The sequence below is a fragment of the Coptis chinensis genome, chromosome 7 (genome assembly GCF_015680905.1).
Source record: "Coptis chinensis isolate HL-2020 chromosome 7, ASM1568090v1, whole genome shotgun sequence".
NCBI classification, from domain to species: domain Eukaryota; kingdom Viridiplantae; phylum Streptophyta; class Magnoliopsida; order Ranunculales; family Ranunculaceae; genus Coptis; species Coptis chinensis.
Window position 1 is genome coordinate 14866071 of NC_141462.1, and position 72089 is coordinate 14938159.

Sequence of the window (72089 nt, forward strand, 5' to 3'; positions counted from 1 at the left end):
CCACAACAAGTCAATATCTAACTCCACTTTGAAGAAAATAGGTTTTGTACAACACAACACACATATCTTCTTTGAAGAGTTTGAGTGTATTATGGTATTTTTGGTATTTCTACTTTCCATAAAATAGGTTATGTACAAGTCCAATTTCTCTTTGGAAGACATAGCCGAGGGGTTCAAGTGTATTTTGGTATTTCCAATTTTGCTTCTATACAAGTCCAATCTCTTTTCTGGATTCATTGACAAACAAAATAATACAATTGGAATTTTTATATATACTTTCAGTCTTGGTTCTCATAATTCCCCACACGATGAAGTTCTTTACTTCGATCTTCCCATCTATACTCTCAAGAAACGACAATTTGCTCTTGCATAGGTGAGATAATAAGCTATATAAGATCCTTGAATGTGTGAACTATAGATTGTATATATATAGTAAGAAATTGTAACTTGCTCCTGCAAAGGTAAGATAATAAGCTATAGAAGATCTTTGAATTTGCAAGCTATATATTGTCTATAGATAGTCGATAAGTATTCAAGAACATCAACACTTTGAATTCGGTTTTTGTTAAGAGATAGTTTTGTAACAGTAGAATTTTAACTTGAATCCTTGGACTCCTTAAGAAATCTTTCATAATCTACTATCAACAGAACGAACAATTATTAAAAATTTCTCATATGCTATAGTTTAGACGTAGATGATGGCTTAGAGTTGGGACATAATTAGCTTTTCCGATCCCCTGAACCTGCTGAGAGATCTCAATATTATCCCCCTTTGTTGCCGCAAGAATCATCTAACTTAACTATCCAAATAAGCACAAGGACTCCAAGTAAATCACTGGAACTGCCTTAGCTTCAAACAATAACTTAACTCCAGTCAACTTGGAGGTCAACCATGGGAATAGGCAAACAATTGGTCCTCTCGGCCCTGAAGTAAGTCTGAATAGTCCATCAAACACAGAAGTCATTGATTACATTTTTTTAGAGGCAATGTGCTATGGGCTGAGAACTTTTTGATATAAACCTTTACATGGGAGAGTATGCATAAACATCTATTGGGATCCTCAGAAATTGTTGACCTTAACTCTTCAGAATTTTTTTATTTATCTTCACCACTGGTAATGCATAACCGACGGCAAAGAAGAATTCATGATTATTGAAGATTTGCATTGTTTCAATTATTAATTTGTTTGTTTACTTAAATTTACACAAAACAAGAGTCAATTAAAGAAATTATATTGCACATTCAAAAATAGTCTAGACACTATGTTCTCTGCATTAATTTTTGTTTAACATATTATTGTTACACTCAGTCCGACATTACATGAATCACACATTATAAAAGTGATACTTGTAAAAAGAGATTGTGTAGATGAAACAAATTGTTAGTAATGTTAGTAGTGGGTCATTGAGTTTAGTAACTTATACTCATAGGAGACTTTCGTGAAATAGCCATATAACTTAAATATTTTCCATCAAAAAGTGCTAGCTAGACCAAAACCACAACTGGAAATGGATGTCTTACTTGGACTGCATAGGACATATGTGATAAATTGATAGAGTATGTATTGGAGAATAAAATATATTTGATCTTAATAGTGTTTCAGTACATAAACTATGTTTGAATATTGAGATTTATATACATAAAATACCTAAAAGATCTCGGGCGTATGCCCGGATTCAAAATCTAGTAAAATACCTGAAAGGGGACCTTCTCATCCTACATCACTATCCCACCACAAACACAAACACAAACACGTGTTGCTAGTGAGGTGCCACTAATACAAGTGACAAATGTGTTATGCTAGCATTTCTCATGGAGATATGCTACTTGATAAATATTTCAAAATTACACATGTTTTTTGACATAATGAAGATCACCAAAAAATCAAGCCACGTTAACACCATAACCAAGATACATGCTTTTCGTGAGAGATTGCCCTTGCCAAGCAGCCAAGCAGAATCTGTACTCCACTGATGCCAAATATGGAGCACAAATGATGATGTTCTAATTTTGTAATTAATGACGATGACGCTTAAATTGCTGAAGTTGAAGTTCAAGTTATAACAAGCTAGCAAATGAAGTATTTCTTCAAGAAGCATGCAGATAAAGTGATGTGAGCGCAAAACCGCCTTGGTAAACAATTTGCCAGTTATGAAAGTAAAAAACAGTTATAACACTCACATATATTTCTCTGCAAGATCATGGGCATAAATAGCTGATTCACATAGTTGAGATCCTAAAGTTTAGGGCCGAATCTATCTATGCCAGAAGAGCCTATCTCTAATCTAGGAAAAACATCTTTACAATAAGGGAACATATAGAGGTACACCAACTTTTAGAATTACTTCTAGAATCGTCAACAATGAACACTTCAAGAGCATGACTAGTAAGCTTAAAACCATTGAAATAGGAAAATTAAGCACAGACATGTATATAGTTAAGTTTGTTACTGATCTACAACTTAAAAGGAATTAAGGCAACGAACTTGTATGATGGACAAAGCAACTCAAGATATGGACTACCAATGGGGTCGAAATCAAGTACGATTCCCTCCAATATGCTTCTCACTTCTCAGTGTGAAAAGAGTCAATGCGAAGTCTAGTATCAATTCCAACTTTACAAGTATTACAACTCTCTGTATTAACGACAGAGGTATTAATATGGGAAACTGTGTATGTAGGATTTGTAGAAAGTAGAAACTACATGCTTCACTTGTTGACTCCAGGTTGACCCACGTCCTAAAACGTACATTTTTCAACAACAAATGGGCGAGTTTGCCTCCCTTTTTCTTTTTCTTTCTTCTTCATTAAGCAAACATTTCTTTATGAAAAGTTGAGATTCTTTATCAAAAGTTTAGGTACCAAAGAGATATAAAGGAGAGAGAGCGAGAGCGAGAGAGAGAGATGGGTTGGCTTACCAACATGTATGCATTTTCATTTCGGCCTTCATCATTCGGGTTTGTTTATTTATTTTACTTGATTCTGATTAATGGAAAAAAAATTATATATGTATTTATCAGAATAAACAGAGAAAGCTTGACGCCAGGAGATCATATATATGTAAAAGTATTATTTCTTGTATATTTACTGTAACCATTACATGAGTTTATATAGACTAATTGTTACCAGTAAATCCCATAATTCTAGGAGAAGAATAAGGGATTGATACCATTCTATGGGAAGTTTCCTATCACGTAATTATATGATAGGAAACTTGATATATATCCTAACACCCCTCCTCAAGGTGGTGCATGGATGTCATTCATGCCCATCTTGATAAGAGAATCGGTAAGCACATTTGTTGCCACAACTTTAGTCAGAATGTCTGCAAGTTGTTGAGCTGACCGGACAAAGGGAAATCTGATTATGCCAGCATCAAGATTCTCTTTTATAAAATGCCTGTCTATCTCTACATGCTTGGTTCTGTCATGTTGAACAGGGTTATACGCAATTTCTATGGCAGATGTGTTATCACAATAGAGATTCATTGCTTGTAGAGGAGGAAATCCCAATTCAGTTAGTAATATTTTCAGCCATAGTAACTCACACACTCCTAATGCCATACCGCGGTATTCAGCTTCTGCGCTGGATCTCGAGACTACCGATTGTTTCTTACTCCTCTAAGTCACAAGGTTCCCCCCAACAAAAGTTAGATAGCCAGAGGTAGATCTTCGATTATCAACAGAACCTGCCCAATCGGCATCTGTAAATCCATCCACATTCAAATGTCCATGTTTAGAGAATAATAGACCTTTGCCCGGAGTCGACTTTAAGTATCTCAGAATGCGCTCTACAACATCCATATGTGGCTGGCGTGGATCATGCATAAATTGATTTTACTTGTACTTACCGCATAGGCAATATCAGGTCGAGTATGAGACAAATAAATCAATCTCCCAACAAGTCTTTGGTAGCGTCCTTTGTCTGTACTTGGATCACTCAAGCAATGGGAAAGTGGGTGGTGTTGTTCAATGGGTGTATTAGCTGGTTTGCACCCGAGAAACCCTGTTTCGGTCAACAGGTCTAAGATGTACTTTCTTTGAGATAGAAATATACCATGCTGAGAGCGGGCAACCTCAATTTTGAGAAAATACTTGAGATTGCCAAGTTGTTTCATCTCAAATTCAGAAGTCAAATGACATTGTAGACAGGAAATTTCATCAGCATCATTACCTGTGACTATCATGTCATCCGTATATGATCAACACAGTGAGTTTACCATTTTTATGCTTCAAGAACAAAGTGTGATAAGCATTGCTTTGTTTGTACCCAAACTTGACCATAGATTGTGTGAATCGACTAAACCATGCCCGTGGAGATTGCTTGAGTCCATACAAGGCCTTCTTGAGCTTGCATACTAATGAAGTATTCTTGAAATCCGAAATTCCCAGAGGGGGATCCATGTACACATCTTCAGTAAGATTGCCATGTAAGAAAGCATTTTTAACGTCAAACTATAGAAGAGGCCAGTCTTTATTAACAGCCAAGGATAAGAGAACTCACACTGTATTGAGCTTAGCCACAGGTGCAAATGTATCTTGATAATCCACACCTTAGGATTGAGTATATCCTTTTGCCACCAAGCGAGCTTTAAATCTTTCAATAGTACCATCTGCTTTGTGTTTGATGGTAAATATCCATCGGCAACCAACAATCTTTTTTCCATATGGTAAAGCAACAAGATCCCAAGTGCCATTTCTTTTAAGAGCATCCATTTCCTCATCCATAGCCTTTGTCCATTGAGTATCTGTCAAAGCTTCCTGCAATGTACTAGGTGTAGCGACAGATGATAATTGACACACATAAGATGCATATGAGTTCGAGAGTTTGCATGAGGAAACATGATTACCTATTGGGTATTTGATCTTGGCTTTGGGGTCAAGTTCATATTGAATAGGTGGTATACCTCGATTAGTGCGTGGTGGAAGGGTGTAGTGAGAATTTAAAATTAGGTTGAAGGAGAAAGAGATACCTCGGGTAATGCGAAGAGGGCGGTGGTGATGAAGTTGCATGATGGATTGGACTATCCGGTGGTAGATCAAGAAAGCATGGTCAACAACGGCAATCTTGCCTTCTCGGAGTATTCTCCCCACTAGGGCCACTCTCAATACCGGCAATCATGACTTACGGAACACCTTCTAGAGTATTCTCAACACCGTTTGGGATCAAAGTTCAAATTCGTGCGGTGCGCAGGTTTCTTTGGTGGAGTAATACAATTCGGATTCATGGAATACAACATCCATAGAGATATAAAATTTGTGAGTAATGGGATGTTACCATCTATATCCTTTTCGAGTTGTTCCATATCCAACAAAGGTACATCGTGATAGCTCGTGAATCAAGTTTAGTCGCGATGTTTGGAGGATAAGTGCACATAAACTCCACGATCCAAAATCCGTGGAGGCAAAACGAACATGAGGTGGAAGAGTCTGAAGTGTTCTGCCAGCACATCTAAAGGTCGTCTAAAAGACAGAACACTAGATGGTGTTCTATTCATCAAATACACAGCAGTACTAAGGGCTTCCCCCCATAAGTATTTTGGAGTATTACCTCCAATCAATAAGGAGCGAGAAATTTCCAGAAGGTGGCGATTCTTCCGTTCTGCAGTACCGTTTTGTTGAGGAGATTCTGGACATGAAGTATGATGAATGATTCCATTAGAATGCATAAAATCAGTCAATTCTTGCTTAAAGAATTCACCTCCATTATCGGTGCGAACAACTTTGACAGATATACCAAATTGTGTGAGTATCATTTGATAAAAACGTTGAAATATCATCTGGACATCACTTTCATGTTTCATCAAATATACCCAAGTCATTCTAGTGTAATCATCCACAAATGAAACAAACCATTTTAATCCGATTGGGGTAGATCTTTGGAGATGGCCCCACACATCTGAATGTATCAATAAAAAGGAGTTATACTTCTAGTTGTTGATGAAGGAAAATGATACGATGGCTTTTAGGACAAAGCACAAGTTTCACAAACCATATCCGAAATATTTGACCAATAAATAATGAAGGAAAAAGCCGTCGAAGATAACCAAGTGACGGATGACCTAATCTCTTATGCCACGACCATATTTGCTCTATATTGTCTTCCAATTTCTGTGAACTTACTGCATGTGCCAAGCTTTTATTAACTGGTGGAGCATCACCTTCCGGATAGTACAATCCATCACGCAGACTTACCGCGCCAATCCTCTCCTTGGTATGGAAGTTCGAAAAAAGGCGATTGAGTAGGAAAGAACAAGCCAACACAATTATAAGCTTGGATAAATTTATTTACTGAGAGCAAATTGCATGCAAGAGAAGGAACATATAGAACAGCAGAGATAGGTAATGAAGTAGGTAAAATAACTGTACCGATACCAACAATTGGTACTGAAGCGCCATTGGCAGTAGTAATGGCATGTTTAGAATGAGAAGCAAATAATTGGCTAAAGTTAGATGAGTTGCATGTCATATGATCAGTAGCACCTGTGTCAATTATCCAATCGCTAGACGTAGTACAAGTAGAAAAACTAAGAACAGATTTGGACATACCAGTTGATGCCACCAAACCTGCAAAAGGTTCACTCGGTTGAAGGGTTGGAGGAACAGCATGTTTGAAAGTAGAACTTGTACGGATACCTTCTTACCCTTAGGATGCGGTCCGGGTAGCCATGGAGTTTGAAACATGTTTCAATAGCGTGATTATCTCCATTACAATGGCTACATTTGCCCTCCTTTCTTCAAGTCGGTGAGATAAATTTCTGCGGCACCATAGCGACGCTTATCCAGTGAGTGCTGCTTGCCCATCATAGCATCATTCCGGTTGGCTTCAGCACATATCATGGCATAAGTCGTTTGAAGATTTGGGAGAGGGACTGTGGAAAGAACGCGACTGCGAATCCCATCCAAGTAAGAGTCTAAACCAGCAAGAAAGGCATACACTCGTTGGGAATTGACTTTGGATGTATATCGCCCAATATCAGTGGGACACTCCATAATACAGTCATCAATGACATCATATTCCTGCCATAATTTGCATAACTTCCCAAAATATTGAATAATAGTGCCACTATTTTGACGAATAGATAATACCTCACAATGCAATTGGTATGCTTTGGAAGCATCTTGACTGACAGTAGGTGAGCTTAGCAAGTATCCCGATTTTCCTTTGCAGTGGATAATCTGAGAAACAAGGATCTGATATCCTTAGTCATGGCATCAAGCAACCATGATTTAATCATACAGTTGTCGTCCTCCCAAACCTCATATTCAGGGGAGGAAGTGTCATTTGGAGCAGCCTTAGTTCGGAGATGAATCCCCCCGCCTTCCCGCCTCGAAGTTTATTCGAGCATTTAAGGACCACTCAATGTAGTTCATGCCATCTAGGCATTCAGGGGTTAACAAGGATAATATTTCGATAACCATTACTCGTTCTCTCACGGGTAATGCGTTTTCAAGTGTAGACATGGTGTGTAGGCGTGGGAAAAGAGCGAAGAAGATGGCTGCTAGGGTTTGTAGAGTGGATCGATACCTATTATCGATACCATGTAAAAGTATTATTTCTTGTATATTTCTTGTAACCATTACATGAGTTTATATAGACTAATTGTTACCAGTAAATCCCATAATTCTAGGAGAAGAATAAGGGATTGATACCATTCTATGGGAAGTTTCCTATCACGTAATTATATGATAGGAAACTTGATATATATCCTAACAATATATTCATGGAGAACTGCTTATGTTTACGCCCATCACGGTACTTCCCTCTCCCTTTTTCAGTGTTTTTTTTTTTAATTACAGAGACCTATTGAGATCACCTTGTTTTCCTGTGATAACAATATTGTTTTTTATTCATTACTTATTAAGGTTGAAATGAACATATATTCAGAATCATTTGAAGGACCTTGTGATCTATTTCTAGTTCCATACTAATTTTACCTATTGCTGTTTTTGGGATTGTCAAAAAGTTGCTTATCAACTCGAATATAATTCAATTACCACAGAATGGATCCTATGCATGTTTTATTGAAAAGAAGGATTCCGTTGGGTGGGTTAGTTGACATGTTGGAAGAACATTAGTTAGTTTGAATCAAGGACGAATATTTCCATGTCTGGCAATATAATGTGTACCCCAAATTCCAGTATATATCGATATATTGAAAATATTTATCTTTTTGGTGAACCAGTCAAAATATTGTTATGTATCATATATCTCGGAAATACTGGTCAAACAGTAAAAAAAAATAGTCAAACCGTCAAAAAGTCAAACTGAGTCAAATTATATATATCAAATATATTGGATATATAGCTAATATAAAGATATATATTTCATTTCAGAAAAAAACTACAATATTCGGTGGAGATATATAGAATATTTCTATACCGGGTACCCAAAAACCGATATATATAGCGGATATTTTCGGCCTCGGTTTGAATTGAAGGGGGTGTTGGGTGGAATGTGGTTGTAGTCCTGTACTCCTGTATGGCTGTATACATAATTGGTATAAGAAGCAAATTTTGGAGAGTTTGGCTTGTACATTAGTTACTATGCTAATTAAGGGATATAGTATGTTTTTATAGTGAACTCAGATTTAACCCAATGCACACATTAAAGAAATGTGTAGTTCTCTCGTGGATACTATTTTCGATAACAAGCATGTTTATAGAGATTTGTGCGACGCTGGTATGGCAGGTCAAAAACTTGTAATAACTAGTATCAAAAAACAGTAATAAGAAAGCAAGTAAAACTTATCACTGAGGATTGTGCTCGGCACAATTTCCTTAAGACGAAAAAAACGCCCGGTATGGTTCTTTGCCGACCCTCAAAGCGCCTCTCGGGATACAACAATGGATGAGCGTGTCACCAGCCAATGACCTGCTCAGTAGAAACTCTCAGCATACTCCAGACGAGGTTTTTGATTTGAAGAACAATAAGCTGTGTTGTGATCAGTAAGGGGAAAGATTTTGAAACGGTTACAGTTTTAGTTTTGGAAAGAAGACCAAAAGATTCCGCAAAAACAAGTCCAGTACTCGCACCCACGCGAAGCCCAATTGGGTGGATTTGCACCCCCCCTGCGGCGACGTGTGTGGGCACACGCGCACTAAGGTTTTCTAGAGCTCCCACCTCCCGAGAGCCCCCAAACCAAGGAGGCCTTGTGTGCTGAAGCCTCCTTTATATCTCTACACTATCCCTCCATAAGGATACAACCAATATAAACTTAAGAGTCTTAAGTTTAGTAACCAATGTGGGACTAAAGCCCCCCACATTAGAGTGTAGTAGATACAAAAGGTCATGGGTTCAAACCCATGAGGACACAAATTCCTTCACATTTCCAACAATCCCCCACATGAATGGAATTATTAAGAACAGAAGAAAACAAAAAACAAAAACAAGAATGTCTGGAGTATGAAGAAGTTATGAATGGGCTGAAGGTGTCATATGACTTGAACCTTCGCTTGGTGTTTGTCTGTCGGGATTACTAGTTGACCAGTGACCTTAGTCTTGAACTGTTCAACATATATGTAAGCCAAGTCAACAGGTAACACACATAACTTCAAAAAATCATCATAGAGTTCCCTCAGTTGTGCTCGTATAGCCATGAGCTTCCCAGGTTTCATGAGTGCTCTAGAGAACAAGCCTATAAGTTCTCATAGGAAGCGGCTTTACTTCCTCACTCATATAGGTGCCTCTATCGGGGAGTGTCTTTGTATCTTTACACCCCCAATGGAAAAACCAACTATAGAAAGCATTAAGACTATTCACTCACCCTTTAAATGATCTGAGAAGGTACTACTACATCATAGGGATGGGTACGAGTTTTCACTCTAGGTGTAGTACCCCCACAAATCACGCATGAGATAACTTGTTTCCCCATTGAACCTTGATCACGGGATCTCCATTCACGAAGGTTGGGTGTGGGTTATCGGTGATTTAATTAAATAGGCAATTAGTCTTTAATAGACTTTAGCCCCATCCCCTCGATGTACTAAAACCGCTCTCTAGCGGGGCCTTTAGTTAAAGGATCGACTAGATTTTCTTTTGACCTTACAAAGTCAATAGCTATGATGATCCCATCTCTTAACAACTGCCGGCCGCGGTGTTATGTCTTCGACGAATATGTCGAGATTTCCCATTATAGGAAGTATTTTTGGCCCTCAAGATAGCAGCTTGGCTATCACGGTGAATAGAGCAGTGGAGCGAGGTTTAGGCCAAAGCCGGATATCCATCAAAAAATTCGATCCACTCTGCTTCCTCACTAGCTTTGTCTAAAGCTATAAACTTCAGATTCCTTAGTGGAGCGGGCAATGCAAGTTTGCTTAGATGATTTCCAAGACACTGCACCCCTGCCATAGTGAACACATAACCACTAGTGGATTTAGATTCACGAGAATCAGCAATCCAATTGGCATCACTTGTACCCCTCAAGCACACAATTTGGATATCGCCATAATGAACACCATAATTTGAAGTATATTTCAAATATCTCAATACCCTGATAAGAGCATCCCAATGCTCATTGCTGGAATTTATGGTGTATCTACTAAGTTTGCTTACGGCGTAAGCTATGTTGGGTCTAGTGCAGTTCATAAAATACATGAGACTGCCTATAACCCTAGAAAACTCTAAAGGAGATACACCTAATCCAATATTTTTTGTCAAATGTATACTAGGATCATATGGTGTTCTGGCAGGTACACAGTCAAATTGATTAAATCTTTTAAGCATTTTCTCTACATAATGAGATTGAGACAAAGTAATTCCATCAGAATTATACACTATCTTAATGCCAAGAATGACATCAGCGATACCCAAATCTTTTATGTCAAAATGCTTACTCAAAAAAGATTTAGTCTTATTGACGGTCTCTAAACTGGTTCTAATGATCAACATGTCATCCACATATAAACAGATAATTACACCAGATTGTTTCTCAAATTTACAATAAATGCATTTATCTGCCTCATTAATATTAAAACCATTAGAAATTAGCACACTATCAAATTTCTCATGCCACTGTTTAGGAGCTTGTTTGAGACCGTAAAGAGATTTCTTTAGCCTACAAACTTTTCTCTCAAGGCCTTCTAAAACAAACCCTTCTGGCTGATCCATATCTATCTCCTCTTGTAATTCCCCATTTAGAAATGCCGTTTTAACGTCCATTTGGTGAATTACGAGATTACGAGTAGAAGCAAAGGCTATTAACATTCTGATAGATGTAATCCTTGTCACAGGAGAGTAAGTACCAAAGAAATCAAACCCTTCTCTCTGTTTATAGCCTTTTGCTACTAATCTCGCTTTATATTTATCAATGGATCCATCTGCCTTAAGTTTCTTTCTAAATAACCATTTATTCCCAATAGTTTTACAACCAGGGGGCAACTCAACCAGCTCCCAAGTGTTATTGGTTATAATGGACTCATTCACTTAGAATGGCCTCCCTCCAAAAAATGGCATCAGAAGATGACATTGCCTCTAAATAGGTCTGAGGATCATCCTCTACCAAGAAAGTAAGGAAATCAGGTCCAAAAGAGGTGTTAGTCCTAGGTCTCTTGCTCCTCCTGAGTTCAATTTCATCTTCAGCAGAAGAATCTTCTCGAACTCTAGGAGCAAGTGTAGAAGAACTCGGAGTCCCTCCCGATCTCTCAATAAATGGGAATTTATCCTCAAAAAAGACAGCATCCCTAGACTCAATAATGGTATTATCATCAACAAATTTATTTTTAGATTTGAAAACTAAAAACACAGAGGCCTTTGCTATTACGTGTATACCCAATAAAGACACAATCTACAGTTTTAGGGCCAAGTTTAGTCCTCTTGGGTGTTGGTATAGATACCTTAGCCAAACACCCCCACACTTTAAAGAATCTATAAGTCGGTGTCCTATTTTTCCACATCTCATATGGAGTTTTATATCGTGTCTTTAAAAGGTATCTTATTCAGAATATAACGGGCCGTTAGCAAAGCCTCCCCATAGGTTCATAGAAGCCCCGAGCTATTGATCATTGAATTGATCATATCTTTGAGAGTCCTATTTTTCCTCTCTGCTATCCCATTGGATTGGGGAGCATAAAAGGCGATGGTCTCATGTACAATACCATTATTTTCACAAAATTTATTGAAAGGACGAGAATATTCACCTCCTCTATCGGACCTAACTATTTTTATTTTCTTGTCTAACGGTTCTCAACTTCGGTTTTAAAGGAAATAAATTTAGCTAAGCTATCATCCTTACTCTTAAGAAGATAAACATGATGAAACGTGAAGCATCATCAATGAATGTAACAAAATATTTATTACCTCCTCTAGTCATGTAACCTTTAAGATCACATAAGTCGGTGTGAATCAATGCCAACAACTTCGGTGTTTCTTTCTACCTTTTTGAAAGGTTTCCTAGCATATTTAGATTCTACACATACTTCACATCTCTTATTTTCAAAAAATAGTATTCTTGGATATGTTACCTAGATGCATCGGTTTTTAATTGAAACATTATTAAGCGTGTCCAAGTCTACTATGCCACAGATCAAATGACTTCAACCATATAAGAAGAAGTAGATGCTTTATTAAATTCAAAATCGGTTACATTGAGCTTAAACAAGCCTTCATCTAAATAACCTTTACCCACAAAAGGTTCCCCCCTTAGTCGAGAACAAATTTGTCTCGATTTCAAAGACAAGTTTGAACCCCTTCTTACTTAAAGGGAACCCGAAACCAGATTTTTCCTAATATCGGGGAACATAAAGAACATCCTTCAAATTAAGAACATTTCGAAGTGAACTTCAAATTAACAGTCCCTTTTCCTTCAACTCTAGAAGCGGATGAGTTACCCATGAGCGGACTTTCTCCTTCTCCCGAGGAGTGAAGGGATATAAATGCACTTTTAGTGCCATAGATGTGTTTGGTAGCCCGGTGTCTACCCACCGGTCGATCATGTTACTCACCAAGTTAACCTCGGTAACCCGAACGAGAAAAGTTACCATCCCGAACTACATTTGCTTGTGCCTTATCTTTCTTCCCATCATTCGGACCTTTTTTGAATTCTGATCCGGGGCTATATGACCTCGTGATCCGCACACATAGCAATGAATTTCGGGATTGTAAGGTTTCTTTTCAAAGTGAGGTTGGACTTTGTTTATTCTTGTTAGATATGGATTCTTTTACTGGGGAATTTAGTTGATTTAGACTTAGAAGAACTAGCGGCGTTACCTTCAACCGGGTTAGCCTTAGCCTTCATTTTAAAGTCTCCACATTGATTTCAGCCTTCTGTTATCCTCCTCGATCGAAGGTTGACGATCGGATCTTCTAGGGTCATCTCTTTCTTCTTATGTTTGAGAATTTGTTTTGTACTCCTTCCACGAGGAAGGGAGTTTCTCAATTATGGAAGCAACACGGAAACCTTTGCAGATTTTATAACCTTCTGCAAAATCTCATGAATGATTATTTGCGGCTCCTCCACTTGAGAAACAAATGATTTCCCATCTTTCATCTTGAATTCGAAACTTTCCTACAAGAAACTTCTTAGAACCACGCATCTTGATAGCATACTTCTTATCAAGCAAATTCCACATTCGTAGCGATCGTTACACACGGCATAAACATCATACAAATCAAGGGAAAGACAATCAAGTATATAATTTTCGACATAAATAATCTTTCTTTTCCCATCCGTCCACACCACCGAGCGACCGGGTTCATCTTCATTTTCATTGTAAATGGGTTTCTCAATCGAAATCCATTCAACCCGGTTCGAGTAGTCGGATAAAATCGCGATTTTCATCGCGGTAACTAAAATTTCTGCCATAAAAATTTCGGGTTTGATAGACTTACCACTAGGTTTCTCCATCTTAGCGGTATTAAGAACAAAGCGAGCACAATACTAGATAATAACGGATCGTTATTAGACAATCGCTTTTTCGTCTTAAGATTGTAATAACTAGTATCAAAACAAAGTAATAAGAAAGCAAGTAAAACTTATCATCGAGGATTGGTTTCGGCACAATTTCCTTAAATCTAACGCCCGCCCGGTATGGTTCTTTGCCCGACCCTCAGCGCCGCGTCTCGAGGATACAACAATGGATGGCGTGTCACCGACCAATGACACGCTTTCGATAGAAACTACAAAGATACTCGGACGAGGTTTTGATTTGAAGAACAATAAGCTGTGTTCAGCCTGTTTGATAAACAAGAGAGAGTTTGGTTTTATAGATCTGCCACTCACCACTCAAGGCGAGAGTCACGACTCCAGTTTTTAATGTGCGCAAAAAGCATGATCAGTATTTTGAAACGGAGAAGACCAAAAAGATTCCGCAAAAAAAAGTCCAGTACTCGCTCGCACCCACGCGAAGCCCAATTGGGTGGGATTTGCAACCCCGCCCCCACCCTTATCGCAGTTTTCTGGAGCTCCCACCTACCAAGAGCCCCCAAACCAAAGAGGCCTTGTGTGCGCGCAAGCACCTCCTTATATCTCTCTACACTATCCTTCCATAAGGACATAACCAATATAAACTTAAGAGTCTTAAGTTTAGTAACCAATGTGGGACTAAAGCCCCCCACATTAGAGTGTAGTAGATACAAAAGGTCATGGGTTCAAACCCATGAGGACACAAATTCCTTCACATTTCCAACAAAACTGTATATCTTTTTTGTGTATATTGTTGTAGATTATAGTAGAGGAACGAGATCATGAGGTCATTTAGTGTATAACTAGTTTCTATCTGAGATTTTTAATGATCCGTGAGCAATGTGTGTGTCTGTTCTATTTTATTTTATTTTTTTCTGGAAAGGGGGGTGGGGTGGGGTGGATGGATAGTTATCTGCCTTTTAATTAGTTGAAGGGATTCTACCGGTGTCAATGTACTTTAAATTTGCAATGAAGTAACTGTGGTTGCTTTAATGGCTGGAAGATGAAAATCCATGTATAGTCTAATGTCCATCCTGTCGAATTTGGTTTCACTGTCATGGCGATGAACCTGAGTTGTGGTTACATTTGAATGCTTTTCACACACTATGGGACTACATGTTTGATGATTCCTTCCATATTGAGAAAGAAAATAGCTTACATCTTTGGTGATTTGTTCTCCAGATTTATGTAATATATATGATGTCAACCATCGTGTTTATGTGTTTTACTTTCGGGCTTTGGTGAGTGTGCCATAATATTTTTCAGATGCTTTCAGTGTCCTCTTTGATTGATTGTTTTGTCTACCTATGGATTAGATATAGCGTAAGTAAGACTTAAAGAGCTTTTGTTTCCTCTCAGAAAACTGGCAAGTGACATGATCTTTTCCAATTGTAGTACTGTACAAGTAGATAAGAGTTTTTGTCAATTTAAGCAATAACTTTTTCTTTCACCTAGTAGGATCCATATCTACAATCAAGTATTCAGTGTTCTCTTGCTGCAGGAATTTATGTTGGTGATGATAAAGTTGTCCATTTCACCAGAGGAAGAGGCCAAGAAGTGGGCACTGGTACAATGTTGGATGCTCTTCTTGTCAGCTCAGGACCTGCTCGATATCTAGTTTCTTGCACTGTCTGCACACAGCTAGAAGAAGGTAATGGTGTTGTGTCATCCTGCCTTAATTGCTTCCTTTCTGGTGGAGTTTTGTACCGCTTTGAGTATGAAGTCAGCCCTGCTCTCTTTCTAGCAAACGCACGAGGTGGAACCTGCACTCTAGCAGTGTCAGACCCAGATGAGATTGTGGTTCACCGAGCCACCTATTTGCTTACGAATGGATTTGGGTGCTACAATATATTCAAAAAAAATTGTGAGGACTTTGCTATCTACTGCAAGACTGGTCTACTTGTTATTGATCAAGGAATTGTAGGTCTGAGCGGGCAGGCAGGGTCGATTATAAGTGGGAGTGAAGCTGTTCTAACAGCACGCCGTTATACTACTAATGTGTATGGGATGGTGGCAGTTGGTGTAGGGGTGTACTGTGCTAGTCGATATGCTGCTGACATTAGCAGGAGGAACGCTGTGATTAAAGTGGAGGCAGAGGATCTGGCGACAAGGTTGGCAACAGGTAGGCTCCAAGTTGCTTAGACAATGGCCATTGTGCCTGTGGTTTGTTGAGATGTTGGTTATAGTCCCACATGGGATATGTGAAGTATAAATGTTCCTGGGCCTCTCCACTCATCACCATTAGGTTTTAAGTTGGATGCTCATCTTTCACATAGTATCAGAGCATTCGATCTGATCCTCCTTGATTTATTTTTTGCTCTCTTGTGAGAGTATTCTCTCGTTCGTTTCTGTTATTTCTCACAGAAATCCTCTTTCGATCGTTATGTCTACAGATTCAAGTAGCACTGTAACATCAACTGGAGATCCTCTTACTGGTGTGACAACTAAAGGTTTTTGTGTTTCAAACACCAATTCACCATTTTACATTCACCCATCAGACGGTCCATGGATGGTTATTGTGTCTCAAGTTCTCAATGGCAACAACTATCCAGCATGGTGTCGTGCAATGAGGATGGCCTTGGCTGCAAAGAATAAACTTGGTCTTGTCTATGGAACAATTCCCAAGTCAACTACTTCTGAAGAGAAGTTTGCTGAATGGGAACGTTGCAACGATATGGTGCTTTCATGGTTATTGAACTCTATTTCTACTGATATTGTTAATAGCGTAATTTACACTGATACTGCGAAAGATGTTTGGGATGATCTACGTAGTCGTTTCTCTCAAGGAAATCCAGCTCGGATTTTCCAGATCAAACTAGACATTTACAATCACCATCAAGAGGAGGCTTCTATAACAACCTACTTTACAAAACTGAAGGCTTTGTGGGATGAACTTGGTTCTTATAATACCATTCCCGATTGCACTTGTGGGTCGGCAAAAGCAACACAAGAGTTACACCAAAAAGAGCTTGTCATTCAATTTTTGATGGGGTTAAATGACTTGTACGCACCTCTTCGAAGTCAGATCTTGGCCTAGGGTATACCTCCCCTTGGCACAGTGTATTCTCTATTATTGCAAGAAGAAATGCAACATGAGGTTCATGTTGCCCCACCTACGCAACCAGAATCTGTTGCTTTGGCTGTTTCTAAAGCTACTTCTAGTACCTCTATTCAAGATAAATATCGCCCTCCACCTGCTCAATACAAGTGTGACCATTGTCACAGAATTGGACACACAATCGACAGATGCTACGAGCTTCATGGTTTTCCGCCCAAACAGGCCAACTCTGCTCTTTCACCTTCTTTTAGTGATGCTTTTCCGTCAAACAAATGTGAAGTGAAGTATCAACAAAATCTCGCAGGTAATTTTATTTGTTGTTCAAACTCAACATCATCTTCTTGGGTTATTGACACGGGTGCATCCAATCACATTACATCATCCATTCATTCTTTGTCTAATGTTATATCTATCTCACCCAATCAGCCTGTTCGATTACCAAATGGTGATTTCTCTCGTATTTCTCATTAAGACCGTGCTACAATTTCTGATAAGATTTGTCATGATAATGTCCTTTGAGTGCCTGAATTCACTTTTAATCGTTTGTCCGTGAGAAAAATAACAAAATCTAAATCTTTAAATTGTGCAGTTATTTATTTTTTTTTTGGATTTTTGTGTCTTTCAGAACCTTACCACAAAACAAATGATTGGATTCGGTAAAGAGGTCTTTACTACTTTCATTCAACAACTTTCTCTCCTAGTGTTTTGGTTACTCAGCATGGCAAATCTTTTGACTTACGGCACTGGTGTTTGGGTCACCCTTCAGCTTCTCGTTTAAATCTAAGACTATCTGTCTCTAGTTGTTCCAATTCCTTTTGTTCTGTATGCCTGTTAGCTAAGCATACTTGCTTACCTTTTCCCAACGAGAATAATTGATGTAATGAACCGTTTAAGTTAATTCATGTTGATATTTGGGGTGACTATTTTGTTCCTTCAATTTCTGGGGTGACTATAGACGTTGCACTTGGGTTTATTTTTTAATGAAGCACAAATCTAAAACTTTTATGCGATTGTTAAAACTCAATTTGAAGTACCGTTAGAAGAGTTTGAAGTGATAATGGTCTTGAACCAAACCATCTTATAACCATTTACGAGTTTTCGGGCGTTTGCGTTATGCTCAGAATTTCTCCTAAAAGACACAAATATTCTCGTCGTGCAATTAAAGGGGTGTTCGTTGGGTATCCTTTTGCACAACGCGGGTATCGTGTGTATCACTTAGAGAAACATGTTGTATTTACTAATAGAGATGTCACCTTTCAGGACTCTGCTTTTCCTTTTCAGGAGCACTCTATTCAACCATTACAACCTACTGTAGTTCTTCCCACTCCTGCTAGTGGTATACATGTAGGTTGTAGCACGTCCTCGTGACAATAACTCCTATGTTCCCATTTCCACCCATGACAGTGACACTTAAATTTTTCCAAATTCACCTGGTCAAGTTTTACCCACTGTTTCCACCCATGCTAATGAGGGCACATTACCCTCTACTCATGCGCCTCTTGCTCCTCTTCGTCGGTCTACACGACCACATAATAAACCACCACACCTTGTCACCTTAAAAAAGATTATGTAAGACCCCTATTTTATATTTACATTATCTGCGTAACAATATTTAATATTTTTTGTATTTGACTGTATTTTTCTGGTCAACGTGCTAGCGTGTGGAATACCAAATAGTAATTTCGAATAATGTTAATATAGGAAACTAGTATTTGAATTTTGAATGTGGGTAGTTTATCTTTAATTTTTGGAAAGCTTTAAATAAAAAGGAAACAAGGTATTAACCTAAGGAAGATAAAAGATATAATACTTTTAATAGAAATAATATTTCCATAGTTAGGATATAAGAATATTTAGTAATTTGGAAGTTAAGGAGAATATAGGGTGTCTCGGAGGAACTAGCTTTTCGAAAAACCACACACACAAGCTTCTAACAAAAAGCGGAGAAGAACGCGGTTTTGAGCTAATTTGGGATTGGTTCTCTTATTTTTTTCTTCGATATTTTTACATTTGCCGATAACACGAGGGGAAGTGAGTAGTTTATTTTTTTGTATTTTTCCGATATAGAGACATGAGTGGTATGCGTCCAAAAGCTGATTACGTTTCATCTTTAGTTTTTCGCCATTTTTCTCTTCAAAGAGTAATCCAATTGTGTATGTTTGAAACTTCGATAGATTGTTAGTATTGTTAACACCATTAGGTGGTGGTAAAGGGAGGCGTGAGCCCCTAACCTCCTCCTATGTAAAAACGCCATTACTGCCATTACTGTGATACTGAGGAATTTGACTTTTGTGTATTTATTTTCGTGTTTGAACTGTTTTGTTGTATTGTGGGTTGGTGGTTTGATGTACGGTGGTAGTGGGGAGTTTGTGGGGGTTTGAAAGCTTCAAAAATATTAATGGCGGTCGGATCTAGGATTTGGGGGATGGCGGAAATCGGGGGTTACTTGGTGAAGTAAAGTGGTGGGGTTTTTCACCCACATAATTTTAAGCTTAGTTAGTGGTGGGTGGTGTGTGAAGGATTATTGGGGGTGTTTGGAAGTAGCGGTACATTCTTTGCGAAAGGGATGACGTGAGGCGACCCGGTGCTCAGTCATTTGTTTAGTTTTTGACTTAGGACTAATTAGTTGGGCGGACCCTATCGAGTTTTGGTTGGGCGGTTTACAAGGTTTATGTGAAATTTGGTCCTAAAATTTGAATTGGGTTGCATGGGATCTAGTTAGTTTTGAGATTTCTAGTTGGGCGGATCGGTTTATGGGCGGGTTAAACCGGTCGGTTTAGCTAGTCGCTTAGGACCGGGGTTTGAACTCTTTTTAAATATGGGTTTGGGTGAGGGCCGGGAGGAATGACCACGGTTAGGACCGTCATTTATTGGGTTATTTGTTGACCCGTTGATTTGTTGACTTTTTTAAAAATGTTATAGATTGATTTTATGGACCAATCCGATGATAGGATGTGGGTGACTCTTGTATAAACTTGTTTGTCAATTATTTAATATAGATTTGGCGTCGATCTTGTGTAAATTTTGACGCGTGAAGATAGAAATTTTAAGATGCATAGAATAAATTACGTAACGAAAATCCACAGAACCTAGCTACCCAACTCATGTGACTTGCCACTGTGTGGCGTGTGCATTTGATTGCCCATACGGCGTTTTAAAGAAATTTGAATGGCCCTTACCGCATAACCGAATAATGGCTCGATTATTCCGTTCGCAAAATAGAACGAGACGCGCGATATTTTATGCCAAATAGTGGCATTACTTGCATAATGGCTTTCGTGTGAGGGTTATCTGGTGTGCGGCATCCCGCTCAGAGTAGTTACGCACGGAGTGGTACATTATGTAAGGGGAGGCATGTGGATGTACATGTTCGGCGTTGGGTAGCGATTGTGGTAGCCAGTAAACTAGGTAAAACATAGAGACGACGGGTTATTAGGGACACTTGATAAATGTTACTGCCATGATATTTTTCCTCAGGCGTGGTTATTGATTTAAGACTTTCAAGTTAAGTTTCATTATTGTTATGATTATTACTAATTGCTTGCAGGAAAATGGGTTAAACTAATTATTCTTGCAGAGAGGACCCACTCTGTGATAGAGCATGCATAAAGGTAAGTACTAGGCTGACATAAGTTATTTACTCTTAGTTAGAAGTTAAGGTGCCTTTATGAAGGAACTAACTACCTTAAGCTTAGGCGCATCGGTGGAGGAACTACCTGCCATGTAAAGAATGAAATATTATGTATATCTAAATGGTTTTATTAAGGCTACTCATACCAGCATTATTTATAATGTTGACCTGATTTGCATGTTTGCTAATTAAGTGTGTTCTTATATGAACATAGTCGATCAGCCTGGACAGGGTTAGCTGATGTTCGAGAAGGTGGCGTGCTGCTCGTGATTGATGTTAGCTTTTATCTTTAATAAGATGTCGTTTCATTTTTCCTCAGAGATGTAGTGGAATTTGTTGGGGACATATGTTTAATTTATTTTTCCGAATTCTTAAGTTAAGAAGTTTGTAACTTAATTTTTGATCACAAGTTTTCTTAATGATGAGTGGATTGTTTTGAGTACTTTATTGTTTAGTTTTTCCGCATGGGTTATTATCCATTAGGGTTATGATATAGATTGGGTTGTGAGGTTGTTGTCACATCTCGGATATCGAGGAGTCGGATATCATTATTATTATCTGATTTATCGAAATTCGGGGTGTGACAGTTTGGTATCGGAGCATTTGGTTAGCTTAGATTGGGAAGATCTAAGTGATCCTCGGATATGGATTATGGGTAATAGTGTTGAGTGTTTTGGGGGTTTTTGTGGATATTAATAGGAGTTTTGTTTGAACTGTAGATCGTGGTTGAGACACGAGCTAGCAATGGTACTGAACATGTATGGAACGCTCTATCCGGATGATGAGGGGGACGATTAACTTCGGCTCTGTATGAGCCGTCTTGAGAATAATCTGAGGGAATCATAATGGTCCATTTTGCTAAAGCGTAATAAGGACTTTGCCAACTGGGTTGTAAGAGGTTCACTTTGGAACCCTTGGCCCTCTTGTAGCCGAAGCTTGGCTTAAAGCTTGCGAGATGATTTTCAAGTGCATGGATCTGACAGAGGTTCTGAAGCAGGAGTTGGCGCCCTATCAGTTGGACAATGCAGCACAGTTTTGGTGGATGTCTATTCTTCCACATGTTGATCGCCGTCGATGTCTTGGATGAGTTCGGGAGAAGTTTGAGGCTAGGTTTATTCCCCGTGCCGTGAGGAACGAAGGCGAAGAGTTCAGCGACTCAATGAGGCGCGGTCGGCGGCCGGTTGAGCAGTATGTTACCAGTTCAATGAGTTGTCAAGGTTTGCTACTTATCGGTGGATACTCCGAGAAGAAGAATAGAAAGTTTATCAAGGGATTGAACCCTTACTTGTTGAGGTCATTACTTCCTTTCGGCAAAGGACACTTTTGTGAGTTTTGAATCTTGCTTTGATGTATGAGGAGCGAGAACAAGGAGTTTTCGTGAAATACAAAGGGTAAAGGGAGGAGCTAGTGATTCGGACATTACGGACCACATCGTGGTCATAGTGGGGGCCCGGGTACGGACACGGGCGTATGGTCGGGGAAACGGGGGACCCAACAGATCAGTAGAGACCCGATGAGGGAAATGGTTTCAGAGGCGGAAATCGCGATCGAAATCGTCCAGCGGAATCAATATCGAGAATCGACCGGGAAATGGCAATCGAGACAGGTTACCAAGGTCAACCACAATGAGAATGGGCCGGTTTAGGCCCCGGATGGCGGTGAATCATCGCCCCAATTTCGGGCAAGCTGCTATAAATGTGGACGGCGACGGGACACCCGGGCTAGTACTGCCCACATGGATCAGAGGCGAGCGAGGGACGGCGAGGGGCGAGGCACCACCCGGCTCGTGCCTTCCGCGGTATTGCGGGGGAAAATAGCGGTACTTTTGCTACATCTCATGCTGATCTTAGAGTTCTATTTGACAGTGCGTCTCATTCTTTCATTTCGTCATTTCGTTGAAAAAGAAAATGTTAAAACCACCCCTCCCTAAACCTTTACGTGTTGAAACACCATTAGGAGGTTCAGTGACTTTGTATGATTACTGTAAGGGCTTTGAGATCTCTTTTATGGGTCGTGAGTTCGTAGTAGACCTTGTAGTTTTGGGTTTCGAAGGTTTTCACTTCATATTAGGAATGGATTGGTTAAGTAAGAACTATGCTACCTTAGATTGTGCTGCGAGGTCCATTTCTTTTAGTAGCCCTGGATTTCCTTTTGCCACTTATGAGTGCGGTACTCGGGGAGATTCGGTGATGACTAGTTTCCTGTATTCGGTGGAAATATCGGAAAAGGACATTAGTGTGGTGGAAGTGGTATGCGATTATACCGACGTTTTTCAGGAGATCCCTGGACTGCCGCCTAAGCGAGAGGTAGAGTTTCGGATAGACTTGCTACCAGGGACAGCTCAATTTCCAAGTCGTGTCTGGTGGTGCCAAAGCAGCTGGATGAGATGAAAGTTCAACTTGAGGAGTTGTTGCAGAAAGGGTAACCCTTGTTGTTTGTGTTTGACTTTTGTTGTGGTATGCTGTGTGCTTATTATTTATTATTATGTGTTGATATAAGTATAAACCTTTTAAGGTGTGTATGAACTAGGTTTATATGTCCAGTAAGTAACTTCGCCGGGTCGCACTGCCAGCTATCTTCGCGGTCCAAGAAGGATGGTACTTTGAGGATGTGTATTGACTATAGGGAGCTGAACGAGGCGATGATCAAGAACAAGTACCCATTGCCCAGGATAGATGACCTCCTAGATCAACTAAAAGGGGCAGTGATATTCTCACAGTTTGACTTGAGGACTGGGTACTATCAGATGAGTGTTGAAGAGCGAGTATTTCTCTCCACGACTTTAAAATTTTCGCTATGGGTTGTACGAGTTTCCTGTTATGCCATTTGGACTGACTAATGCACCTACATTCTTTATGGACTTGATGAATTGGGTGTTCCATCCGTATTTGGACAGGTTCGTTATTATTTTCATTGACGACATTCTCGTGTACTCCAAGAGTGTTGAGGAGCACAAGGAACATCTGCGGATAGTGTTCTGATTCGAGGGGAGCAAAGTTATATGCAAAGTTCAAGCAAGTGCCATTTTTGGGTGGCTGAAGTCAGATTTCTGGGGCATGTGATATCGAGTAAGGGGATAGCAGCAGACCCCGAGAAGGTTGTAGCGGTTAAAGAGTGGAAGCAACCTACTAATGCCACTGAAGTTAGGAGTTTCTTAGGATTGGCCGGGTATTATAGGAGGTTCATAGAGAAGTTTTCTCTTATTTAACGCACCGATGACACGGTTATTTCGGAAGAATATTAAGTTCTTGTGGAATGATGATTGTGAACGAGCATTCCAAGAGTTGAAACAAAGATTGACTCTGGCCGATCTTAGTTATTCCCATTCGAGGCGGGAAGTTGGTGGTTTTTACTGATGCTAGCGGTACGGGTTTGGGATGTGTTTTGATGCAGGACCAGAAGGTGGTTTCTTACGCATCTAGACAATTGAAGCTCCATGAGAGGCGATATCCTACGCATGATTTGGAGCTGGCGGCAGTGGTATTTGCTTTGAAGGTATGACGACACTACCTATATGGGGAGAGATTTGAGTTGTACACGGATCACAAAAGCTTGAAGTACTTGTACTCACAGAAGGAGCTGAACATGAGACAACAGAGGTGGATGGAGTATTAGCAGTTATGACTTTGAGATTCTTTACCATCCTGGTAAGGGAAATGTGGTAGCTGATGCTTTGAGTAGGCAACACAGTGTGATGACTTCACTTATGGTGCAAGAGTGGAAGTCACTTGAGATTTTGGCTTCAGTAGATTTGCATGTTGAGTCGGAGACGGCTAGAGCTTTTGTTGGCAGCTTGACAGTCCAGCCTTCCTTGGTGAGTAAGGTTTTGAACCTATAGATGGGTGATCTTTCTTTGGTACAGCGTTTGGGTGACTTAGTGGTGGATCTTCTCGATGATTGCCCTACCGATTGGTCAGTAGATTCTGATGGTGCTTTGAGGATCCGGAATAGACTTTGTGTTCCGAATAATGTTGAGTTAAAGAGGGAGATATTGGATGAGGCTCATAGGTCTCGATTCACTATTCATCCCGGGGGTACGAAGATGTATCATGACTTGAAGAGGACTTTCTGATGGGAAGGTATGAAGAGAGATGTGGGAGAGTATGTGTCTCGTTGTTTCATGTGTCGGTTAGGTGAGGCAGAGCATCAAAGGCCTTCGGGTTTTGTTGCAACCTTTGGAGATTCCCCGTGGAAATGGGAACAAATCTCAATAGACTTTCGTGGATGGATTACCTAAGTCCCGCAGGAAATGAGTCTATTTGGGTTATTGTAGATCGATTGACCGAAATCTGCTCACTTTATTCGACAAGTGCGGTGAAAACACCGATAGTTTGGCGTGAAGTACATTCGAGAGGTTGTGAGACTCCATGGCGCACTGTTTCCATTGTCTCGATAGAGATCCACTTTTGCATCGAGTTTTGGGAGAGCTTTCAGCGTGCTATGGGCCGGCTAAACTTGAGCCTGACGATATCACCTTCGCACCGGACGGACAAACAGAGCGGGTGAATCAGATATTGGAGGACATGTTGCGGGCATGTGTCCTTGATTTCAGAGGCAGTTGGGAGGAACATATTCCTTTTGTTGAGTTTGCGTATAATAATAGTTTTCACTCTAGTATTGGCATGGCACCATTCGAGGCCCTTTATGGGAGGCCCTGCAGATCACCGGCGTGTTGGGCCGAGGTGGGTGATGGTGTCTTACTTGGTCCGGACATTGTTAGGGAGACTGCAGAAAATGTTAGGGTGATACGAGAATGGATTAAGGCATTTCGAGTTGAATGAGAAGAGCTACCGATCGGAAGAGGAAGGGAGTTGAGTTTGAAGTTGGGGATTTTGCATTTTTGAAGTGTCCCCTATGCGTGGTGTGATGAGGTTTGGGAAAAAGGGCAAGTTGAGCCCTAGATTTATTGGACCATTCGAGATTATTGCTCGTGTGGGCAGTGTGGCATATCAGCTCGCGTTGCTTGCTACTTTATCCTCGGTGCATGATGTTTTCCATATTTCCATGCTTCGAAAGTGTGTGAAAGACCTGACACAGATTGTTCAGCCAAGCGAGATCGAGATTAATGACGATTTGACGCACTCGGTGAAACCTATCACCATCGTGGACCGTGACGTGAAACAACTTCGGCGGTGACAAGTGAACTTGGTGAAGGTGCAATGGAGTGAAGATGAGAAGGATGTTACGTGGGAGTTAGAGGACATGGTTAGAGTCGCACATCCAGAGTTATTCGCCTAGTCTCCTTTACTGCTGAATCTCGGGACGAGATCCCTTTAAGGTGTGTATAGCTGTAAGACCACTATTTTATATTTACATTATCTGCGTAACAATATTTAATATTTTTTGTATTTGACTGTATTTTTCTGGTCAACGTGCTAGCGTGTGGAATACCAAATAGTAATTTCGAATAATGTTAATATAGGAAACTATTATTTGAATTTTGAATGTGGGTAGTTTATCTTTAATTTTTGGAAAGCTTTAAATAAAAAGGAAACAAGGTATTAACCTAAGGAAGATAAAAGATATAATACTTTTAATAGAAATAATATTTCCATAGTTAGGATATAAGAATATTTAGTAATTTGGAAGTTAAGGAGAATATAGGGTGTCTCCGGAGGAACTAGCTTTTCTGAAAAACCACACACACAAGCACGCTTTAAAACGGAGAAGAACGCGGATTTTCGCGAGCTAGCTGGGATTGGTTCTCTTATTTTTTTTCTTCGATATTTTTCATTTGCCGATAAACACGGGAGGTGAGTAGTTTATTTTTTGTATTTTTCCGTGATATAGACACAAAGGAACTGACGTCCAAAACTGTTCTGTTCATCTTTAGTTTTCTGCCATTTTTCTCTTCAAAGAGTAATCCTATTGTGTATGTTTGAAACTCAGTAGATTGTTAGTATTGTTAACACCATTAGGTGGTGGCAAAGGGAGGCGCGAGCCCCTAACCTCCTCCTCTGTAAAAACGCCATTACTGCCATTACTGTGATACTGAGGAATTTGACTTTTGTGTATTTATTTTCGTGTTTGAACTGTTTTGTTGTATTGTGGGTTGGTGGTTTGATGTACGGTGGTAGTGGGGAGTTTGTGGGGGTTTGAAAGCTTCAAAAATATTAATGGCGGTCGGATCTAGGATTTGAGGGGGATGGCGAAAACTGGAAATCGGGGGTTACTTGGTGAAGTAAAGTGGTGGGGTTTTTCACCCACATAATTTTCGCTTAGTTAGTGGTGGGTGGTGTGTGAAGGATTATTGGGGGTGGCTGGAAGTAAGCATTTTATTGCTGCGGGGGGATGACCGTGAGAGCGATCCAGTGCTCCAGGTTGCTGTTTAGTTTTTGACTTAGGACTAATTAGTTGGGCCGGACCCTATTAGTTCTGGTTGGGCCGGTTTACAAGGTTTATGTGGGTTGGTCCTAAAATTTGAATTGGGTTGCATGGGATCTAGTTAGTTTTGAGATTTCTAGTTGGGCCAGATTAGTTTATGGGCCGGGTTAAACTGGGTCAATTTAGCTAGTCGCTTAGGACCAGGGTTTGAACTCTTTTTAAATATGGGTTTGGGTGAGGACCGGGAGGAATGACCACCGGTTAGGACCGTCGACTGTTGGGTTGACTATTGACCCGTTGACTGTTGACTTTTTCTAAAAATGTTATAGATTGATTTTATGGACCAATCCGATGATAAGATGTGGGTGACTCTTGTATAAACTTGTTTGTTAGTATCTAATATAGATTTGACGTCGATCTTGTGTAAATTTTGACACGTGAAGATAGAGAAATTTTAAGATGCATAGATATATACATTTGAATAAATTACGTAACGAAAATCCTAGAACATAGCTACCACAACTCATGTGATTTGCCCTGTGTGGGCGTGTGCAATTTGATTGGCCCTTCTTGCATTTAAGTAAATCTGAATGGCCTTCGGGCGTAAGTAATGTGATTGGCCCTTCTGGCATTTCAGTAAAGCTGAATGGCCCTTCTGGCATAGCCGAATAATGGCTTGATTATTCCGTTCGCAAAATAGAACGAGACGCGCGATATTTTATGCCGAATAGTGGCATTACTTGCATAATGGCTTTCGTGTGAGGGTTACCTGGTGTGCGGCATCCCGCTCAGGGTAGTTACGCATGGAGTGGTACATTATGTAAGGGAAGACATGTGGATGTACATGTTCGGCGTTGGGTAGCGATTGTGGTAGCCAGGAAAACTAGGTAAAACATAGAGACGACGGGTTATTAGGGACACTTGATAAATGTTACTGCCATGATATTTTTCCTCAGACGTGGTTATTGATTTAAGACTTTCAAGTTAAGTTTCATTATTGTTATGATTATTACTAATTGCTTGCAGGAGAGTGGGTTAAACTAATTATTCTTGCAGAGAGGACCCACTCTGTGATAGAGCATGCATAAAGGTAAGTACTAGGCTGACATAAGTTATTTACTCTTAGTTAGAAGTTAAGGTGCCTTTATGAAGGAACTAACTACCTTAAGCTTAGGTGCCTCGGTGGAGGAACTACCTGCCATGTAAAGAATGAAATGTTATGTATATCTAAATGGTTTTACTAAGGCTACTCATACCAGCATTATTTATAATGTTGACCCGATTTGCATCTTTGCTAATCGGGTGTGTTCTTATATGAACATAGTCGATCAGCCTGGACAGGGTTAGCTGATGTTCGAGAAGGTGGCGTGCTGCTCGTGATTGATGTTAGCTTTTATCTTTAATAAGATGTCATTTCATTTTTCCCTAGAGATGTAGTGGAATTTGTTGGGGACATATGTTTAATTTATTTTTTCGAATTCTTAAGTTAAGAGTTTGTAACTTAATTTTTGATCACAAGTTTTCTTAATGATGAGTGGATTGTTTTGAGTACTTTATTGTTTAGTTTTTCCGCATGGGTTATTATTCATTAGGGTTATGATATAGATTGGGTTGTGAGGTTGTTGTCACATCTTGGATATCGAGGAGTCGGATATCATTATTATTATCTGATTTATCGAAATTCGGGGTGTGACAGATTATGTCTGGTCTTTTTTTACTAGCACTCATCTTTTACCGCATCGTTCTGCACCATTGCATTCAAATTTGCCATATCCTTAGCATGAATATATTTCTTATGATTCTCCATCTCCTAGTCATTATGCTTTTACTACTATGTCTGCTGAAATTGAGCTGACATCCTATGCTCAAGCTTCTCAAAATCCAAAATGGCATGAGGCAATAATTGCGGAATTGAATGCACTTTAACAAAACAAAACATGGACAATTACTTCCCTTCCTACTCGGAAAATTCCAATTGAGTGCATGTGGGTGTTTAGAATAAAGTTCTGTTCTAATTAACGACTCTATTGAAAGGTACAAAACCCCGTCTTGCTGCCAAAGGTTTCACACAAAAGAAGGGGATTGATTACCATGAAACCTTTGCACCTTGGTACTGTTTGATGCGTCCTCTCTATAGCTGGTATAAAAGATTGGCCCTTACAACACCAGCTTGATGTCAATAATGCATTTCTTCATAGTGATCTTCATGAAGAGGTTTATATGAAGTTACCTCCAGGCTTACGTTGACAGGGAGAGAATTTGGTATGGTCTCAAGCAAGCTTCTCGAAAGTGGTTTGAGAAGTTTTCATCTGCCCTTGACCTTGCTGGTTTCAAGCAGTCTCGTTGATTATTCTTGGTTCACCTCAAATTCAGGATCTTCTATTACTATGGTCTGTGGTTGACTGGTTGTTGGTATATGTTGATGACATTATCATCACTGGGAATAATAACGTGGCTATAAAATCATTAAAAGATTTTTTACATGGCCGCTTTCATCAAAGATCTTGGATTGCTGAAATACTTCTTGGCTATCGAGGTTATGAGATCTAAAGAAGGTATTTTTTTGTCGTGAAGAAAATATGCCTTGGAGATTTTGAATGATGCTGGTGTTCGTGGTTCTAAACCTGCCCTGAATTTCCTATGGTGCAAAATATGAAGTTAATTCCAAATGATGGTGAACTTTTGGAAGATGCTGGTTAGTAGGGCGCCTCATCTACCCTCACCATTACTTGACTGGATGTGGTATACTCAGTTCCTATTTTGAGTCAATTTCTGTTTAAGCACCGCAAGCCACATCTTGATGTTGCACATAGTGTTAGCATATGTAAAACCTGCACCACCGGGACGAGGGATAGTATTATCACCAGCTAGTTCTCTTCAACTTGAAGCTTATGTGATTCAGATTTGGGAGTAAGGGTATTGTGTTTTCCTTAGTGATAATCCCATATCATGGAAAAGTAAAAAGCAATCAGTGATTTCTCGTTCATCTGCAGAAGCAGAATACAGAGCTTTGGCCTCTACTACATGTGAACTTGTTTAGTTCCGTTGGCTTTTTATATACGATCTTGGAGTTATTCACAAACACTTTATGCGGCTATACTGTGATAATAAAGCTGCATTATATATTGATGCGAATCAAGTAGATCATTAGAGCATATTTAATGGTGAGACCTGAAAAACACCAAATATTTTGAGCAAATAAACACCAAACATCTTACGCCGAGACATCAAATATTCGATATCAAATCCTGCTGTTTTGGATACACCGCGAGAAAAAGCCCACAAGGCTTTCAGAAAACCACGCCATATAAGCCCAAAGAACAGGCCCAAACCCATGCAGTGCTCGATAAACCGCGTGCATTCAATACACTCATCTTCAGGTAATCCATCAGAGCACGCTGCTTTCAATACACTGCGCGGTTTTATCAAAACTGTGTGGGCCTGAATATAAAGTCCACGCTGCTTTTAGGAAACCGCGTCGTAGAAGCCCATAATTCATTAAAAGCCCATGCGGTGTTCGAAAAACCGCACGGTATTGGGTAAACTGCGACGTACATTTGGTTTAGCACCAAAGCAAACACCAAATTTCAGCCGATTTGGTGTTTGGTTTGGTGCTCAAGAGGTCTCACTATTAAAGATGAAAAACACCAAATTTTCAAGAATTTGGTGTTTGGTGCTTAGGAGGTCTCACCATTAAAGGACTAAGCACATTGAGATGGACTGTCTTTTCATTCGGGAAAATATTCAAGTTGGATTGATTTGAACCTTTCACATTTCTTCTGAACAAAAACTAGCTGATATCTTTACAAAGCCCCTTGGAAAAGATCCATTCCAGTATCTTCATGGCAAGTTGCACATTCAAGATATCCATGCTCCAACTTGAGGGTAGGGCTGGTCATCGAGCTATCCGAGTCGAGTTTTGCCATACTCGAGCTCGACTCGCACATGTATAAGCTCAACTCGAACTTGACTCGTTTTGCACTACTATACAAGCTCGAGCTCAGTTATGCTCGTTTGAACTCAAAATCGAGCTCAAAAAAAAAAAAAAAAATCTTTTACCTATAAAGAAAACTCTCCAAGCAACAGTGTTATTTCCATCAACCGGATTTTTCGATTTCCAATTTTGCCCTCTCTCATAATTTCTATTTACAATGCTATAATCTGATTTTATTTGTAATTTATTATATTTGATAAGGGTAAATGTGTAAATATAATATTCAACTCTAACTAGATTGGTCAACAATTGCGGCTGGGCTAGAATTCGATGGGCTTTTTACTATTGGGCTTCGGTTGCAATTTGGTTTGGTTTATTTTGAGTAGGCTTCGGTTGCAATTTTTTTAAAATCAATCTTGCCACATAAACTGGGCTTTTGTTGGGCTTGTTTTCGTGGCTTGGTTAGTTGGACAACTCTCAATTTCACGCTCTTTTAAAATTCGGAAATTATTTCATTTTTTTTTATCCCGACAAATTTAACACATTTAGTCTAAATTAGTGGGTTAGTGGGACCTCTTTACATCTAGAGCAACAAATCGGGTCGGAAATTAAAAATTTTATGATCGATTCAAATTTGAATTTTGGAATCGGGGTTTTTTTATTAACCCGATTGATTTCGGTTTCGGATAGATAGCATAAAATAAGTGCGAAAAAAACAGGCGCATCGGTTGCAATTTGGTTAGGCTTATTTTGACTGGGATTCGGTTGATGTTTTTTAAAAAATCAACATTGCCACATGGACTAGGCTTTTGGTGGGCTTGCTTTTATGGTTTGGTTAATTGGACAGCTCTCAATTTCACGCTCATAGAGCGTGCCCAAAATGCTAGTGCATATAAAACATTAAAACTAGTATAAATTGTAAATTATATATAGTTGGGTATAAAGTATAAAATGTGTATAAATTATATACTACGTATGGGCTTATAAAACGAGTAGCTCACGAGCTACTCGAATTACTCGCTATCTAGAACGAGCTTTAAATTAAGCTCAAGCTCAACTCATACTTTTGTACGGATGAGTTTGAGTCGAGATTTAGACGAGCCGAGCTCGAGTTACTCACAAGCAGCTCGACTCGATGACCAGCCCTACTTGAAGGGTAGTCTTTGAGATTTCCTCCTTATTTAGTTGTGATATTATGCTTTCTGTATTGCACATATCATTCTTTATCAAGACAACCCACAACTTCACATAAAAAATGAACTAAAACCTAATCTTTTGTGGATATGATCTACTGAATATAAAAATCATCTCTACAAAAATTCAGCTAGTTTGATATCCTCTAACCTAGATAAAAAATTTTGTCCACTTTTAAAAAAATATCTAACGGTATAAAAATGTCGAGTTTTTGTAATCATCTTTTGCCAATGTTAAAAATTGTCAAATAAGCCGAATTTTTGTAGAGATGATCTTTATGGTAAGTAGATCATATCCACAAAAAATTAGGTTTTAATTCATTTTGTAGGTTAAGTTGTAGGTTGTTTTAGATTTTGTATTTATTTGGGTTAATGTGTATTCGCTTCAAGGGAAATTAGGGTCTCCCAAATACTAGTTAACCCTACTTATTTTAAGGCTATTTTAGGAGCCGAGCTATATATACGAGCAGGTTCCATTTACCACACTTTTTATACCATGGTTTATACCACACCCCCTACAAGATGAATTAAGTGCTAATAATTTGTGGATATGATCTACTAACCATAGATAACATCTGCACAAAAATTCATCTCATTTGGAAATCTCTAACCTAGTTAAAAATCATTGTCAACTTTGAGTTTTGTTTTAACGACTCAAACTTTTTCGATTTTGCAATCATCTTTTGATATAGTTAAACATTATCAAATGAGTTGAAATTTTATAGAGGTGATCTTCATGGTTAGTTAAACATATCACAAAAAAACTATGTTATAATTCACGTTGTAGGTACAGTTGTAGGGCATGGTATAAACTATGGTATAAAAAATGTGGTAAACGGAACCTGCTCGTATATATATATCATGGATTATACCACACCCCCCTACAAGATGAATTAAGTGCTAATAATTTGTGGATATGATCTTCTAACCATAGATAACATCTGCACAAAAATTAATCTCATTTGGAAACCTCTAACCTAGGTTAAAATCATTGTCAACTTTGAATTTTTTTTAACGACTCAACCTTTTTCAATTTTGCAATCATCTTTTGATATAGTTAAACATTATCAAATGAGTTAAAATTTTATAGAGGTGATCTTCATGGTTAGTTGAATACATCCACAAAAAAACTATGTTATAATTCACGTTGTAGGTAAAGTTGTAGGGCATGGTATAAACTATGGTATAAAAAATATGGTAAATTGAACCTGCTCGTATATATATACCATAGTTTATACCCCCCTCTCCCTACGAGATGGGTTAAGTGCTAATAATTTGTGAGTATATGATCCACTAACCATAGATAACATCTCCACAAAAAATCATCTTATTTGGAAATCTTTAACCTAGTTAAAAATCGTTGCCAACTTTGATTTTTTTTAATGGCTCAGATTCGTCGATTTTGCAATAAGCTTTTGACATAGTTAAACATTATCAAGTGAGCGGAAATTTTATAGAGGTGATCTTCACGGTTAATTAAACACATCCACAAAAAACTAGACTATAATTCACGTTGTAGATAAAGTTGCGGGGCATTGTATAAACTATGGTATAAAAAATGTGGTAAACGGAACTTGCTTGATATATACACTTTTTATATCGATCAGGTTCCGTTTATCACACTTTTTATATCATAGTTTATGCAACATAGGGGCGGGCGGATCTATGAGTTGGCTGACCGGGTTGTAGCCACCCACAAACTTTGCTAAAAAATCATAAATACATTGGTAACTGTTCAAAAAAAAAAAAAAAGGTAGTGAGGATTAGTGCTAGTAGCCCCCGTATTGTTGAATCCTACATCCACCCCTGATACTACACCCTCCTACAAAATGATTTAAGGACTAATAATTTGTGGATATGATCTACTAATCATAGATAGCATCAACACAAAAATTCATCTCATTTGGAAATATCTAACCTAGTTAAAAATCATTATCAACTTTGAATTTTTTTTAACGGTTCACATTATTCGATTTTGCAATAATCTTTTGACATATTTAAACATTATCAAATGAGCTGAAATTTTATAGAGTTGATATTCACGGTTAGTTAAACACATTCACAAAAAACTAGGTTATAATTCGTGTTGTAGGTGAAGTTGTAGGGCATGGTATGAACTATGGTATAAAAAGTATGGTAAACGGAACCCGCTAGTATATATATATATATATATATATATATATATATATATATATATATATATATATATATATATATATATATATATATGAAGCTTGGTTTTTAAGCAGTTTGTGTGAAGCCTACATTGGATGGCTAATAGTTAATACAATCAATACATCTGACGGTAGAACATGAAAACAACTTGGTTTTTAAGCAGTTTGTGTAAAGCCTACATCGGATGGCTAATAGTTAATACAATCAATACATCTGATGGTAAAACATGATTAATAATAAGTTAAGAGTTAAGAGTGAGTTGATTCCAATTAGGGAACCCTTCGTACTAAAATGAGTTGATTCCAATTAGGGACCCCTTCGTTTGGGTACTAAAACGTACTAAAAAAAAGACGTCCTATTAAGAGACCAAATCGATCTCATGGCTATCTTCGTTCCTTCATACTTCTAAACCCCTATTTTTCTCTCTTTGATTCTTATGGACAAACTCTCCATAGCCTTCTCTAGATTGCCCAATACTTCCTCACAAATTACGTTATTCTCAATCTCGATAAGTGGACTTCACAGGTACAATGACTTTCTTCCTTCTTATTTTTTTTTATTTCATCAATTTTCTTCATCCATCCCTTTAATTTTTTTAATTATGTTTTATTCCTATTCTTAGTTGCTTGTTGAAAATGAAATCGTAACTTCCTGCTGGAAAATTAAACCAAAATCTGGACATTCAAATGCTTTCAATATATTTTATATGGTTTATCTTATTTAATAGCAAGTCACGGGTTAAACCTTTTGTATTATTGTTGTGGTTAACAATTTAAATCCAATATTGAGAGGGTATAATTAAGTGATTAACTACTTGCTTAATTTACATCATACCGTTCTTTCATATCTAGCCCCTTTGTCAAGCTAAAGCCGGCACAGAGAAAACTACCCAAGTTTGTTCAACACATTTTAGAACACTTTTCCTAATCAAATCGAGAATAATTAATAACACCGAAGTGTGTCGTTTCGAAACAAAGTCTACTGCTTCAAGAAAAGAAGCTATAAAACCAAAGGTGAATGTTTGCCATAATAGATGTCTACAAATCATGATTCACAAACACACAACTCTTCTTGAGTTATTATTGAAAACTTATATTACATGCATGTACTACTATTAAAAGGCCGGATGTCATTACCATGAGCATGTAAGACTATCAATATGAGTAGACATAATCGAAAAAAGTCTGTAGAAGTTCTACAAATTAAAGTTGCGACACCTATCCATTTCTTCTTATTTTTTGCCCTTTTGCCCTTTTTCTTTTAAGAAGTTGTTTATGTGCTATTTCCATCAAGTGTGGTGAGTGAGGAGAGTACCAGAATTCTTTGCTCCTATAAGCATACTCATAAAAGAGTCCTCTAACTTGTATACACTCCAATAATCTTCTAGAAAATCGATTTCATCCGAGTGATCCATGCTTTTTAAATTTTAAGGCATGAGCACCAACATCAAAAGAACACATTGACATAGTACCACGATTGATCGAACTTATTAAGATTTTAAGTAGTACCACAGTTGAAGTAGTACCAGTTGGTTGTTGTTTAACGAATTATTGTGTCTTTCTAATTAGAATTCAACCTAATTAAGGTGAGAGAGTGCTTAATTGCTATCAAGGTGTGTCTATGTTTAGGACTTGTCAGTTTGAACATCCGATTTTCAGGTAGGAGATGACATCCATTAATATTCTATTGAACTATTAATGTTACTCTTTGATAATTTAATATTGATCCACGTATTTGCGAAGGTTTTAAAAATCTAATATGATATTTTAGTTTTGATAAATTTTTATATTAAGGTTGTAGTTTCTTGGATGTTTTCGGCCTCTTTGTATTGTGACTTTGTGTGCACTTATTAGGATTTCATAACCTCACAACATATGAATTTAGTTATCATTTGATAGTTATTAATTATGTTAAATCCAGGTACAAGGGATTGTGCGTTGAATTGAAACCAACATTTTGAGAATGTGACACATGAAGACTACCTCACACTAAGATCGGAACAAGTAGATAAAGGTAGGCAAGGAAGCACACTCTTCATCAGATACAATTGAGTTGCATATTTGGGTAAGAAGTTTGGAAGCTAATGGTTTATATCTTTGGATTGTCTAACAAACATAGCCGGATTGACAAGATATTATATTTTCATTATTGCATTGTGAAATGTTGGCTATGGCTTTGTGATTAAGATTTAGTTGCAAGAAATGGAAGTTCATATTTCATTGTCAATTGGGCCCACTTCTTAATAGCTAGCTACTAAATAGCCCCGAGTTGTCTTGAACATTGGTTGTGGGTTGTCTTTAGCTTTTTATGCAGTAGTGTTGGTTGTATGTATGCTGGATTTGGCAAGGATCCATTTTGTTTTTACTTATTAATGGATCTATGACTTTCACTATTATTATATTTATGCAGGAACTATCCAATGAAGGAAATAAAGACGACAATATTTTGGCAACTGACTAATCCCATACCCCGCCCATTGAAGTTTGCAAATTGGGTATTAGAGGCATTAAGGCCAAATTTTAGAAGTTTATTTGAGTAGCAAATTCCCAGTGGTATCTTTAAGTGGCAGATAGAACTATTCCCAGTACAATAGTATCTTTGAGTAGCGGACTTATAAATTTGTTTACAAGAGCCATGTTTTAATTGTGCCTATTTGAAGTTCCATGGACTCTCTATTGGTGATTTGAAATATCTTTGTTTGTTCAATGTAATGACATAATTTGTAGTGCATCTTACATATGATCTCTTATGCATTTTTGTAGTAATTGTGTAATGGATGTGATTAATTAGATACATTGAATTCATTTAGCTACTATCTTCAAACTTTTGATGTTGACAAAATCAAGAAAACTTGAGAACTATTTGTTACTTCAGCAGTTCATATTAGTTGCTGCTTTTGTTGTTGGCTATTGACATTTCGTTTGGCACTCCATTGGATTGTAGACTTGCAGACATGTCTTTTAGCAGGAAACATTTGATATCAATTTCGAATCTTTGTTGTTTGATCCAAGCATGTTCTACCGTAGGACTTAGGGCTGGTCATCGAGCGAGTTGAGTCGAGCTTTAGCGAGTTCGAGTCGAGCACGTGTGTCTCTCGAGTCTAGCTCAAATTCTTTCGAGCCGAGCTCGAGTTGGCTCATCAAGTATCCGAGTAGCTCTCGAGTCTGGATCTTGACGGTTTAGAGCTATATGTTCAAACTCCATCACAAGTTTTCAATATTTATTTGATTTGTTTTGTTCATAAGTTTGAATTCGAACATATTCTAGATACAAGTGAGCAAAAATAGATATATAATACTTACTAAATATCAAAATAATATGCAGAGACAATCTCACGATATACGAGAGTGTGATTACAATTCACTGAAATAACAATGAACCTCTATCTAACAAGTATTATAAGGTGAACACATTATTGTTGCAATCAATATGTGATAAGCTATTAAAATTCAACACACTATTATAACAATTATCCTGTGTTTTAACAAAATTATCTAAAATACGAGTAGTTTCGAGTAGCTCGCGAGCTACTTGATTTTGAGCTCGAGCTGTAAAACGTGCTCATATTTGACTCATATTTTAAAATGAGCGAGCTCGAGCCGAGCCCAAAACGAGTCGAGCACCGAGTTGCTCACGAGCATCGAGTCTGATGACTAGCCCTAGTAGGACTATCTCCAGAACTATTGATGGTAATAATTATGTGCTCATGAATAAGCTAATCTCGCTATGTATTTAGCAAGATTAAAAGCAAGTAATCCAAAAGACCCACAAAATTTCTCTCAAGAAGATTGTTATTGGCGAAAATTGCATTTGCTTGCTTAACGTGGATGGGTTGTGTTTCAATGTTCAATGTTCACTCTAAGTATACACATGTGCGACAAGTTCTCACTAAGAGCCTAATAGTGCTCCAACTTCAAAGGATGCTCAAGCCTACAACTGCAATAACAATGTATTGGTGCCAGTGTGCACCTGACTTCGTTTCTTTTTTTCTTCATGACATCGATCCAAATCTAAATGAGAATATTTCAAAAATATTCCATACCGAATTCTGTAATAATTTGCTTTAAATTATGTAATAGTCTTTTTTTCTTCATGACATCGATCCAAATCTAAATGAGAATATTTCAAAAATATTCCATACTGAATTCTGTAATAATTTGCTTTAAATTATGTAATAGTGGAGCAACTGATGGTTATTGGGTAGTGCTTTAATTTGGGAATTTAATAGAGTAATATAATTTAGTATCTGAAATTCGAATGACAAGTTGACAACGGGATCGTGTATAAATAAATACAATAATACAATATGAATTACACTATCTGATATTTGTCTCCTGTATATTTTTCTAAAGGTGTCATTCTTGTATTATTACAATTATTATTATTATTATTATTATTATTATTATTATTATGGTTATTGAAAGAGAACTTGTTTGCTGTAAAATAATAATAATAATAATAATAAATTTGCCAACTTAAGTATTTGAAAAACCATAATAATAATAATTAAAAATTATTCAATTAAGAAAAAAACTTGATGTTAAAATTGACATGTCTTAGGAATATATGTATTTTTTTTCGTGAACACTAAACAAATTAATGATATTGATGTAATATAATAAGTTCACACATACATTTATTTAGCTAAAGTTACTCATAATGACTCGAGTTGCGTAGCCACGGGTTAAATTATATTATTTATATAAAGAAGACTCTCTCGCTAAGTAGTTAAAATCGGTTTTTGAAACTAATCGGTCGAGGAGCGATATGCGATTAATCGATTAATCGGCGATTTAATCGGTTATATTGGAAGTATATATCTGACACTTCCAAAATATATAATAATATAATCATATAAGATAATTCTACATAGTTATCCGAGATGCAACAAAAAATATCAAATTGTCATAATCATATATAATCAACTCAATTTTAGAATACTACAGATATGTCAAACACAATAATTATGTTAAATATTTAAAGAAATAAGGAGAGAGAGAGAGAGAGAAGAGATAATATATATTAGAGAGATGATACAATAATTTGTATATTTAACATTCGTTAAGAGAAGACAATAAGTAAACTTTAGCTTTAGGGGTGTGTATGGGTACCCAATTACCCGAATCTGAACCAAAACCGAAACCGTTTATAGCGGTTCTGGGTCCTAAAATATTAGACCCATTTAAAGTGTGTCTTCAAGAACCGAACCGATAAAGAACCAAAACCGTTAGAACTGAATAGTAAAAAACCGATGGGTACCCGAACCGAAACCAAAACCGATTAGTATGATTTTGATATATAGAATTTAGTATTATATTACACTAAATAAAGGCAAACCCAAACATTATTATTATATATAGTCTATATTTGTTAGGTGTAAAATTATACTAAATATATATTACATTTAGCATAATAGTGAATGTGTGTTATTAAATGCATATTTTATAATATTACATTAAATATATGTATTATAAATGTTAATAATAATGTCTACGTCTACACGTATACTATGAATTAACTAATGCACTATCTATATTAATTAATGCATGAACGTTTATATGCTTGATATATTACATATGTATATATAAGATAACAAATACAACGAATACGTGCAATGCTAACTAACAATTGTGGTACATGTGGTATTTATTCTATATATGACGCATTATGTATAATATAATATACACATATTCGATTTAAAATATATACATACGTATAATGTATGAGAATGTATTTAAAGTTTTTAGATAACTTTCAAATACTATTATTGAATTTAGGACCATTGTTTTTTATGAGAGAATAAAAATATCGATGACAAGTGTTATAGTCGCCATAAACCAACTTTTATATCGGTTATATAATTAAAAAATAATAATTTTAGTAATAAAAATATATAACCCGAGAAGGAACCGAAACCCGAACCGAAACCGACTTAATTAATGGGTATGGGTTTGGGTTTTCAAAATATAAGAAAAAACCCGAAAAAACCGAACCCGATAGGAACCGCTAAAAATAGACCCAGAACCGAAACCGGTAAGAACCGACCCATGAACACCCCTACTTAGCTTTGTGTGTTTATTGGGTTCCATTATTATTAATACGGTTTAAAATTTCAATTTGTTAATTTTACGTATTTTTTTTGGGTTGGGAACCGATATTTTCAATAAATGTTTTTCTCGATTTAGTGAGAAATCGGTCATCTCGGCCAATTAATCGGTCAATTCGATGATTAAATCGGTTCAGTAAGAAAATTTTAAAAATCGGTAAAAACTAATCAGGTTACAAGCGATACGCGATTAATCAACGATTAATCGGCCGATATAACCGATATTAATAGCATAGCTCTCTCGAGGAACCTTCTATATCAATCTAACATAATACATAATAGAGAAGAGTGATCTAAAGGAATTTGAGTGTTAAGTAGTGGTCCTAATTGAAACTCCCAAAGTTAATTTATGGCTTAGATTTAAGGGTTTATTCGTGAAAACCCCCCATTTTATGACATGCTTTTGTGTTTACCCCCCAAATTTTGAATCATCACAAAAGTCCCCCCACTCCGTCCTGGCCCCGTTCAGAAATCATCCATATTTGTTCTATTGCCTAAAGTACCCTCAGGAGTAAACACAAACTAAAAGAAATCGGCCCAAGCCCAACTAACTAAACTAAACACCGACCGGGTGTATAAGATCGCACTCGCCCTCATCTTCTTCCTCAACCACCGAACCAGCAAATCCTAAACACAACAAATCCAACTGAACCAGCAACCTCGGGTCGAAGAACGCTTCAATCGCAATTTCTCGTTTGTTTGGCAAGAGCAATCATCACAAGTGGAACAACATACAAATGAGTCACCTTTGATCATTTTAGAACCGTCACTTTCCATGAGATTGTGCCATCTACCAAGGCTATTGCTACAGTCAAGTTTCCACAATATGACAGCAGCAAGGTAGAATATCTGTCATGTTAAATGCAAGACTCTTTTATTGTATTTCTGAATGTCGCTATAACTGGAATAAGCGTTTCTTCTTATTGCTGTTGCAGCTGGAGGTGCAATACTTCCATGAACATGCATTCAACTTTGACTACAGCTGCTAATTTGAACCAGTCCCGGTTGTAGATTTTTGGTCACCCTTGGCACGACCTAACTTTGCATTTGGAGTGGAGTCTACTTACGAGACCAAGTTGGGTAGTTTAACAAAATACAATGCTGGTATTAGTGTGAAAAGTGCAGATTACGATGCTTCGCTGCTCGTAAGTTTCTCCGTTCCCAGTTGATTTATATGCCATCCCTAGTAACGTTTAAGTTCCCGGTAAATGAATAAAGCGAAAAAACAAATTACTTTTCGACACCGGTTTCTCTCATTTCGGGGCCGACAAAGGGAGATACCTTGAAAGGTTCATATGTGCATTATCCGGGTCTTCCTAAGAGGAGTCTTTGGAGTTAGAGATTGCTAGAAGGTTCTCCACCAATGAGAACACTATCACAAATTTGGAGGATCGTATGCAATTGATGATCCGGACAGATGGTGAAGGCAAGGCTTAACAGCAATGGGAAGCTTGGGGCCCTCCTGCAGCATGAACTCAAACCCAAGTCAGTCCTGACAATTTCTAGTGAGATAGACACGAAAGCCTTGGATAAGAATCCCAGGTTTGGGTTGGCTCTTGCTATAAAGCCTTGAGTGGTTACTTCCTTAGCTTCAGGGATGATATAACTTTTGAGAATACGCTGTCTTTTTTTTTATGTATGTATACACCAGGTCCAGTTCTAAAATGATCAAAGGTGACTCATGTGTATGTTGTTCCACTTGTGATGATTGCTCTTGCCAAACAAACGAGAAATTGCGATTGAAGCGTTCTTCGACCCGAGGTTGCTGGTTCAGTTGGATTTGTTGTGTTTAGGATTTGCTAGTTCGGTAGTTGAGGAAGAAGATGAGGGCGAGTGCGATCCTATACACCCGGTCGTTTAGTTTAGTTAGTTGGGCTTGGGCCGATTTCTTTTAGTTTGTGTTTACTCCTGAGGGTACTTTAGGCAATAGGACAAATATGGATGATTTCTGAACGGGGCCATGACGGAGTGGGGGGACTTTTGTGATGATTCAAAATTTGGGGGGTAAACACAAAAGCATGTCATAAAATGGAGGGTTTTCACGAATAAACCCTAGATTTAATTGAATGTCTCGAAATATGTATACAAATAATGTTGGACTCTCAAATCCGATTGGATAAAACAACCAGAGTTTAAATAGGATACAAATTCATAATTAATGACCCTATAATTGTGCTAAGTTGCAACTGTTAAGGAAATAAAATCTCTCTTCTATCCTGAATTTAAGGCTTCACATAAGAGTCCTTTCATTATACAGTAGTAATTAGCATAAACTGTCCAGATTGATTTCGATAATAGATATCCATTCCATAAGTATGCACTGTGGAAATTCAAACAATCGATGAACCAATTTTGAATGACAGACTGAAAAGGTCAAGGAACAACTTAATTAATATCGAATGTAATATGGAATTTTCTTGAAAATTTAATAGAAATGTCAAAGGTAATGACAATTTTTATAAATTTTGTTAGCAAGGATCAAAATTGTTGTAAGAATGAAGAGATCCAACAATTAGAGTAATGCCGACGAGCTACTGCACGGTTCGGGTTTCAAGAAATACATACATGAAGCTCTTTATGGTCCATTGGTTCTTTGGGACACACGTAAAAAACAATTGCAATTGAAGCACACAATCACATGATCATTGGCCCGATAGCCCTACAAATATGAATTTTAATAGATAATTGAAACATACGTTACTAACAATTATGCAATGTTTTGTTCAAATTGAACACAGTCATTTGAACGTACAAAACAACTGAAAGAAGCCAAAAACATTTTAAATAGGAATCGTACATCAAATTAAATTACCATGTATGTGTAAATTAACATTTAAAATGAGATATCAACTTAGACTACCAAATTAAACGGCCTGACAAAGTCACGGGCAATTTCTAGTATATCAATATAATATAATAGGACTGGTTTTGGGAAAAGCTATGTGGTGGCTGAGATTTAATCTCATGCCCCTCGAGATTAGTATTCTCAAAAAAGAAATTCTATATTGAATCAAACACTTTATTGCCAGGGTCAATAAGGAAACTACGAGTTTGACTCTAGCTTCTTCTGGAACCGCCAAAACTTCCCAAGTGCCCATAGAGATTAGTATTCTCAAATAACGAAACTAAGAGTTTCACTCCAGCTTCTTCTCCCAAGTGCTGAAGTGCCCCTGGAGATTAGTATTTTCAAAAAAGAAATTCTATATATATTGAATCAAACACTTACTACCGGGTCAATAAGGAAACTAAGAGTTTCACTCCAGCTTCTTCTAGAACCGCCAAAACTTCCCAAGTTCCTTCATCACTTCACCCCTATTTTTATTTTCACGCATACGCAAAAGTGAGCCACTCCCACAAAAGCACTCCAAGTTCAACTCTTATTCAATAATCGTCTTCAAATAATGGAGAAAACAGGTACCCTCTTTGTTCTCGATTGGTTATAGTGGTTCTTTAATCATAGATAATTAGACAGTAACTCAGCCACATTGTGACTGAGCAGAGCAAGTAATTTTGAAGCAATAGGTGAATAGCAATAGTTTTCTAACTTCTCTTCGTTGCATCTCTTTAATCAATTGAGGTATGATTACCGTTTATTTTTGAAGTTAAAGGTATAATCATCATGGAACAACAAACAGAAGTAAAAATTCATAGAGTAAGACTTCGGGAGCAATTGCGCGCTCAAAATGCTAAGAATATTAAGGTATCTTTTTTTACTCATAGCACAGCTTCTACAGTTCTTCTGTACTTTTGTTAGCTTCTACAGTCTAAAAAGTAACAAACTGATATAGTGGTGAACACATCATAAGATATAGAATACACATGCCTGTGTCTACTATTATAAATTCTTATTCTATATATTGTGAAGCAAAGATTTGATATACTATGTTTGTTTTTGTAGTTATCTTATTTGTAAGTTGTTGGTTAAACTATTAATTATGTTTAAAGCAATTTTTGACAATTTTCAGATGCATGTATTAATATTAGCATTCATTTTTTTTTCTTTTTTCTAAAAGAAATATTCTTCATCTTATTCCTTATATTGTAAAGTATATGTTTGTTTAAATCAATTTTTGACACTTAATTTCTCTATTAACATTCAGGATAACACAGCTTCTCCAGTTCTTTTGTACTTTTGTTAGCTTCTACAGTTTAAAAAGTAACAAACTGATATAGTGGTGAACACAACATAAGATATAGAATACACATGCCTATGTCTACTATTATAAATTCTTATTCTATATATTGTGAAACAAAGATTTGATATACTATGTTTGTTTTTGTAGTTATCTTATTTGTAAGTTGTTGGTTAAACTATTAATTATGTTTAAAGCAATTTTTGACAATTTTCAGATGCATCATGCATGTATTAATATTAACATTCATGTTTTTTCTTTTTCTTTTTTCTAAAAGAAATATTCTTCATCTTATTCCTTATATTGTAAAGTATATGTTTGTTTAAATCAATTTTTGACACTTAATTTCTCTATTAGCATTCAGGATAGCACAGCTTCTCCAGTTCCTTTGTACTTTTGTTAGCTTCTACAGTTTAAAAAGTAACAAACTGATATAGTGGTGAACACAGCATAAGATATAGAATACACATGCCTATGTCTACTATTATAAATTCTTATTCTATATATTGTGAAGCAAAGATTTGATATACTATGTTTGTTTTTGTAGTTATCTTATTTGTAAGTTGTTGGTTAAACTATTAATTATGTTTAAAGCAATTTTTGACAATTTTCAGATGCATGTATTAATATTAGCAATCACGTTTTTTTTTTTTTTTAAAGAAATATTCTTCATCTTATTCCTTATATTGTAAAGTATATGTTTGCTTAAATCAATTTTTGACACTTAATTTCTCTATTAGGATTCAGGAAGGAAAAGAAATAACAACAGAAACGTTTACAATGTTTCTCATAATTCTACTGCTTCAACTCTTTCTCAACATACTATCTCATGAGGGTTAGTACCTACTCGGTGACAATTGGCTCAACGCGCTCACCAAGAAAAGAATCGCATGCAACGAGTATTCACCTCTCCAATGGATGTAGATGTACCTACTCCATAGAAAGGACAACATTATCTTGGTCAAATGGATGTGCAATGTGGATTCTGTTCATCCTTACATTGGAAAGATGAACAACTATCAAAGTCAACAAAAAATAGACCTCTATTTGGGATGTGCTGTTTACAAGGAAATATCAAATTGCCTTTGCTTTCTGAACTGCCCCCTGCCTTTAAATCATTGTATGAAGGATCTGATGCCAATGTGAGGTCATTTTGTGAGCACATTCGGTCATACAATGCGTGTAATGCTTTTACAAAGCCTTGGTGTTAATCCGGACATGCGTGTATTGCATGGGCGTGGTCCAATGTCATTTGTTATACACGGAGGACTCTACCATAGAGTCGGATCACTGCTGGCAGATCCAGGTCCTGGATCCTGCCTATTCACAATTTTACTTTTATGATGGAAATAAGGCTTTGAATCATCGCCTTTGTCGGAATCCTCATTTGTCACGGGACATCTTAAAAATCATTCAAGACACTCTTATTCAGTACAACGACTTCTACAAGTTCTATAAGAATGCTTTTGAGATTTTAAATTCAAATGGTTCTGCAAACAACAATATTTCTGTCTGTCTTCATTACAGCTCTGGTAGTGACTAACAACAATATAACCTTCCGTCTACAGAGGAAATTGCTGTGGTATTACCAGGTAATGGGAATAAGGTTGATAGCTTGCGAGATATTGTTCTTCGTTTGAGAGGGGGAGGGTTAGAGAGGATAAGTGAGTGTAATCCCACTTATTTGCCACTGCATTATGTTCTTTTATTTCCTCGAGGAGAACTCGGTTGGTCTCCTGATCTACGCCAATGGGACGTCATAAATAATCGTCCAATAGATGTGGCGTTTGACCCAGACGCAGTACTATGCTTATCATTTGTTTGATCGCCTGACAAAGTATTCAACGATCTTGCAGGTAGGGCCTCTATACCAAGAATTTGTTGTTGACGGTTGGGCTTCAACCGAACAGAACAAGTTGCGCTATTTCAGAGATCATCAAGCTGAGATCCATGCAGAGTTGTATTCAGGATTGATAGATGTTGCAGCACAAGGACTGAATCCATATCAAGTGGTCCAACGTTTTATTCTGCCATTGTCTCATACAGGGAGTCCAAGGCATATGTATTAGATTTATCAAGATGCAATGGCGATCACACGATACAATAAACATCCGGATATCTTTGTTACGGTTACTGCAAATTCGAATTGGCCAGAAATTCAAAATGAGCTAAAGAGTCACCAGACAACATCGGATAAACTTGCATTGGTCGCCCGAGTATTTGAGATGAAGCGAAAAGCGATAATGAATGAAATTTTAAAAAATGACGTGTTTGGACGTGTAGTGGCACATGTTTACACAATTGAATTTCAAAAACGTAGCCTCCCACACATGCACGCTCTCATATTCCTTCAGCATGAGGATAAGATTCGCACCACTAAACAAGTGGATCGAATAGTTTCTACCTAGATTCTAGACCCAGACACTCAACCTGCACTCTTTCAGACCATTATGAAGTGCATATGATTCATGCTTTGTGTGGTGCTGAAAACCCAGAAGCACCGTGTATGCAAGATGGCAAGTGCAAGTTCCATTATCCACGAGAATTTGTTGAAAAGACAATGATGGACCAAGAAGGGTACCCTCTTTATATGCATCGCAACACAGGAAAAGTGTACAAGGTCAAAAGCAAGATAAGAGGTGAGCATACCGTTGACAACCGAAATGTTGTTCCGTACAATCTGTATCTATCTGAAATGTTTGACTGCCACATTAACGTTGAAGTATGTGCATCAGTTCGGGAGGTCAAATATATCACTAAGTATATTTACAAGGGATTTGACAAAACAACTATGGTGCTAACTGGAGCGAATGATGAGATCCAACAGTACATCGATGGGAGGTATATCGAACCACCATAAGCTGTGTGGTGTCTATTAGAGTTTAGAATGCATGAGGAGGTACCAAATGTCGTTCGCTTGGCAGTCCACTTGCTTGGAATGCATCGGGTTATTTATAAAGCAACATAACCGATGAAAGAAATTATTGCTCAAGCAAAGCGTCATAAATCAACTCTAAATGCATTCTTTGAATGTTGTTCTAAATATCCACATGCTAGAAAGTACACTTATCAAGAATTCCCTCAACACTTTGTTTATGACAAGTCTGAGAAAATTTGGAGACCTAGGAGCAAAAGTTGTTATGCTATTGGTCGGATGTATTTTGCAAGTCCAAATGCAGGTGAACGTTTCTATCTTCGTTTGTTATTAACTGTTGTAAAGGGCCCGCAATCATTTGAATCATTGAAATTTGTAGATGGTGTTCCATATAGTACATTTAGAGTCGCATGTATAACTCGGGGACTGTTAGAAGATGATGAGGAGTGGAAACAGTGTTTAGAGGAGGTAGCTATGATGCAAACTGGGTATCAATTACGAAGACTTTTCAGTGTTATCCTTTTAGAGTGCACTCTAACACGTCCAGAACTATTGTGGGATAGATTTGCATTACAAATATGTGATGATTTTGCACCCAAGATGAAAACATTGTTTCTCATTTCAACTCCATGTGACGACCAAGTAAAAGACTACGACTTATTTTTATTGGACCAAATCCTTTTTGAGAGTGGTAAGAAACTTTCAGATTTCCCAGACATGCCACTACCAAGAGAAAATTGGAATAAGGTAGTTGGCAATAGACTTATTTTGGAGCAACAACAACTTCAGTATGAGGGACTATAACAGGTGGCAAATGATAATGTCGGTCGTCTCAATGAAGAGCAACGCCAAGCTTTCAATGCGGAATTTGTGCACAATATGCTAAAGGAAAATTATATTTCTTAAATGGAGCTGTGGGTACTGGAAAAACATTTATATACAATACAATTGCAGCATCATGTCGTAGTATTGGTAATATCATGATTATGGTGGCTTCTTCTAGAATTGCGTCTTTATTATTGTCCGGAGGCCGAATTGCCCACTCAACATTTAGGTTACCACTAGATGTGTTAGAAGACACAGTATGTGGATTTGGTAAAGATTCATTGCAAGCCGAACTTTTCAAAGAGACGAAACTTATTATTTGGGATGAAGTTCCCATGCAACATAGCAGACACTGTGTAGAAGCTGTTGATTGATTGCTCCAGGATTTATGTTGCAATAAGCAGCCATTTGGTAGAATCATTGTGATTCTCGGAGGGGATTTTAGGCAAATTTTGTCTGCTATACCGAAAGGTGTTCGTGAAGAATTTGTCACTGCATCATTGAGACGATCTCCGCTCTGGAGACATGTGGAAGTCTTGCATCTGGTTCAAAACTTGCGGCTTGATATGATAGAGCCAGATAACATTGACTTTGCAAACTATTTGAAAGAGGTAAAATATCTACTTTAACCACTTATTTTGAACTGTATTTTTGCAAATACTCTTACATAGTAGCTCATCGTCTAAGTTTAACTGATTTGTTTAGATTGGAACGAATCCAAAAGATACGGTAAAGCTTCCATCTGGGATACGACATTGCAGAAATCTCGAAGAACTCATTTACTCTGTGTATGTACCCAAATTTGAACGTGGAGGGCACAACTTCAGCTGATTTTCTAAGAGAGCGTACTATTCTAGCTGCACGTAATGATGATGTTAAGGAAATCAATGACACTGCCTTAAAATTGTTTCCTGGAGATGTTATTGAATATTTAATTAGCAGGAGATAAATCAGTTGAAAAAGATGGCAACTCTCCCGCGAATGGAGGTGATTATCCAAGTGAGTTTTTGAATTCACTTGATCCCTCAAGTTTACCTCCTTTCCAACTAAAGGTAAAACGTGGGAGCCCGATTATGCTGCTAAAAAATATAGCACCAAGAAATGGATTTTGCAATGGAACACGACTAATAGTTCTTCAATGTGCTCCTAAAGTGATTCAGGTTAGGATTTTAATTGGAGACAAAGCAGGTGAGCCAGTACTTCTCCCGAGAATTTCTTTGACGTCTTCATTTAATGACATGGCAGTTCCAATGACACAGCATCAATTCCCTGTAAGACTCGCGTATGGAATGACGATAAATAAATCACAAGGACAATCAGTCGAGTACGTTGGGATAGATCTACAGACACCTATTTTTAGTCATTGACAATTGTATGTGGCCCCCTCAAGATGCATATCATCAAAAAGAATTAGTGTCATCCTTCCACCAGATGTTTCTAATTGCACTACAAATATCGTGTATCCAGAAGTTTTGTTGGAATAAACCTATATGTCATCCTTATTTGCGGAAGTTGTGGTCTTTTGGTTACTTTACTTCGTAATTTTGCAACTTAAATAATTCATTTACTTGGTGATTATTTTTTCCCTTATTAATTTTTTTGTATAAAGATATTAGTGTGGTGGAAATTTAACTTTATGCGCCTGTATCACATGAGAAAGCTTTATCAGTATTTCAATGTGGTGCATTGAGATTTGAGGTGAAATCAGTGTGTGGTCCAAGTAGTGGCCTGTTGTGGCTGGTGAATGGACAGACACGGCATGTTGGTTTTTACACTTGATTTTGCAAAGTTTATTGGGACATTCACATAGAAGTTCTATATAATTCTATTGACCGTGGTTAGTTGATCATCAATGTTTAGGTAAAGTAAAATAAAGATGTATACTTAACAAAAAAAAAATGTTCCTTGTCTATAATCTCATATACCGTAACAATTAAGTGCAAATGTTAAATGTACAAACAAGAAACAATTAGGAAAACGGTTATTTTTAAAAGCTTCATGACAAAGTCACGGACAATTTCTAGTATATAACATAATAGGACTATTCTGAGTGGCGGCTAGGATTAAATCACGTGAAAGCAATGTGGTGGTTCAGATTAAATTACATACCCCCAGATATGTGTTTTAAACGAAGAATTATTAAGAGTTTAACAAGGAAACAAAAACTTAGTATACAAATCGGACTAAACTTAAAAGCCAGTCTCCAACAATTTAGGAATAACAATTAAAAATCTAACATGTTTTTAGGCGCTTGTGCCCTAATAAAATCCTAAAATTTTGGTGTTAAACCCAAAAATGTGGATTTGTTATTTCTTTCTTAAGAAAGCAGCTTTCCTAAATAGTACTATAAAAGTAATTTCCTAGATAGTACGGATCCTATTAAGTTGTTACTCTGTTAGACAACGATAGAGTCATTTAGCAATCTAAGAGCATCATCAGCGCATTGTTAAAATCGATTTCTAATGTGACAGTTGACAAAAAATTTGGCAATTTTTGTCCCCAACGCGCTGTCAAAACACCGTTTTAATTTTAACAATTGTCAAATCCGAAACCAAATTAGTGAGAAATATAGAAATGAGTCGCACGGGACAAGTTGTCCCGTCCAAGAGTGGGACAGGACAAGTTTTGCCGTCCAGCATTTTTTTCTTTTTTTTTAATAAAAAATTCAAATGGCTCAATTTTGTACCGTTGGGCCTGAACGGATATATTTAGATCCGTTGGCCTTGTGGCCTATATATATTGTCTCACTACCTCACTTATTTTTTACCAATTCACTCATCTTTCTTATTTAATTAAATGGATCACCAATTCACTAATCTTTCTCTAGCCAATTCACAAAATATGGAGTGTCATCCTCCTCCAAGACGTAATTTAGAATTCATCCCTGCTGAAGATGAATTATTGTGTCGAGCACATATGGTTGCAGTTGATGGAATGGAGGGTAATATTGCGTTGTCAAATTATGGACTTAGGCGAGTTATTTGGGATAGAACTTGTGAAATATTCAGACATAACGATAATCGTGGAGGTAGAACCAATAAAGTCTTATTAGAACGATTTGAGAGGATTTGCAAAAATTGTAAGAAACCCTAAAAAACAACAACAACCAACAACAACCAACAATGACATCACTAAATTATTACAAAATAGTGCGATATATCACTATGGAGCACTGCCCTGACTGCTCTTGCCACTCCCTCTCTGTTTTCGCCCTCTCTTATTAGGAGCACTGTTTTGCTGCATGATATCGGTAACTATTCTCTGAAACATCAACACAATGCAATTAAAATATAAAATTTGATATATAGAAAAAATATTTGAAAATGTAAAATATATAATAAAATTACCAAGGCTGCCAATTCGTTTGTCATCTCAGCCATCCTATGCTCAGTGTTTTCTCTTTGCGTTCGTTCTTCGTCTAAATAGTCATAATACTGTTGAGTGTGCTCAATTAAACTAGCTCAAAGCCCCTGGTCGATTTGCATTTCATCTGATAATCGAGCACGCACTGTTTCCTGCATTATGTCAATATTGTATCTAAATTAAATATACATAGTGTGTTTAAATTAACATAATGAAATATAAATATACCTCATTAAACTATTGTAAGTCAGGTACAAGCACCGAACGCTCCAAGTGAAATGTGTTATCCATTCCCTGAGAACTAACAACGCGGTATGACCATGGGTCATATGGATCACTAGGTGGGGGTGTATAACCATGATAGACTCTAGATATTCTTATGGAACTTGCAGGTTCTGGGAATTTGACGTCTCGTCTAAAACTCTGACTAGTTGCGACATCCATGTTTGCACCTCTATAAAGTGGACCCGCAGATAAGCTTCCCCTATAAACTTTCCGCCAATAAGTGTCATAATCAAGAGTGGAGTTCACATCAACATAATCAGTAAAATTCGGCCACGCACTCTCAATGCGATACCGTACCGTTCAATCAAATTCTCTGATACATCCATAACACATATCTGTGGGTGGGGGAGCAGGAATATATCTATATCCAATGGTCTGCATAGTCACCCTATCTCCAAGGAACCTAGCATGTATATCAGGGGCTTGCAATATGAATCTTTTTAACGGCATTAGAGTATTATGCTGATAGATATGCATATTCTCAAATTGAGAACCTTGCCACGGACTCCAAACAATAGATCTCACACTTTTCATCTCTATTTGGATCCTAGCAGCTTGAAGATCATTATGGACCTCATCCCTTAATCTAGCATGACCGTCTGCAGCCCATCCTTGTGGGCGAGGCCATAAGTCCTTATCTTAATCCTCTTTCAGTATAGGGCTTAAGCAAACCAAATACTCATACCACCAGTACTGAAATAATCAAATGAAAGTGTATCTAATTTAAATTATATAATATTTAACTAACAAAATAAAAGATTATATCTTAAAAGTTAAATCCTATTGAATTACCTGTGGTATCAAAGTAATTCCGTTGCATTGCTTCCCCATTTCATTTGTTTGTACAAACAAATCAAGCCATGTATATAGATGTGCCATGAAAGCACCTCCCCAGTCAAAATCATCACAGTTATCAAGGTCTACCAAAGACGCTAACTAACCAGCCTGAATCCCAGATTTTCCTGTTGTAACCCACTTGGCCTAAAAAATATAACAAAAAAAAACCTGATAAACTCATCCTCCTCCACAGAGTTTGGGTTCAAGTATAAGGCGTCAACTTCATGCATGTTCTAAACAATATTCATAATCTAATTGGTGCATGAATATTTCTCTGATGGGCAGGTTCAAAATGTACCTACCATCCATATTCCCTGGAACAAGTTTACCTTCAAAATCAAACAACGAAGGCAGTAGAGTCTTCAACCTTTCAAAATCATCTTCGATACTTGAATCAAACAAAACTGGCTTCTTCTCGCCCACACTTAAACTCGTCAGCATTGTATAATCAAGTGGTGTGATACCAATCTTACTACATGGAAGGTGAAAAGTGTGCGTGGTGTGCCACCATCGTTCTGCTAATGCAAATTTCAGTGGACGATCAGTCCGAATGCTCGTACACGATATCAGTGGACCAAAAAGTATTCCCAAAATTTGAGCTCTTGCGTGCGCCATATCGTCCCCTCTTTCCACTAGGTGACTCGAAAGTCTTTAATGCTCGGCATTGCGCATCTCCATTTTGTTGAACTCATTTTCTACACTGATAAACGATGAAAATAATAGTTTTACCTACGAAATAAAGCGATTAAACTCTATACGAAAGTAAAACTACAAACTATCTTACGATGCTAAATTGCTTATCAAAGTTTCTACTCTCAATTCTATCGAAATAGAGTGGAGTAACAAATTCGTTCCACTCCTAGTTCTCTAGCATGTAATGTTTTATAGTCTAATTTGTCGGTCTTAAGTCTAATAAGAGGTTTACGAGGGGGAATTATACTACGATGCAATATGAAAAGCAATATGTTGAATGTCACTACGAAATATATGGAAATACTAATGTTCTTGAATCTAGATAAAGAATTAGAGGGGAATTGAATCCACCTCGAATCCAACTTAATCACCTAGAATAGACTGTTGTAATCCAATTCTTACGTTCTTACGGTAAGAATTGCTCGTTCTAATCCCTAATTAACATGGCATTTCTACCAATTATAACTAGCATGTGAGGTCGTCCACCCATTCTCATGGCGAAACACGACCTTCTAGAATGGAATAGACTCTACAACGCTTCTACACTATACAACTAAGTTTTCATCAAGGCTTCATCAACCCCTCTAATGGAGGTTTTAGCCTTGATTCATCAAACCATTATTTCCCATTGAAATTGAATACAACATATTACAAAGATTCTAACTTTATGAAATTTAACTAAACAATAATCGAAATCTAATTAATAACTAAGAATTGAATGATAACAAGAATTGAAATTAGATCTAATAGATTGAAATAACAAAAATTGAAATGACAAGAATAATAACTATTTTATTTATCTAATGAATGATATTCAATGATTCAAGCAATTAATCTAAAACAAGAAATGAAATTCTAAAACTAAGTTCTAAAACTCATTAATGGAGGCTAACTAATCTAATTCTAATCTAGGTCTAACTATCTACCATTAACAAAGAGCTAAGCTTTTGTTTTTATACTTTCAGATCCAAAAATCGTGCATGGGCTTGGAGCCATGTTTTGGGCCAGAGAATCAGGCCCAAAACCCAATTTCTTTAGTCCAAAATGGGCTCTTCAGCTGCAGTTGGCTTTGACAGATATTTCGTCCACTTCTGCTCCTCTGATTGGGTCAAGGCTTGGACCATTGGAAATCTCTTTCCGAGCTGGCCGTTTTGACATAAGGTAGGCCCAATTCCGAGGTCTGAGTCCAAAGATTTGGTCTTCGGAAGTTCTGCTGACTTTGTGTCTTTTTTTACGCCGCGTTGACTTTGACTTTTCAGCTTTGACCGGGCTTTAGAAAGGCTTTGTCTTCTTGAATCTTGGCCTTTAATCACAGAACTCCTTAGCAACCAACCATTGCTCCTTTATCTAGCTAAAGTGGCACATTTCTGCACATAATGGACTTTGAAGCTTGAAATGCATAAAAACACGTAATCAGTATTAACTATTACTTATTATTCACATAATTGGTCTAAAAGTATGATTATTAAGGGGTTAAAACTACAGTTTTGGCCTCTTATCAAACCACCCCCAAATAGCACTTTGCTTGTCCTCAAGCAAAGATGAGAAATTAGAATAAGTGACCAAAAATGGAGTTCTATCTACTCGTTTATTGAAGTGCGATTGCATTGACCATATGCAATAAGGCCTTAAACCACTAGGAATTCCCTAGTGGACGAGTTATAGTCTCGTGAGACTTTTCCAGTGAAGGTACTCACAAACTTCATCTATACTACAACGACTAAGAAATAAAACTATTGTTTCCTTATTTATGTCTCAATTATCTATACATCTCACTAGCAATGAATATAGAATAATCATGTCGAAACTTAAGCTAATATATGCATAATAATCAATCATCTACAAATAAACATATATACAATGAGTAATGCTATGAAATGCAGTAACAGGTCCGTTTCTGAAACTTTGGAATAGCGTCCTTAAGTAGGTTCTCACATAAAAGTCAAGACAAAAATCACTTCGATTTTTCCACTCAAGTTTTGCTACTCCAAATTAGCAGTGGGCATACTTTACCTTACAATCTCAATGACACATAAGGAAGCGAAGTTGATCAAACACATCTGCCACTTACTATCCCACTAACCTATTCCTAATTAAGCTAGAGGTCTTTATTAGGTGTCATGGGATTAGGAGATGGTTTAAGAAGGAAGGAAATGGATATTCAAAAGGGACAAGTCTGAGATAATAGAGTCTTCAGATTATGTAACTAGAGAAAACCTTGTTATTTACTTTTGCTTCTACACTTGGTTTCCATCCTTAGCCATATTTTTTTTTTTTTTTTTCTTTGGCTTTTGACTCCTTTTATTCTATTTTTTGGAGTTTTATTTTATTTCTATTTTTATTTTTCTTTTCTTTGGATGGAAACTTCTTTTCTTCATTTTTTTGAAGCAATTAACTAACTTTTGTTTACACGTGGTTTTTTCTCTTCTTCTTTCTTCCTTATTCTATTCTCGGACTTATCTAAATTGGGTAGGTTGAATTTTTTATTTTGTTTTGTTTTGTAACAGGGTAAAGGATTTTGTGGTTTATGAAAGGGCTAATGAAAGGCTCGGGGCTTGACTAGTGGAAAATATACTTAGGTCGGAATTTCTAGCTATATCGATCCAAAAAGGGCCTAAATTCTCTCTTAGGACATGGTATAGTGGTCAAGCAAGTGGGGCGTGTGATTTCTCTATTCGGAATATACTTCTCCCTTGTGTCATTTCTCAAATGTTTCACTCATATAAGGCTTTAGGCTATATTCTCACAGGATTTGTAGAATAAGTACTCTAGCCTAGATTTCAAAAACTTACTGCCAAACAATCATAAATACTCATGTAATATATTTATAGATAGATGCAAAGATTATTACCTACATATTAACCTAAGTTTCTAAAAACTATTCTAATGCAAAAGCTACGTGAGACTTCTAGATTATTAAGAGCATAGAGAAAGAAACAATACCAATATTCCTAAGTGTATAGCATAAACTTTTTATTTTTATTTTTATTATTTTTAAGACAAATAATACGTAATATACAACCTAATATGTGCTTAACATTTACATCGTGTTTCTATACCACCCCCAAACAATTTGGGAGAAGGGGGTTCATGAAACAATTCAATGGCACAATTAAATTATGTAACTAACTAATTTTTATAATTTTTAACATTTTATAAATAAAAAGTCGTAATTTACATCCTAAAAGTGTCTAATTTTTGCAATGTTTCTATCCCACCCCAAACAATCAACGCTTTGTCCTCAAAGTGTAAAGAGATAAGAAAAGAATTTACCATAAAGCATTGATAAAAATTGGCAAGCACTGTAACAAAAAATATTGTAAAGATAATATGATAATATGAAGCACAATTGAACCTGTATGCACTAACTAACACAAACTCTAATCGAGTAAACATGACAGGCTTAGGGTGGCAACATGATTTGAAATGAATACCAAAAAATCGCCACCCCCAAACAAAATTGGAAAACTCTTTTTAAGTTTAAAAATTTTGTTTGGCCTATACTCCGAGAAAGTTGGTATTGTACATTTAAAACTTGGGTCTTTTTAAAGTCGATTCCTAGACTTATCTAAACATATGTATGAATATGCAGTTTATCATATATCAACAACCTAAATAGTTGTGGATCGTTCCATAAAAATAAATATCACAGAAAACATATCCAAACACAATCAAGCACCAGGATTTCCTACGACGCAGCCTAGTGGAATGAAAGTGAAGTCGGATAGACCTATAACATAACCGAGCATGCACCTTATGTTTCATCTTTGAACGAGAGGGTGTCCTAGTGAATAAGTGTGGAAAAGTGAATGGTTGTGGAAAATATGGTGGATTGGGATAAGTTTTAGAGGGAAAGCATGGAAAAAATGAGGATGTGGGTTTAGCACAAAACTCATTCATGGTATAGTTAGGGACTGTCTCAAGTCTGAAAATGAATGTGTCAAGTGGTTTATCCTTGGGAAGTATTTGTTTACTAGGTGGATTTAAAAAATCATGAAGCACAAGAGAAACTAAAGGATCGAGTGCAAACTCGAGGTTCCTTTGAAAAGGTGGAGGGTGGGGAATATTGGTGATGGAAGGTGAATGATTCTCAGCTAGAGCTATCAAGTCCATATCATCAGAAATCTTGATATATGCAAGACATTCCTCAATAGGTGGGTCAAAAGGATCACTGGGATAGAGATTGAAAAATTCATCTTCCGTCATAACATCAAGGGATGAATAGTTGTTGGCAAGGGGGGACTCGCGGAGTGGTAAAGAAGCGGTGCAAAAGAGTTGCAGGAATTCTTCTTCGATTTCGTCTACTACCAGGGAGTCATTGTTAAAGTCGGAATTTCCGAAGGAAAGGAATTTGTTAATCTGTTTCTCCGGAAATATGTTTTTGAAGTAATCTTGAGCTAAGCTCTCGATCATGCAAACCTCGCCATTCGTAGATGAATCGGGATACTGTGTCCTCGTTTTGAAAACATTTACCTCAACAGAAAGATGGCCAAAGGACAAGGACATCGAACCATCGCGGCAGTTTATGAGCGCGTTGGAAGTAGCCAAGAAGGGACGTCCTAAAATGATAGGTACAGAGTCGTTAGTGACTTCTGTGTCGAGGATAACGGTCGGCCGGGTAGTAAAAATTTTGGACTTTAACCAAAGACGTTTTCAACCACACCCCTTAGGATACTTAATAGACCGATCAGCTAATTGCAATATCATTTTAGTAGGTTGCATCTCCTCTAGACCTATTTGTTTATACAAATAAAACGGGAGTAAGTTAACACTAGCCCCCAGGTCTAGTAGCGTGGTCGTCGTGTGAGAATCTCCTAAGGTGCATTACAAAGAGGGATGGATTGTGGGGTCCTTGTACTTAACAATTCCATTATTTTCGGATAAAGTTGGGAATTGTTCAGTTAGAAAGGCGTCTTTAGGTATGTTGGTCTTACGCCTAGTAGTGCACAACTCTTTAAGAAACTTAGCGTGGTTAGGTAGCTTTTTATAGCTTCGGAGAAAAGGAAGGTTTATCATTAGATTTTGAAAACGCGTTCCTAATCTCCTTAAAGTTAGTATCCCCGGTTAGCATGACTAATTTCGAGGGAACGGTGGTTTCGCTTCTATATTTTAGCGTATGGGCTCGACTTGATGTGTAACCTTGGCTTTTCTCGTTTCTTAGGTTGTGGTTTAACCGGGTACCTCTACAAAGTGGTAGGTTCTTTAGTTTCTATTTCGGTATCTAGTTCGACATCCGTGTGGAGTATCGATGGGGTAACTATAGGCATAGTTACTTTGTTATCAACCACTCTTCTAGAACGGAGAGTGGTGATGGCATTTAGCTGACCCACGGATGTAGTTTTCGTACTAGTATTACCGCGTTTACCTCAAAGGCGTGGTTTGCTATTCTAGGGTTGGGTATCGCTTGGCACGGAAACGCCTTTTGGTTGGGCTTTCTCTTGGGCTAACCGTTGGTTTAAATTATTAACGGATTGTAGAATGTGTTGGTTAGATTGAGCCATGGTTTGGAAAAGTTGTTGGCTCACTTGTATGAAGGTGTCAAGACGATCCGGTTGTGTGGGTGTAGTAGTCACGGGTGGTGTGGACCGAACTATCTCGCGCGTTGATTATTTATGGGCGGATTGTGATAGTTATTATTTTAGGAACGATACCTCTATTAGCATTATAATTATTATAACTACATTGACCTTGTGCTTGACCTTGTCGAGGTTGGCGCTTTGGTTGTTATAATTATTATAATTACCCCCGATCCCGCCCTTGTTGTGGTGGAGCTTGGTTATAACCGCGGCGTTGGCCTAACATATTGATTATTGTACCTCAGTAGGTGTGACTTGTTGGTTATTTCTCCAACCGAAGTTGGGATTTTGTCTCCAAGGGGCTTAGGTTCACCATTAATGGAACAAGAATGTTCATAGCCTATAGGGATTGGGAGTCGGGATGCTCGGGACTCCAACGAAACTACATGGATTTGAATTTACATTCATGACGGGATAGGCTTTTGTTGTACAGAAATGGCCTCTACCTTTTGTGAGGGATTCAATTAGAGTTTTAAGCTCGGGATCTAATTTAACCTCAAACATACCGGGTAGCCTTAAGCGTTGAAGAAGAACTAGCAGAGCGGAGTAATCGTCACTACCCCCAATTATTATTATGCTTAGTCCGATCTTTCAAAAATTTATATGCCTCCGGAGGCTCCTTTACTTAGGAAACTACCCCATTTATTATGTCTAGGACTTCTTTATGGTGGTGTAGAAGTCCTTTGAAAAAGGCACGAACTAACGGTCTTTTGCTAGGTGATGGTGTGGACACTCTATAAGGAGATCGGTGAACGATTCCAAGCCTCGAAAATGATTCATGAGGATTTTGTCGAAAAGAAGTGAATCTTGGAAAGCATTTCATCCATCTTGGGGGTGGGTAAAATGTTCCATAAACAGGTGAACAAGTTTGGCCCACGAAGTCCATTGAATTAGGCGCTTTGGGCAGTTAACCAAGACGCCTTTATCGCCTAAGGTGAAAGGGAATACCCTCAATTTAATTTGTTCCACACCAACCGTAGGATGGTGGAATGTTGTAAGGACTTGTTCAATCCCTACGACGTAGCCGATAAGGTTTTTCATGGTTTAAACCATGAAAAATGGGTAACAAATTAAATATATTTGGGGGATGCGGAATCCCTTAATCGGTCCGCTAGAACGATGCAAGATTTAGGCTATCGCCAAGGCTTTATAAAAGTCGAGAGAGGAGTCTCTTTTTCACCATAATATCGTGGTGTGTGTGAAATAGTAGCTAGAGGTGTAGTGGGTGGGAAACTAGATAGACTTGTTTGTTGACGAGTCGTGTAATTACGTTAGTTGTTTTTCTTCGACCTGCACCTTCATCTCATGCAAGACTAAGTCGAACTTAACTAAACATTCAACACTCCAAACAATTTCGATATACTAGTAGAAACCTCTAACCGGAGACGCGAGGTGTGGAAGAAAGGAATACCTGACAAGGCCCTTATTTCGCTTTATGAATAACGCCTTGTTTATGCGTGTTCAGTGTATATAACAAGTTAAAACACCGAAAAACTTGAAAAATCAAAATTCAAAACAAACCTCGTGGAAACCGCAAATTTCAGCTTAGCGGGCGCGCTGCTTTGGCGCTGATCGCTGCGGTTCCAAGAACTTTAGCTGGTCGCGCCCTGTTCCAAGAACTTAGCTGGTCGCTTCTCACGGGCGGGCGGTCGCTCCGCGGTAATTTTTTTTGGAACTTTTCAATGCTGAAATGAACAACCACATTATGAATCAAACAAGGGTGGGTGGCTGAAATAGGACTTAAAAATGACTAATTATACTATGAAAACAACGCTAAAGTGAAACTAAGATGGCAGCGGCGCCATTTGATAAACGATGAAAATAATAGTTTTACCTACGAAATAAAGCGATTAAACTCTATACGAAAGTAAAACTACAAACTATCTTACGATGCTAAATTGCTTATCAAAGTTTCTACTCTCAATTCTATCGAAATAGAGTGGAGTAACAAATTCGTTCCACTCCTAGTTCTCTAGCATGGAATGTTTTATAGTCTAATTTGTCGGTCTTAAGTCTAATGAGAGGTTTACGAGGGGGGATTATACTACGATGCAATATGAAAAGCAATATGTTGAATGTCACTACGAAATATATGGAAATACTAATGTTCTTGAATCTAGATAAAGAATTATAGGGGAATTGAATCCACCTCGAATCCAACTTAATCACATAGAATAGACTGTTGTAATCCAATTCTTACGTTCTTACGGTAAGAATTACTCGTTCTAATCCCTAATTAACATGGCATTTCTACCAATTATAACTAGCATGTGAGGTCGTCCATCCATTCTCATGGCGAAACACGACTTTCTAGAATGGAATAGACTCTACAACGCTTCTACACTATACAACTAAGTTTTCATCAAGGCTTCATCAACCCCTCTAATGGAGGTTTTAGCCTTAATTCATCAAACCATCATTTCCCATTGAAATTGAATACAACATATTACAAAGATTCTAACTTTATGAAATTTAACTAAACAATAATCGAAATCTAATTAATAACTAAGAATTGAATGATAACAAGAATTGAAATTAGATCTAATAGATTGAAATAACAAAAATCGAAATGACAAGAATAATAACTATTTTATTTATCTAATGAATGATATTCAATGATTCAAGCAATTAATCTAAAACAAGAAATGAAATTCTAAAACTAAGTTCTAAAACTCATTAATGGAGGCTAACTAATCTAATTCTAATTTAGGTCTAACTATCTACCATTAACAAAGAGCTAATCTTTTGTTTTTATACTTTCAGATCCAAAAATCGTGCATGGGCTTGGAGCCATGTTTTGGGCCAGAGAATCAGGCCCAAAACCCAATTTCTTTAGTCCAAAATGGGCTCTTCAGCTGCAGTTGGCTTCGACAGATATTTCGTCCACTTCTGCTCCTCTGATTGGGTCAAGACTTAGACCATTGGAAAGCTCTTTCCGAGCCGGTCGTTTTGACATAAGGTAGGCCCAATTCCGAGGTCTGAGTCCAAAGATATGGTCTTCAGAAGTTCTGCTAACTTTGTGTGTTGTTTCTGCCCGCGTTGACTTTGACTTTGACTTTTCAGCTTTGACCGGGCTTTAGAAAGGCTTTGTCTTCTTGAATCTTGGCCTTTAATCACAGAACTCCTTAGCAACCAACCATTGCTCCTTTATCTAGCTAAAGTGGCACATTTCTGCACATAATGGACTTTGAAGCCTGAAATGCATAAAAACACTTAATCAGTATTAACTCTTACTTATTATTCACATAATTGGTCTAAAAGTATGATTATTAAGGGGTTAAAACTACAGTTTTGGGCTCTTATCATACACGTTGAGGAATTTAATCAAACAGTTAGTATACGATAAATTCTAAACATGATTTTAAATAAAAATCAATTGAACAACGTTCATAAACTCATACGTACTCCGTTAGTGTTATATAAACACGAAACATGCTTGTTTGGATTGGGAGCCAACGTCGGATGATTAACAATACTCAATCTCCGTGAAAAATTGAAATCATTTTCCGGTATGAGTTCACCCTTATTTTCCCGAGGATTTGGACTCCCCGACCCACGCAGAATACTCTTCTTACGTCCAGCTCTACGACGTTGATCCATTGCAAAAAACATAAAGAAATTTGGTTGAAAAACGAATATTGATTTGGTGATTGAAGGGAGGGGGCTTGAGTTTATCTCGCCTGTTCCTATGGGAAATGGTACTGGAAGCTTGAGAATGTGCCGTTTAAAACAAATTTTATTTGGAGCGGGACAACTATTCCCGTCCGAAATAAAAAGTCCAAATTTTGTCCAAACGGCATTGGCGATTAAGTTGTTTTTAGAAATTTTGATGGACTAAAAATGCTGAGGTGTCACAAAAAAAATTAGAAACGCATTGATGATGTTCTAATACCTATTGGCGAGGGCATAAGGTATAATATGACCGTCACCATGCCAAGGCAATAATAGTGTTGTACGGTAGATTCAATTTACTACGCCTTGATATTGGTATTAATAGACCATTAGGAGTAGTTTAAGTAGGAGACAAATCCTTAATAAAAAATTCAAAATCAATAACTAACGGAAATTATAAGTAGGAAACTTTAATGAAGAAAGGGTAATTTCCCAATTAGTAACCCATAATGTCAATGTGTTCCCAAGTAGTAACCACTCTCCAATTTTGACTTTTCAACCTCACTTTTGACACTTTTGCCCTTCTCCTTATTTTCAAACAATGCCCACGTGGACCTGCAACACTCTCTCTCTACTGCAACACTCTCTCTCCTTATTTGAAGTGATTTGAAGTGATTTGATGGGTGTGTGGATAGATACCACAGATTATCTTAGAGATGAAGAGATGCAAATGAACGGTCACGAACGCATCTGTGGTTTAAAAGCCTCGAGATTCGTAAACATTAAGATGGACGGTTATTTACATTAACACTGTTCATATACTATTTTTATTATAAAAAAATTATTTTTAATAAGAAAAATGTAGAGATATTACAAGAACCAACAAAAACATGAATAATGGTAAAAAATAATAAGATTCTTGTAAAAATAACAAGATAAAAATCATGAATTAAACCAACCCATTTATTAAACCCTTAATATTAAACCCTTAAACCATCAACAAAGGATTAAAACTAAGCAAAATCTACACAGCATTCACAGGACATGTTCTGGTTCTACAACTATCATCAACAAAAATTGCAAAAGCACCAGAAACTAAGACAAAATAACATAAACCCCAACATAAATACGTAACATAACAACCCTTAATCTTCATCGTCTTCATCTTCCTCGTCTTCATCATCGCCATCATCCCCAGAACTGGAACTATCATCATCATGTTAGTCTTCCCACATGTAATCAGTAGGGTCTTCAACAAAATAAGGATCATACATCTCCTCATCGTCTTCTTCTTCATCGGTGTAGTCATCAAGAAGAATAATTATCCCACATTTTTCGTGACGCCACTTGAGTAATCAGTGGTTTCACCGCTTGAACATCCAGGAAAAGGCATGTTGATAAAAAATGATGGAGAGAAAAGTTTTAACTTTGGTAGATTGTTGCTAACAGAAAGAATATTAGAATGTGAGAGAGATCAAATTTTAGATGACTATTTCCACTGTTATTTCGAAGTGATTTCAAAGATAAATGTTTGAGGGAAACGAGGCGTTGTAATTATGTGGGGTGGTTAGTTTTCTTTTCACCCTTCTTAATGTACCGTAAATGGTCATCATGACACACAAAAAATAAAGGGACAGGCAAGACCAAATTAATTTAGAAAATGAAGTGAATTTTGACCCTTTGTCAAACCCAATGTAATTCGTTTGTTGCCATATTAGAGGACATGCAAGTATGCAACTCGACTAAATTACCCCGAAATTAACCCATAAATGGACCCTAAATGGATTGAATGAATAATTTGGGTACCCATAAATAATTATCAATGTACAAGAAAGTTACTGATAGTCTTAAGGCCATAATATAGTTATTAATTGGATAGACGAATATGAATATCATTATTTTGGCGGGAAATTTGAGGATTGACATGTGTCCCCAATTTGCAGAAGGCCTTTTATTTATTTAAAGGCAATCAAACCCTTTTTTTTCTTTTTTCAAAGACCCATGTTTATTTCATGATATCTAGTGGCAAGCATGCTTCGGCATGTTAAAAAGCTTCATGTAGAATGTTAATCTTTATACTGAATTTACTAAATTTTTTTTTAACCTTATTAGAATTAATTATTTAGACAATGTATAGTAAAGTTGCTGCTACTTCTAGGGTAGGAATATGTTTATTCATTTGATAGAGGAATCAACATGGACATCAGTATTTTGGCGGGAAATGAAGTTGGGTACCCAATGAAGTCTGACACGTGGAGGGAAATGACCTTGGAACGTACGTGTCACAATAACCGAAACTTAAAGAAATTAATTGGGAATTAGGGGGAAAAACTGTCCTAGTGAAGCTCAATTAAATTTGGAAACCCTAATTTTTAGTTTCACTTCAATCTCCATATTATAACCCTCATTTTATCTTTACGGTTCGAATTATTGGTGGAGAAATAAGGAAGCTTAACCTGACATGTAGAATGTCATTAGATAAAATGCAGAAATTATTTGGTGGATTTAGTAAGGAAGAAAGGGAGGATTTTGAGAATTTCTGTTTTCGAAGCTTTTTGCAAATCCAAAAAAATATGCACGCAACAACTACACTAGTTTGTGCCATAGTTAGCCATAAAGTTGGTAGACTTTGCTATCGGATTGGTAACAAAGATTTGGTATTCAAGAAAAGTGATGTTGCATTGATTATGGGTCTTAGTGTAAACTCATTTGCTAACTCATTCTACACCATCGACGTGAAGAACAACACATCAGAATTTCGTGCTAGGTTTTTAAAGGAAGCAATCGTTAGTGAGACGTAAATATTAGATGCTTTAGTGGTGGCAAAATCCGGTGGTAGTGAAGATAAAACTGATATATTTAGGCTCAATAGGTTGTATGTCTTTGCTCCAAGTTGTGCTTCCCGGATCTTCTAGGACTGTAGATGGAAGGTATGTTGATCTTGCAGAGGACCTAGCTGCTTTTGATCAGTTTCCATGGGGCACACCTTGCTTTGAGATGTTGGAATACTGTTTGGATGATATTTACAAAAATGTGTTAGCTGAGAAGGACTCCTTTGCAGTTTATGGTTGTGTTATTTGTTTTGATATTTGGGCATACCTTCACATCCCCTCTCTTGGGGCTCGTAGGGCATTGAATGGTAAATTCCCAAGAATACTAGATTGGGTTCAGTTGCCTCCCAAGAACTTACATCTCCAGACCTGGAAAAAGAAGCTCGAGCCTCTTAAGGGTAAGGTTGTTGCCTTTGACACTTTGGATATTGAAGAAGAAGAAATGAATGAAGATGTAATGAAGGTGGCTTTCAACCAACAGGCCACACAAAACGCTGCTTCGGTTTTAGAGGAGATGCTTCAGAAACAGGCACACCTACTGAAAGGCCTTGTAAGCATATTATTGAAACTCTGCATTGTTGATTATAAACTTTACATTGTTGATTATAAACTCTGCATTACATTGTTGATTATAAACTCTGCATTGTTAATTATATTCTACAACTGGATACATCAGCATTGCATTTTTAATTATTTGACATCTGTTGCATTTATAAGAAAGGTTCTTAAACTGAAAATATCAGGAAGTATATATTACATTTGTGTTGACTCACAGGATATGTTCTTAAACTTGATATATCAGAAACTCTATGGTAGTTTTATGTTAACTGATAAGATAGGTTCGTAAACTGGATATATCAGGAACTTTATGTTAGTGCTCATAAGGTAGATAGGACTCATAAGATAGGACTCTATGATACACCGGCAATGCTTTCTTCAACTAATTTTTGAATACAGGTTAGGGTGGCTCGGAATGACATCAAGTCTGAAATTAGGACAGGTATGGAGACAATACTGCAAGGGGTTTTACAGGGTGGGAAGAAAAGTGGATTGGGTGAACCATCATCATCCCAGGGGGTTGTGAAGGGACCAAGAATAAAGAAAACAAGGGGAAGAAGCTGTGTCTACACCAATGCTGATGTTGTTGTCAAAAAACCTACTACACGGTTTGTTAAGAATAAGGTTAAAGCTGTTGTGGAAGAAGCTGTGTCTACCCCCACCTTCTAAGAGGAAGTCATCATCCCCACCTCCTAAGAGGAAGTCGTCATCCCCACCTTCTAAGAGGAAGTCATCATCCCCACCTTCTAAGAGGAAGTCATCATCCTCTAAGAAAGTTACATTTGATCTTTCACATGAGGTTGAAGAAAATAGAAAAAGAGGAGTGAATGCGGGGTTTAAAATGGTAAGGAGGAGGGGTGAAGAGAAACATAGTATGTAGCAAGTGAGAGTCCAGCCACCAAGGTTAAGTAAAGTAGAGGCTATAAAAGCTAGCAAAAGGCAAACAATTTTGAAAAGAAGTCAAGTCAGTGAGAAAAGAAAAGACATGGAAGCTAAGAGCAAGGAAGCTAACAAACCAAAAAGAAGAAGAAATTTGATTGGTTTAGGTGAGGAAGAAGAAGATGGAGAGGGAGAGGGTAGTGAAACTGATCTTATTGCAGCAGCTGATGTTTTGAGAGATATTAGTGAAGAGTTACCCAAGACTGCTCATGATGACCAGGTGATGGGGGGAAGACTATGTACATGGTTTTTTCTAAGAACCTGAACATGAACATGAAGGCCCTTATGATAATGATGAGGGTGCTCCAGAGTTTTTTGTTGAGGAGGTTGAAGAGAGGGTTGTAAATACCTACAAATGTCAAGAGAATGTGGTTCAGGAGTCTTTGAGCAATGAAGTGCAGGAAGAGGGTGTGAAAGAGCTTGTTGATGAGAATGTGGTTGGCCAAAGTCCCCTAGTGGAAGTCTATAATATGGATGTTGTTGAGCATGTGTCATTTATTAGTCCCTTGGACATTACTCCTGGTGATGGTCCCTTGCCTACACCTAATGTTGATGTTCCCTCCAATGATGATGTTGATATTGATGGGGAAGAAGTCCCCGAACTCGAAATGGAGAAGGTCACATTTTCTCGCTTTTACTTTCTTGCAAGATCGACATAGTGACTTTGCCTGTATTGTCACCCACAACCGCCAAACCTTTGAGGTAGATAGTCACTCAAATCTATTGTTGTTATGAAATCTAAAAAAATGATAATGTGATGTTGGGAGAACGTGATAATGATGTAGATGATGATGATCTTTGTGGAGGGGAAATGGTGGTCCCCGATGTGGTGTGCATACAGAGTCAAATGACAAGTGAAATGGAAAAAAAAACTGAAGAAACACACCAAAGAAGATAGAAGAGAAGGCAAGGGATGCAAGGTCATGGGAAGAAAACATTGACAGAATGTGATGAAATGATCAAGTCCGCTCGCCAAAACATTTATCAAGAAAACCACCACCAAAGGTGACCTCCCGGGTACTACAAGATTATTGGAAGATGTTCACAAGGTTTAGATGATCACAAAACTGTTTAGATGCTAGAGTGTTTGGATACAAACAGCCTATTTCAAAGGTACGTTTTCATTCATTGCATGGAAGAGAGTGGGTAGATGGGGAGGTCAAGATAACAACTAACATATTATCTTACATATTAACCAAAAAAGAACTAACATATTAACCATCAAAGAACTAACATATTAACCATCGCAAGAACAATAATGTTTAAAATTCTATGACTCGGTGATCACCATATATGTGAAGTCGTTGATCGTGGTACATCCAACATTGTAAGGAAAATGACATTCCGTAAGAAGAAACATATACTATCATTGAGGATGTATACTTTTCGTAAGTTGTATCTCATTGGTTGATGGAATTTGTTTTGTATAGTTCACCTTTATCGATGAAGTACTTTATGATTTTGTTGATGTAGAAATTCATGAACGGAGAGTATACAAACTTTAAGAAGAAGATGGAAGACCAAACCTTCAATCTTTGCAACTCCCCGATGACAAAGTAGATAGTGGTGCATATCATCCACATGAAGTTGTTAAAGAGTACTTAGACCTTATGAAGGAAGAATTAGAGATCAAGCACACCCATCCAGGGCAATGGGTCTTATCATTCCTCTTCAACTTGAAGGTAGCCACTGGGTTCTTGAAGTCTACAATTTTGGAAAGAGAAAAATCTACAACTATGATTCTCTTGGTCTCAAGAAAGTTTCTGATGAGCAACTTGCTATAGAGACTTGTCTTACTTATGTCATGAGGTGTGCTGTCCATCGTCACCTCATGATTTGGGAGCCCCTTTGGGCTCGTGAGTTTGTGCCTGTTACTCAACAACCGGATATAAATAGTTGTGGCCTATTTTGCCTAGCCTATCTAGATCGCCCGAGGGTGTACCCGAGGAAGTAAACAAAATAGATATGCAACCCCATCGAATGAGGAAGAGGATTGGAATGGATATAATTAATTGTGGGTTGAATCCAGATAATCGTTTCAAAAAGCGCATAAGAGAAATTGGAGAAGAGTTTGGAGGATGCTAAAAAGGTGACGCGTGAGTAGGGGAATCACTATGAAACAGCTTGGCGGATGCTACTTCTTCTATTTTGTGTTTAGTGAAACAAATAACTTCTTCTATTTTGTGTTTAGTTGTCTAATTTTAGTATGGTAATATCATTTTGTGGTGCCGTTAATATCATCAGCTACGAATTTGTGATGATGGAATTTGTCATTCATTGCTTCATGCTTTCATGGAGTGATGAGTTAAGTTTTTAGTGAAGCATTTTTTATGGAATTAGTTGCTGATAGGTCCTGGAATGCAATATGGTTATTGGAATATTTTGTTTCATCAAACATTTGTGTATAGTTTAGGCGGGAAATGTTTTAGGCGGGAATAGTTTGGCAACACCACTTGGGCGGGAAAATAGTATGTTTCCTTTATAAGTACAAACTGGGTTGCCTTTCTTGGTCCATCCCATTTCTCTTTCTCTTTTTTTTCTCGTTCAAAATGGGTGGGGGTGAGGATTCTACCAAGAATAATACAAATGTTGGTTCATCATCAACCAACTATAGCAAATGTTTTGAGTGTGGGGAAACCGGGCAATGGAAGATCAATCGTCCATGGGCACCACGCGACCGGTCCGCTATGCTCAAGTACTTAATATGAGGTATGGTGTAAGTACAAAGCCACATAGTCCGGGAAGAAGGTTTCTCTCATGCAGGGCCGATCCATGCAAGGGTTTCAAATGGATAGATCTAGAAGGTGAAGGGACACATAAGGCGAAAAAGCACTCGCTAGTGAAGCAAAGGTGACAAAGGAAAACCGGTTGCAAATCACCATTGATGGTCCTATTAAAATGAAAATAGAGGCAAAGTGTTGATGATGTTAGCCTACTTGTAAAGAAACTATCCATTAGAGACCCGACCATGTCATTGTTATAGTTACTTGATATTAATAGTACAAGAAGATGTCCGCTCAAACCAAATTAATTATGAAACCAAAATTGCCAACCAAAACTATCCAAAATATCAACCCCGGTAAAGCCATTGTGGTAACAATTTACCACTAACATATATGCAACTGCAAGTGCCAATTTCAAACAAACAAACCAAAGCTGCCACTATTGGTGATTGGTTAAAAGAAAGATCATATGTACTCTTCATATTCAAAATATGGTGGAATCCCAAACCTGAAAAATCAATCCACTCAAAGATCATCACCGGCAACCCGCAAGTTGCCTTATCAGGTCCAAGACCACCACAACGCTGCATACACCTTCTTCTTTGCACTTTGGGACTCCCTCTCCTTTAGAGCGCTTTCTCTTTTTCTGTGGTCTTTCGGGCATCACCTCATCAATGGGTGGACGGACGATGATGCCATCATAAACCCAAACCCACTGTTCTTTTCCTCTTAATGGTGTCCAGTTCTCTCTATATGTATCCATCATCGTTTCTTTTGTGTACCAATGCAAGCAAAAGTCATATGCACATAGCTTACAGTGATCGATTGCCTTCATAGCATGGCTACAAGGAAGACCAACCTGTTGAAAGAAACCACATGTGCAAGTCCTCTCCAAAAGGTCTACGGTGTCAGTACGGTCTAGTGATTGCACAGAGTAAACGTGCTCACTTGCCTTTGTTGTTGTGAAACGTCTACTTGAATATCTCAACGAGATGAGCACTTCCTCAGCTGATTTGGTCAGTTTTGTCTTCAGCTTTAACGCCATCACCCGGTAATCATAAAAATGTTTCATTATGTTCAACCTGATACCATTGACAAGACATGTCACTGGCATAGCTCTCTCTGGAAGTATCATCTTGTTCCAGCTCTCTATGTGATTTGTGTAGCAAATGCCATACCTTCTCATTGGAGCAAAAGCACAACACCACGACTCTTTCGGAATCTTTACAATCTTTGCATAACCTTTGCTGTCGACACAATAAATTTGGCTCATAAGTCTTACAAATTCTGCCTGCTCATAAGTTTCAAAGAAACTCTCTTCACCTTCCTTTTGTCTCTTGCTTAGTCATACAATTTGAAATGTGTTGTGCACAAAAGCAATGGACCGCGATTAGGAAGTATTTTAGGCACGGCTTGAAGAATGCTTACATGCCTATCGAGAGAGAAGAACAAAGTTTTGCTCCCCAACAACAAGGTCTCTTAACTTTTCCGTAAAACCAATCCCAAAGTGGTCATTATTTTCCTTTGGGACTATGGCAAATGCAATTGAAACACGTGGCTATCGCCATCAGCCGCGATAGCAGTTAGTATGATTGACTTGTACCTACTGTCATGAAAGTGCCATCAATCATAATCAATGGACGAAGACATCTTTTGTAAGCTCTGACAAGGACGCCAGAGCTCACAAACAAACGTTCAAACTTGTGCTTTCGGGGGGCGATGACGTTTGTAGCTTCGGTGAAACAATCTGAATCCACTCTTTTAAGTTCTTTACAATAATTTGGCAACATTTGGTACGACCGACTAAAGCTTCCCCTTATCGCAAGCAAAAAGCCAAACAAACATAAGTTAGTTGTTGCTACTATCAAGCGTTCATTAGTTCTTTGATATAACCAAGGCGCTTACCTTTTGCATTGCAATTTCTTTTGCTTTCCAAGCAACTTTTATACGACACATTTGTCCGGTGTGCCCTTAACCTCCAACCGCAACGCTTTTGGAGCCATATCAATATTGTCCCTAAGTTTCGATTTCACAACTTCAAACCCATTTTGCATCGGCTTGTTTATTAGTTGCAATTGCTTTATCTTGTGAACATGTATGTGCTTCTTCTCAAGGTTATAATAACCCATATATCAGAACCAGTGGTCGGCTTTGCAAACAAATGAAATGTGCAACCAGGAGACTTACACTTCATATAAATCCTCTTAGGAGAAGTGCTCGCACGACGCAAATCAAACATGTTTGCTATTCGTATGACTTCATGTCTTTTATAAGATCATCCCGAAAGTAGGATAGTGTTGTCCTACTTTAGGAGGAACAAACTTCGTGTTCACATGAGGAGGAGTTACATCCACTTTAGCCGGTGTTTCGGACTATGGGGAGAGCGAAGAGGATCATATCCTTGATGTAAGTCTTCCGAATTGAGATCTTCTCGCACCGAATAGCGAGCATCAACCATTCCATTTGTTTCAATATCAAGTTCACTTTGGGCCTTCCTCATCATTAATGATCATATCAG

General features: G+C 37.6%; 3 protein-coding genes and 1 pseudogene across 3 annotated transcripts; all 4 read left to right on the plus strand.

Annotated features, from left to right (window-relative positions):
* The first annotated feature begins 7720 nt into the window (after positions 1 to 7720).
* LOC147486191 (uncharacterized) lies at positions 7721 to 21031 on the plus strand. The gene is made up of 4 exons (XM_086574901.1): positions 7721 to 7755; positions 15402 to 16022; positions 16294 to 17262; positions 20804 to 21031. Exons 2-3 carry the CDS (start codon positions 15473 to 15475, stop codon positions 16935 to 16937), a joined length of 1194 nt encoding a protein of 397 aa, XP_086431027.1. The 5' UTR covers positions 7721 to 7755; positions 15402 to 15472; the 3' UTR covers positions 16938 to 17262; positions 20804 to 21031.
* Positions 21032 to 25443: 4412 nt separating this feature from the next.
* LOC147486192 (mitochondrial outer membrane protein porin 2-like) lies at positions 25444 to 42029 on the plus strand (annotated as a pseudogene).
* A 4886-nt stretch (positions 42030 to 46915) lies between these two features.
* Positions 46916 to 47314, plus strand: LOC147486193 (uncharacterized). Its single transcript, XM_086573673.1, has one exon. The coding sequence runs from the start codon at positions 46916 to 46918 to the stop codon at positions 47312 to 47314; it is 399 nt and encodes a 132-aa protein (XP_086429799.1).
* A 111-nt stretch (positions 47315 to 47425) lies between these two features.
* Positions 47426 to 48133, plus strand: LOC147486194 (uncharacterized). Its single transcript, XM_086573674.1, has one exon. The coding sequence runs from the start codon at positions 47426 to 47428 to the stop codon at positions 48131 to 48133; it is 708 nt and encodes a 235-aa protein (XP_086429800.1).
* Positions 48134 to 72089: the final 23956 nt, after the last annotated feature.

Excerpts from the sequence above, each read along its gene's own strand:
- LOC147486191 (XM_086574901.1), top strand. The coding sequence starts at position 15,473 with ATGTTGGATGCTCTTCTTGTCAGCTCAGGACCTGCTCGATATCTAGTT. Across the intron at positions 16,023-16,293 it reads GGCGACAAGGTTGGCAACAG|ATTCAAGTAGCACTGTAACA; the intron begins GTAGGCTCCAAG and ends TTATGTCTACAG.
- LOC147486193 (XM_086573673.1), top strand. The coding sequence starts at position 46,916 with ATGATTCATGCTTTGTGTGGTGCTGAAAACCCAGAAGCACCGTGTATG.
- LOC147486194 (XM_086573674.1), top strand. The coding sequence starts at position 47,426 with ATGAAAGAAATTATTGCTCAAGCAAAGCGTCATAAATCAACTCTAAAT.